The sequence below is a fragment of the Acinonyx jubatus genome, chromosome D3, assembly GCF_027475565.1.
Source record: "Acinonyx jubatus isolate Ajub_Pintada_27869175 chromosome D3, VMU_Ajub_asm_v1.0, whole genome shotgun sequence".
NCBI lineage: Eukaryota > Metazoa > Chordata > Mammalia > Carnivora > Felidae > Acinonyx > Acinonyx jubatus.
The window spans coordinates 62,284,442-62,356,530 of record NC_069392.1 but is presented as its reverse complement, the minus strand read 5'-3'; the positions used below and the strand labels follow the sequence as shown (position 1 = coordinate 62,356,530).

At 36.8% G+C, this 72,089-nt stretch overlaps 1 long non-coding RNA gene across 1 annotated transcript; it reads right to left on the bottom strand.

The window, feature by feature from the left end:
- Nucleotides 1–13,257: 13,257 nt before the first annotated feature.
- Nucleotides 13,258–58,958, bottom strand: LOC128312303 (uncharacterized). The gene is made up of 3 exons (XR_008291388.1): nt 58,744–58,958; nt 16,816–17,027; nt 13,258–13,617 (listed from the first exon to the last, which is right to left on the bottom strand). It is a non-coding gene; the product is annotated as an uncharacterized LOC128312303 (long non-coding RNA).
- Nucleotides 58,959–72,089: the final 13,131 nt, after the last annotated feature.

Here is a 72,089-nt window from a genome sequence, read left to right as displayed (position 1 = left end):
GGATATTTTTACTGTATATTTTGTTTTTTTTTTTTTTAATTTATTTTAGAAAGAGACAGCATGAAGTGGGGAGAGGGGCAGAGGAAGAAAGAAAGAGAAAATTCTAAGCAGGCTCCATGCTTGGTGCAGAGTGCCTATCGGGGCTTGATCCCACTACCCTGGCATCATGACCTGAGCTGAAATCAAGAGTCAGTCACTGAACTGACTGAGCCACCCAGATGTCCCAAAAGGGCTATTATTAAAAGGGTGTTGTGGTAGATTTATTAGGAAGAACAAAAACATGAAGCTATTTACATAAAAAAATTTTAAAGTTTTTGTCATGAAAAATAGAAACATACACCAAAGTACACAGAATAGTCATGTGTCCAACACCCTAGATTCAATGATGTCAAATCCCATTAATTTGTTACGTCTATACTCCCATTTGCTTCCCTTTTGGCATTATGTACATATTTGAAGAGAATCTCAGGCACTATCTCAAGTAATATATTATTTTATATAAAATGCAACATCTTATAGTTCTGAGTACACAAATATATTTTGTATCAGCCTTGGGACATTTCTGTAGTTTTTCTTTTTTAATGTTTACTTATTTTTGAGAAAGATTGAGAGTAAGCAGGGAAGGGTCAGAGACAGAAGGAGAGAAAGAGAATCCCAAGTAGTCTCAGGGCTATCACTGTTCAGCACAGAGACCCATGCGGGGCTCAGACCCACAAACCGTGACATCATGACTTGAGCGGAAATCAAGAGTTGGATGCTTAACCAACTGAGCCACCCAGGTACCCTGTAATTAAATTTTAAAAAGAAAATAATAAAATGGCAAGGGGGAGTGAAAGAGAGAAATCAAATAAATAAAAAGAACAATCACTCTTGATTGTTTCTAATCATTTTCTCCAAGGCCACCAAGAAACTGAATTCTAGATTATTGTTTTTATATTTCACCCAGTAGAATTCTCCTTCCTGTATACAAAGAAGCAGAATTTCAAAGGATGTCATCAGAGAACATCATTTTTTTTTAACAGAGAGAGATGTTGAGTATTTCTTGCATTAGAATGAGTTCCTTTCAGCAAGACTATCCACAATGAGGAACTTCCTGTGTGGAACCCACCTATGCACTTTAAGCAAAGCAAAGCACTTGTTCTACAAAGCAAAGGTCAATGTGAAATTTGTAATGTCTTTAAACTTTAGCTTTGTAAAGAAGATTCTCAGCAGTATTTTCATCAGGTTCACCAAAGGACTCCTCAAACAGCCCCCTGGCTTCAACAGTCTTGAGAGGGAGGGTTTTCACGTGTATTTTTTACTTAAATAAATGGGAAGAGATTCACACCCAGAGTTCCCAAGGCATGTGTCAGCACCTATTTTTGATTGGGAAAAATCCTCCAAGTATTATGGAAAATAGAAATTTAAACTACCACATAACAGGGGGATTGATCAATGACAAGAGACATAAATTAGAAAGTGGTGAAAAGAAATTTATTATCTTCCTTTCTTTTACACAGTGCACACATCATTTGAATGTAGGTGTCCAGGACAATTAATTTTACTCAGGTGAGAGAGAAGATAATTAGGTATCAGGAGGAAGCATGGCTATACAGCACCATTTCCTCTTAAAATGTGAAAATTTAATCCACATGTCAAAGATTAATTTAAAATCTCTTTTTAGAACATACCAATTGAATTTAAGGTGGGAAAATGTTTTATGTCAAGAACTGCTTAGATTCATGAATGGCATAATTTTGTACATTCTCTTAGTTAAATATCTTTAAAAAATAAACCATAGAGATGTTTGATAAATAGTTCAGGAAGAACTACAACCACAAAATATGCCCAATAACTTCAATAAATGGAAAATATTATCTTTATATATTTAAAATTAATTATAAACAATATTATTGTCAGTTTTATTTTGGGAAAATGTGGGATACTTAGAAAACTAGAAGTGTGAATGTGTCCACTTAGGAAACTAAAAAAGTAATATGTCCATGATTTGTTTTAACTGATGACATCTAATTTTAAACATGCAGTTTCTTTTATATTGTACTAGATGTTAAATGTTATTGTACCACACACTCATCCCGAGTCGGGTGGCTACCTTAGTGAACCACAGATCTTAGTGGTTAAAAGTACAGTTACATGCACTCGTTACTCATTAGTTGTTTGAATTTGAAAAAGCAATATTATCTATTTCTTCATGAATAAAATAGGGATAAAGTGGCACCTGTTTATCTGCTTACAACGAGAATTAAATTAGATACTGTGTGCAAAGTTCCGTTGGGGTAACATTGAGTGGAACAGTTAAAGAATTCTTGAGATATTGTATGTTCTAGCTTAGTAAGCTTACTTAAGTATCATGGGGACAGGACCCATGGGCAGAAAAAGCTACACCTTTGCTGTATGAAACTCGTGGCTGTATGCTTAGTGCTCAAGGGGGAGGAGATGTGCAGGGAGTATTAGGTCATAAATGTTTTCTTTGAATTTTTACTCACAAAACTACTTCCACAAGATTTCTCTGGTGCCTATCATTCAGTTTGATGTTAAATATCTGTGATATTTATAGGCATGATGAGACCCTTTAAGAATGCAGCAACTAGCCGTTATATGATCCTTATGGGAAGTATGCAGGCTATAGGTCAGCCTTCTGGGCTACAGGTAAACATTTTTCTCCTTCCTTCATCATTCTCTTCATCATGCCTGGCAATAGTATGTATTGATTAATTATAGTTATCATGATATTTTGATGAATTTGGCTAATATACATTATTTTCTACTTACATGTTTTTCTTTGGTAAAAATGTTGAAATGTTAGGGGTGATAGGGAAAAATCTGTTACATGATGGCCAACAGAACTAATACAGAAATTCCAGTTCCTGATGGGAGACTCCCCTACCGGGTTCTTTCTACCCCACTTGGCTGGAGTGCCAAATTACTACTAATGAGGAATGTGGAAGTAACAGACTATACATTGTTCCCTCTGCTGACACTCAGGAGGCTCAGACCTCTGGAGAGTGATCGCCTCTGAGCCCCAGGTGTGAAATAAACCTCCTGCTTCTAAGATTTCTTAGTGCCACTTGGTTCTTCCACCGGGTGATTCAGACCAGGTTCTGTAACAGCAGTACTATTGATGTCATGTAGTTACTTGTATAATAACATTTTCTTCATGGATTATACCTTTTACCAACATCATGCACACAAAAAAAGTCCTGGTCTTTCTCTCCTTCTGTCTCTGCCCCTCCCCCACTTGTACAAGCTCACATGCTCTGTCTCTCTCAGAAAAAAATAAGTAAACAAACTTAAAAAAATTTTTTTTAACCCCTGGTGTAGGAGTAAGAAAACCTGAATTTAAGTGTGAGATTTAGCCTTTCTTTCTTAGTGTTTGTGTGTTCTTGGGGAGACAGTAAGAGGACAGATCATGGCATGTCCTATGTGTTGTATCAAGCGTAAGTAACTTAGGTTTTTTTCTTAGGGATGCGGAAGTGGGGAGGAGGGTCAGTGGGACTAAAGGGCTTTGAGTAGGACGGTAAGCAAGTACTCTCAATGAGTGAGAAGAATCATTCAAAAGGTCTTACAAAGCAGGCCGAGGAGTTGTTGGAAAAATGTAGGCCAGAAATGTGAGCCTGAACCGAGACCATGGGAATGAGAATGGAAATGTCAACCAAGAAATAATTCACTGAAAATTTAAACAAACAGGCATTTATTGGGGCAATTGAAGTTGTAATTTGGGAGACAGATTCAGGTAGAAAGCTGACTCATGTTCCTAGGAAGACAAAGAGGGACAGACTTATAAAGACAAAAGGTCATGAGTGCAATTCTCATTTAGATCCTCTATGCAAAACAAGGACTGAAAATAGGTTAACAGGGGGGTGCCTGCGTGGCTCAGTCCCTTGAGCATCGGACTTCGGCCCAGTTCGTGATCCCGCACTTTGTGGGTTCAAGCCCCACGTGGGGCTCTGTGCTAACCAGCTCAGAGCCTGGAGCTTGCTTGGGATTCTGTGTCTCCTTCTCTCTCTGCCCCTCCCCCACTCTGTCTCTCTATCTTCCAAAAATGAATAAACATTAAAAAAAAATTTAGAGGATGGAACTGGAGGGTATTATGCTAAGTGAAATTAGTCAGAGAAAGACAAAAATCATATGACTTCACTCATATGAGGACTTTAAGAGACAAAACAGATGAACATAAGGGAAGGGAAACAAAAATAATATAAAAACGGAGGGGGACAAAACAGAAGAGACTCCTAAATATGAAGAACAAACAGGGTCACTGGAGGGGGTGTGGGAGGGTGATAGGCTAAATGGGTAAGGGGCATTAAGGAATCTACTGAAATCATTGCTTCACTATATACTAACTAATTTGGATGTAAATTTTAAAAAATAAAAAATAAAGTTAAATCAAAAAAATTAGAAAATAGGTTAACAAGAATGAGTAGAGTTAATATGCAAATGAGAAATTGAGACTTGTCAAATCTTGTTGGCTATTTTCAAAGTGAAGAATAGGAAAGATTCAAGTGTCCTGGTGAGGAGGGGGTTAAATACAGGCTGCGGGCTTGCAGCTGGCAAAAAGTTTATAATTTCTCTGCCAAGGATGTGCATAAATTCCTCTTACGGCTTTCCAATCCTATTTTAAAAGAGACTCTCTTAGCTAGGCTTGCTTGCTCCATTTTGAAATCTCCCTTTACAAAAGAATGGGGTTCATATGAGGAAGCTGCCTGGCGTCATAAGTAGTGATATCAACAGTTCTGGCCAGTATGCACCCTGCTGGCTTAAATACATTTCCTGTTGTTACTGTAGAGAGATGGTTTAAAAATGAATACCAAGACCCGTAAAAATAAAAGTATTAGGAGATGGGAACTACTGAATAAGGAAGGCCCTTTCAGTAATATAAGGAAGTGGGGAAGTCAGTCAGGAAGGCATTAATTCCAGTTTTAAAGTAAATGCATAAACCGAGACTCAGAAAACTTAAGCAGTTTATTCACAGTGCCAGTTTTAAATGCTCAGATCTTCTGTGTTCTATTCTCTTTCCATTCTGCTGCCTCTGAAGTCACAATGCATGGGCAATCATTTTCTCCCTGTGATTAAGGCTGAGCCTCTGTGGGAGTCTCAGAAGGAGTTGAAAATACGCTTTCCTGTGAGCAAGATTCTCACACCTTGAAAATGAGTAGCCTTGAGAAAAGTCACTGTGTCATTTCAAAAGCCTCCAAAGAGAGTCAGAAAGGGTTGGTTTTGCTGGATATAAAATGTCTTGCCATGAAGTCCCATCAAGAAGCTTTCCAGTTAGCCCCCTCCTTCATAATAACCCCACGTATAGGATTCTTTCCCCTAGAAACAGAACTAAGAATGGTTGATTTTTCTTATATGACTGACACATGTTGCAGACCTGACACTTCTTGGATTTCTGGGCCTTTAATCTTGTTCTTTTCTTCTCATTGGAATATTCATAAAAATAGTAGCTGGCATGCTCTTGAGTCTTTTGCCCATCATTTTTCACCTTCACCCACGGGTCTCCTCATCCTCCATTCTCTATGAAACTCCATTCATTATTCAGGTCCCAGCCCAGCCCTCATGACCTCTGTAAGGCTAACTTTCAGAAACCACCCACAAGACTCAGATAACAACAATCATTTGACTAATATAATACTTTCCCAGCTAGTGTAGTTTTAAGACATAAGGTTTTTAAGTCAGAAGACTTGAGTTAGCCTTCAGCTTTCATCACATAAGCCATGTAGCCTCAGAAAGGCTACTCATGTTCTTATGTTGGGGTATTTGTTGTTGTTATTGTCTGTCATTAATGTTTCAATATAAAATTGGATAATAAAAATAATACTTAATAATCAGAAGAAAGAATAATATATCTGAAGATACTTTCCAATACTTTGCCAAGGTATAACTTGACTTTTCAATATAATTATAAGGTCCAGAGGGACCCCCTCATATATTTGTATACTTTCCCATATATCTAAACACGTGATTTGTGCATGATATAATTAATAATTATTTAGTGAATAAATATAACTTCAGCTCCAAATTTTATTTGAAAGTGGTACAGTATGTTGGTGTATTCCCCAGCCCTGTTGCAAATTTCATCTATAAGCTAAAGAGTGAATAATGAATGAAAATAGAATTAATAACTACAACTAAAGTTGACACACAGAGTAACATGAAGTATTGATACAAGGTTTTAGTTTTTCTACAATTTTCTTCCCTTGGATTGTGCCTTGGCTACAAGTTCTCTTATTAGGCTAATAAAGACATAATGAAATATTAGAAATGAATCACTGATTATATTATGGTAATAAGTAAATTATTTTAGACTAAATGACTATCATAATAATAGCATAGCTAAGATTTATAGGTAGTTTTTTACTCTCAGCTGTTAACCTTATTGATGAAATAATAGAGAAATTAGTCTCTGCCATCTTTATCAAATGACGTATTTTTTACAGCTATTCTTTAAAAAAATTTTTTTAATGTTTATTTTTGAGAGAGAGAAACAGACCACAAGACAGGGAGGGGCAGAGAGAAAAGGAGACACAGAATCTGAAACAGGCTTCAGGCTACAAGCTGTCAGCAGAGCCCAACACGGGACTCAAACTCACGAACCATGAGATCATGACCTGAGCTGAAGTCAGATGCTTAACCAGCTGAGCCATCCAGGTGCCCCCATCAAATGTTTTATTACCCACTTGACTAGTGAACATTAACTAGGTGCCTGAAAGAATAAAATAGTGCGACTTGTCAATATCTTTGAGAAAGAAGTTACATAGTTTAAAAATATTTACTCTTTGAGTAGAATTACTTATATGGGAAGAAAAGCTTGATATGCCTGTCAAAATATGTCACACCTCCTTAGCTTACCTCTCTTCAGTCTTAAGGTACCATAAAAAAGATGAAATGTTCTAATTCTGATGTGTTTATGAAGAGGGAACAAATGGAAAGCTGTGAAATGTACAAACCTCCATTCTTCTCCATCTCCTTGACTTTTCTGCCTGAATTTGAAGAGCAGTAGGACTTTGCAAAAAGTCCTTCTTAAAAAACTTTTAAGAAGACAGAGTTGATTGAGGAAAGGCATCATGTTTACTTGATGTCCTTCAGAGGCCAAATTTTACGCCTGTGGAAACTCTGACCATGTGGTATTTGTCAGGACTTAAGCTCATGATAAATTTTCCATGTTATGATAATTGTTCTATTAATGTTGCCTTTGTTTCCCATAAGCAGACTTGAATTAGGGCAAACATTTTTTAAAGTTTTTATCCTTTAATAGTCTCTCACTTATTGTAAAACAAACCAAAAACTTACTCAGGGCCATACCATAACTGGTACCTGCTTATCTTTACATAGAATACAAAGCAAGACTGCACAAAATGTGTAAATTATATGTTTGCTGTCAAAATATGAAGTGCAGGATTGTGATACTTGAGAAAAGGGAAAAACACTATGTGAGTCCTATTATTAATTCTGCTTCTTTCCTCAAAGCAGAAACATCCATTCATCATACAGAAACTCTCAGCCAGAGAAAGCCAAGAAACAATGAAGCATCAGTAGCAAGAATAACACTTAACACTCAGATCTTCATTTCTTTTTTTTTTAAGATTTTTTTTTTATTCAAGCATAATTAGCTCACAGTATTATGTTATTAGGTATACATACAATATGATTCAATAATTCTATACATTTTTCTGTGCTCATTGAGATAAGTATACTTTTTTTTTTAGGTGATGGATATGTTCCCGCCCCCCCCCATGGATATTTTATTTTATTTTTTAATTTTATTTTTAATTTTTTAAAATTTACATCCAAATTAGTTAGCATATAGTGCAACAATGATTTCAGGAGTAGATTCTTTGATGCCCCTTACCCAGAGATAAGTATAATTTTAAACCCTTTGTCTATTTTAGTTCTCTCCCTCTTACCTCTCCTCTGGCAATCACCAGTTTGTTCTCTATGTTTAAATTATGTGTTTTTGGCTCTTTTCTTCTTTGTTTGTTTTGTTTCTTAAATTCCACATATGAGTGAAATCATATGGTATTTGTCTTCCTCTCACAGACTTATTTTACTTTGCATTATACCCCGTAGGTCCATCCATCTTTTGCAAATGGCAAGATTTTATTATGGTTGAGTAATATTCCATTGTGTATATATACCACATCTTCTTTACCCATTAATTTATTGATGGACATTTGGGTTGCTTTCATATCTTCACTGTTGGTAAATAATTCTACAATAAATAGGGATGCATATATCTTTTCAAATTGTTTTTTTCATTTATCTTTGAGTAAATACCCAGCATTGGAATTATTGGATCCTATGGCATTTCTATTTTTAATTTTTTTGAGGAACTTCCATACTATTTCCTACAAAGGCTGCACCAATTTATATTCATACCAGCTTTGCATGAAAGTTCCTTTTTTCCCCCACACCCTCATCAACACTTGTTATTTATTGTGTTTTTGATTTTAGTCATTCTGTTCAGTGCAAAGTAATATCTAATTGTGATTTTAACTCACATTTCCCTGATGATTAATGATGTTGAGCATCTTTTCATGTATCTGCTAGCTATCTGTATGTCTTCTTTGGAAAAATGTCTTCTCAGTTTCTCTGCCCAAAGATTATATGTCTTTTTGGTGTTGAGTTGTATAAGTAAATTTTTTTTAATGTTTATTTTTTTTTGAGAGACAGAGAGAGACAGAGCATGATCTGGGGAGGGGCAGAAAGAGAGGGAGACACAGTATCTGAAGCAGGCTCCAGGTTCTGAGCTGACAGCACAGAGCCCAATGCGGGGCTCCAACTCACAAACCGCAAGATCATGACCTGAGCCGAAGTCAGATGCTTACCCGACTGAGCCACCCAGGCACCCCTCTAAGTTCTTTATATATTTTGGATGTTAACTCCTTATTGGATGTATCATTTGCAAATATCTCCTCCCATGCAGTAGGTTGCTGTTTTGTTTTTTTTTTCCTTGGCCTTGCAAAAGCTTTTTATTTTGGTGTATAAAAAATATTGATGAAAAAGGGACCCCTGGGTGGCTCAGTCAGTTGAGCATCCGACTTCAGCTCAGGTCATGATCTCACGGTTCGTGGGTTCGAGCCCCATGTTGGGCTCTGTGCTGACAGCTCGGAACCTGGATCCTGCTTCGGATCCTCTCTCTCTCTCTCTCTCTCTCTCTCTGTTGCTCTCCCGCTTTCTTTCTCTCTCTCTCTCTCTCTCTCTCTCTCTCTCTCTCTCAAAAAGAAATAAACATTAACAAAATTGTTTAAGAATATTGATGAAATAAATTGAAGATGACACAAACAAATGGAAGGATATTCCATGCTCATGAACTGGAAGAACCAATATTGTTAAAATGTCCATACTACCCAAGGCAATCTACAGATTTAACATAATCCCGATCAAAATACCAAAAACATTTTTCACAGAACCATAACAAATACTCCTAAAATTTGTAATGAACTACAAAAGATCCTGAATATCCAAAACAAGCTTGAAAAAGAACAATAATGCTAGAGTATCACAATTCCAGACTTCAAGATATACTACAAAGCTGTAGTAATCTGAACAGTTTGATACTGGCACAAAAATGGGCATGTGTATCAAAGGAACAGAATAGAGAGTCCAGAAGTAAACCCACACTTTTATAGTCAAGTAATATATAACAAAAGAGGGCAAGAATATACAATGGAAAAAAGACAGTCTCTTTAACAAATGGTGGTGGGAAAACTGGACAGTTATATGCAAACGAATGAAACTGGACCACCTAGGTGGCTCATTCCATTAAGAATCTGACTCTTGGTTTTGGCTCAAGTCATGATCTCACAGTTCATGAAACAGCCCCACATCAAGCTCTATGCTGACAGCATGGAGCCTGCATAGGATTCTCACTCTCCCCCCTCAGTCTCTGCCCCTCCCTAGCTCATGGTTTCTCTCAAAATTAAAAAAAAAAAAATGAAATTGGATAATTTTCTTACACCAAAACAAAAAATAAACTCAAAATGAGTTAAAGACCTAAATGTGAGACCTGAAATTATAAAAATCCTAGAAGAAAATATAGGCAGTAATTTCTTTGACATCAGCCATAGAAGCATTCTTCTAGATGTGTCTCCTCAGGCAAGGGAAGCAAAAGTAAAAATAAACTATTGGGACTATACCAGATCTTTAATATCTTTCTCCCTTAAAAGAAACAGGAGTCCTTAGAAAGAAAGACTGACTCCCACACTAAGGCACACACAAAGGACTGAATGTAGCTATTATAGAGCCAAGGCAAGGTTTGTTAGTTCAAAGGCAAAGGGTGCCTGATCTGGGTCTGTACTCTAAGTATGAAAGTGTATATTTGGATAAGGGAGGATAGGGGTTGCCCAAATGTCCAAATAGAGAATGCATACAGAGGAATTCTGAAATGTAAAAGCAAAAGTAAGCACAAGGAATTATATTTAACAGTTGTATGTAGTATTTCATAGGCTTACTCAACATACCCAGATGTTAATGTTTGTTTGGGTTGAAAATGTCTTTTATCTGAAGAAACTCAGAGATAATCATCCCATAGGTGGCATCCCAGTGAGCCAGCAAAGTATCTGCTTCAAGATTAGTTGCTAGTGGTCCCAGGAAGGAGTCTCACTCCCACCTCTTCCTATGTTTGCTCTGGCTGATATATTCCTGAGTACATCTGAGGCTTTATCACCCTTAACAAACATAAGCAGTAAAGGGGATCAAAGTTCCTTTGGTGTTCAAGGAGAAAACATACTGAAGGTCCTCTGCAGTGATGGAATACAGAAACTCCATATGACCCCATACTAATAAAAGAAAACACTCAAGCAACATCTACAAATTATGTATTATGAAGTGCTTACAGGAGAGATTAACACCTGTATTAAAGGTATTAACACCTGTATAAAAGATAACTTTATTGATTTAATCGAAGCATTAAGGAGGGAAATGAATGACAAGAGATTAAAAATTTAATACAGGTAGAGTCAAGTCAGGAGAACTCTCTGCATAAGAAAAGAGCAAGGCAGAAAGGTCCCTGCATAAAGGCAAACACTGACTATTTTTATCTCTAACAATTTAATTCAAAAACAGAGACACCTATGTCTTATTCAGCACTTCTGTGCCACAGGTAAGGTCTAGTTCATTACATATATTTAACTCCTTGAATCTTCACCATGACTTTAAACAGCATGTAATATTTTAAATGGAAATGATGATGAAATTAACTGTATTCCAGGACATTGGGTTTTGAATGAATACTTTTCCTTTTCCAAATCTATTTACACCTATCTCAGAATTTGAACATTCACACAAGCAAAGCATTAAAATAAATAGGAATTTTTGCTTATTGTTAGGTTTTATAATAGTCATTTGGAAAAATCAATGAAACTATACATCCTGATTTATGAAGAAAACAATCATTAATTTGTTACATGAAGTTTGCCTAATAGAGTTACCCACAGACAGAAAATGAATCATGATATGTTCCTTCTTTCTTCCTTTTAATCGATGTTTACAAAGAGGGATTTTGCTTTTGTTCAGTTTCCTAAGAAACCTGATTTGAAAAACCTAAGTTCTATTCAATTATATAGCAAATATCAATTTTTTGTTGTTCTTTCTTCAGTAATAAATATCATGCCTATGCTCTCCAATATGGTAAGCACTATCCACATATGGCTAGCACATACAATCTGACTGGTCCAAATTGAGATGTGCTATAAGTAGAAAATGCATGCTGCATTTCCAATATTAGGTATAAAAATTTAAAAACAAACAATGTAAACTGTATCATTAAATTTTTATATTAGTTGCATTTAAAAATGATATTTGAATATATTCAGTTAAGTTAAAAATATGTATTATTGTTATGAATTTCACCTATTTCTTTGTAATTTTTTTTAATGTGGCTACTTGTAAATCTAGGGTTATGTATGTGGCTTGCATTATATCTCTATCAGGCAGTGTGAAGGTCCAGGCAGGAAAAGTGTTCTTTCCATATTGAGCATCTAGTTTATGTTCTGTTACAATGTTTGTCTTCTCTTGTCTACTCCTTTTTTCATCTTTCTTAGTGCTTATACTTAGTGTTTAGTGCTTTCTACTATTAGAAAGGTAAACAAATAGTGAGAGATCATCCCATTTATTCTACAACCTATCAGTGAAAAGAACTTATGCTACACCTATGGTCTATGGTCATATCACTCTCTAAATGAAAATTCTTCAATGATTTTCTGTTTTCCTCAGGGTAACATGCAGGTATCTGTCACATAACTTATAAGGCCTTAAATAACCTGGCCCTAGCCTTTGGTCAAGCTTCATCTCTTCCTACTTCCCACCTAGCAATCATATCACCTCTATGCAAATTTCTGTTTGTTCCTTATACAGGACATCTGTTTAATCCTATTTCATGCGATTAAATTTGTTCATCCTTTAGTTGCTGGTATCTGGCAAAAGGAATTCCTTAATTCTATAAAGCTCTAAAGTTGGGTTAGACATCTTAATTATATATTGTAATATCCCTGATATGAGCTGTGATGCTATATTTTAATTTATATGAATTATGTGATATTTTAGGTGTGCATTATCTTTCTCTCCTGTAGTGTTTCTTCAGGAGAGACACTATAAATACTTTGGGCAGGCAATTCTTCATTATATGGGTCTCTCCAAGGCAGTGCAGGACGTTTATCATACCTAGAACTTAACCACTAAAGATCCACAGCACTGCCCAATCATTATGTCAGTCAGTAGCACCCAAGCTCTCTCCTCCCCCCACTACATATACACACATTCACCTCTTGCCACTTTTCCACACCCCACCTAAGGAGATTAATCACTCCTGGTTGAGACCCACAGGACTATAAGCCCCATGAAACCAAGAGACCATGTTTATTTCATCATTGAGTTCCTTGTACCCAATGTAGTATCTGCCATACAGAAGGAGCTCTCTGCTTATTAAAGCAGGATTTATCCTGGTATTAGTTTGTTCTTTATAACATGATACACCCCTATGCATTTTCTATACAAATCAGAGCAAATTTAAGGAATTTATACTCCATATTTAGCAAATATTCACAGAGGTCACCACTATTCATCCATTCCTTCTTGAATCTACAACTCAGGCCCTGAAATGAGAGTTGAGGAAACTGTCCTTCCTCTCATAGCCTCTGAATTCCAAGCTCTTTTAAATATCAAGGTTTATACACTGGTGCAACTCAAATGAATTTATGCAATATCCAACTTAATAAAAAGTCACTTCTGATACTTCAGATATTTAGTCCATGATTATTGTTCAATAAGCATTTGTTAACTTAGGAATAATATGTAAGGGACAATTTTCTATAAAGATAATAAAAATAGGTGTAAAATTTAAAGAAAAAGGAGTAATTGAGTTTAACTACTATGTCGACTAATTCACTGCATATGATTTCCTGTAATCCTCCAATTATATTGGTTAGTATCTAAGCAGCTTATCTAGAAGAGGTCAAATCTAATGCTTACCTGGGCTATCTCATCACCATCCTCTATGCTTGTCCCAACGTTCCTCCTTGCTACCCAAAGCATCAGTGTTGGCAAAGCCCCAACATCATTTCTACTACATGCCATCTGTGTATTGCAGCTTTTGTTGTAATGAGTCCTGGATCCTAAGATCTGGCCATTAATGGTGTGAGATAGAAAATGAGGATTCATATTAGGTGCAGAGATAAAGACTAGAGCCCAGCTTCAATAATCATCATTAAGGCAACTACAAAAATATTCAGAAAATGAAAGCCAAACACTCAGAACAATTAAATGAACAGTATTTTCACTTTGAAATATCATTATAAGCAACTTAAAATGATTTTGGATTAAAGTTTCAGCATAAATAAACTGAAAGTCAAATGTGTGTTATTATTTTAAGGGGGAAAGATATTATTGATCTTGGTAGCTGCCCTAAGAACAAAAATCAACATCTGCAGGGAAGGAGTGATGACTTTGGATTTTCATTGTTGTTAGACACATTTGTAAACCACCTGGTACACCATCTGTACCAAGAATCTGACAAATTGAAAAAAAATTGATGTGCAAATGTGCAAGCTTAGAAGTAAAACAGTTTCCTCTCCCACGTCCATATTTAATCCACCACCTGAAAATACGTACTTACACAGTTTTTTGGAATGAGCTATTTCAGTTCATTGCTATCTTTTCCCTGCAAGCAGGGGCTTATTGTTCTATTTAGATGTTTCAACAACCAGATTATTCATCCCTGTTGATTCTCAGCCTGAAAAATATCTCACCAAGATTGACTGTCTTATCATTTCATTAGTTTCCTAGACACAGCTCTTCTAACCAATTTTAGAAGTAAATTATGTCTTATTTAAACTAATTACTATTCCATATGTTTGTCTTCCTTCTCAGATGTACTAAAAGAATTTTCAATCTAAGCACCATATCATTACAGTTGTATACATTCATACATAACTTTACTCATTAGTCATGAATTGAGTGCGTACTGAATAGAAATGCCAACACTAGTGTATATTTGAATAAAATGCAAATATTGCCTACAAAAAGGCTGCATTTAAGTGGAGAAGGGATACTTGAATAAACAGCTTCAATTAAAGATAGTGAAAGGAAGGAAGGGGCAGTGTCTGGTATACATTGAAAGTGTAGATAATCGTCTCTATTCTGCAGAACCATGTTGTTGTACATAACGCCTGAAATCCCTTTTTTAATAGCTACCTATTCAGTTATAAAGCTTAATTACTAGTTAAGAGTCATAAAAGTGAGAATATTTCAAGGACTACCTCAAAAACATTATGTTAACTTTTAAAATGTATCGGGGCATCTAAAGAGACCTCACAGTGTTCAGAACACTCTGGATCCTGGCTAAATATTAAATAAATAATTGTTTAGATATCGGGGCTGTAGTGGACACTGTTGGTGCCTCTCCCAGATCCTCTTCACCAGCCTGGTGTACGTGTTCCCCAGCTGCTGTGAGTGTTGGTTGCTAATGCTCATGATTGCACTGTTCTCTAGAGAGAATTATCTTCAGCCAAATGGGAGCTATCTTGCCTTATGTTCCTCACCTCCACAACTAGTTGTATCAACTGACTGACCAACATGAAAATACAAATTGCCAGCTTCTTGACTTTGGGTTTTTCCTCTGTGTAGCACAATTTATGTTCCAGAGCTCCCATGGAGATCAGGCTAAAGCTAGACTCCAGCTGAGATACATGTTGGCTTTCCTCTTTTCCTTTCCCTGTCCTGCTTCCGTCATGCTCTTACTCCTGAAGGCACTTCCTTAAAGAATCACATGGACTTGAATCTTTGTCAGCTTTTCTTTTTAGGGAATCTAACCTCACATAGAGATTGAACTAAATTAAAAATACTTGTGATAGTATTTCTGACTTTAGAGAATATATAGTAACTGGCTAGTATCTCATTTTGCCATTTTTCATTATAAAAGAGAATTATGCATATGGTAAATATGATCTAATCCATCAATGTTTGCATACTGAAGGGCTAAGAGAACTTTATGAAATAATTTCCTTTATAAAATATTTCCCTTTTAATAACATTTACTGAGCACTAGTTAGACATGATGTCAGATGTAGAGATGATTTAAAAATGTCACTCTACTCAAAGCTTTTTTTAAAAAAAGATTACCTGAGTCAGGATAATGTAGAGGTAGTTCTTAAAAATAAAGATTTCTGGGCCCTTAAGAGGCCTTTTATCACACTGAGTAAAGATGGACATGTAAATAAGTACCAGCAATACAAAATAGAAAAATAAATTACTTTAATAAACATAATCACATTTGCATGGGTAAAGAGAAGTCTTTTAATAGAAAAAACTTTTATCATAATATTAAGAGTAGTGCAGATGGTACATGTAATGTATCCTGAAATGTTTGAGGGAAAAAGTATGTGTGTGTGTATGTGTGTGTGTGGAGAAAGGTAGGGAGGAAAGGAGGAAGAGAGAATGGTGAAGTAACCACATGAGGTTAAATGTTAATAAAAGATGAAACTAAATAAAGGGTATATGGATGTGTCTTGTACTATTTTTATTTCTGGCACACTGTGTAAATCTAATAAATGAAAAGTATTTTAAAATAATGCAGAATTTTGTTGACAAAATTTGCTCCATGATGAAGCAATGGTGTTACACTGGAGAATATATCTGGTGCTTGTCCCATGGAGTCCTAGAATTTCCTAAGTAATAGGAATGTTTTCTTAATGCTAATGAGGTGACTAGGTGGGCCCCTAGATAATTTCAGAATGACATATCCCAACTAAAAGATTAACAGTTTGGAACTTTGAGCAGCCTGACCTCTAAGTATAGGGGGTACTACAGATGGAATTCAGTCACCTGGCCAATGATTTGATCAACCATGCTTACATACTCACTAAAAACTCTGGACACCAAGACATGGTAGAACTTCCTGGTTGGTTCGTGGGGTGATATTCCCTGACTTCATAGAGAGCAGGCATGGCAGTTCTGTGTCTGGGACACTTCCAGACCTTGTCCTATGTGTAGTGCTTATAAGAAAACTGCAATAAAAAGAACAGTGCTTTGAATGAGTTCTGTGAGTCATTGTAGTGAATTCTTGAACCTGACAGATTTGTGGAAACCCTCCAATTTATAGCCAGCTTGTCATAAGTGCAGGTGGCTCCTAAAAGTTGGGTTGGCATCTGAAGTGGAGAGCAGTCTTGTGGGACTGAGACCTTAAACCTGTGGGATTTTACACTGACTCTGGGTAATTAGTGATGAGAACAGAATTAAATTGCAGTGTCACCCGGTTGTCATCAGGTAATTAGTGTTAGAGCATTAATGGTGTTGAGTTGTTCAAAAATATAATGAATGTACCTTATATCTTCCTCATTCAGTGGCCTTTAGAGTTGGGTTCACCTCATGGAATTGAGTCCTCTGTTACCTCTTACTGTCTCTGATTCTGGAAGCCACCATTGAATTCTCAAATCCAGAGAGTTTTATGTGCTCAAAGAAGCATTATATATTCTAATTCTTCTTGTCATTGGCACAATTCTTGTCTTCTTTGCATTATGGAACCTCTTTGGTCACTAAAAAATAGTATAATTTTATATAAATACATTTACCTCAAGAATATAATTTTCTCATACATGACAAAAGATGGAAGATGGCAGAGTATATGTATTCACCACTTTCCCCACATCCCTCCATCTCTTGCCTCTTATTTCATCTACCTGTGGTCATAAGTGTGTTCTCTGCCATGATCACTTTATGACTTGCTCAGGTCCGGGTCAACAGAAACCACCCACATTTCAGAATATGCAATCATAGCTCACCTTTCCTTTCCCAACCAAACATGAAAGATTTCTCCTTACAGGCAGTCAGAGTTTATTTCTCTTGTGAAAGCATGATTAGTATATATATATATATATATATATATATCTGTTAGAAATAAATGACTAGTATATAGACATGGTAAACTATAAATGATAACTGATTATAGTGTTTGAATGTTCCTGTTGCTAAAGTTGTCTAACATTAGATCAGAAGAAATATCAAAAAAGTCTGTTCTTTCTTGAGTGTGGCATGGATAGAGTGGCATAGGAAGAAATAAAACTATAAAGACTGGATAGTGTTAAAAGCACAAAGGAAATCTAATGAGAAGTGGAGTGTTTTGGATTTTATTCTGCAGAAAACAAGGAATCTCCAGTGTTTTTAAAGGGAACAGACATTATCTGACTGGAGACTTAGGATGGTAAATTGGGCCATAGTGTGAAAGAAAGATTGTAAAGGAGTGATAATAGAGTCAGGAGTCCATTGCCACAATTACCAGGTAGAGGACAATGAAGACCTGAATGGGATCAGCAACAGGGGCACGAACTACATAGGAGTGGCTGTCTGAATGTGGGGGACGGAATCTAAAATGATACTACAGCGTGGCATCATGTTTATGATTATTGAGGGTAACATGGATTTGGAACCAGCCCAAAGGGAGATGGTGGCCTTCTAGAGCTTTGAAACATTTGGACATAGCAGAAACAAGACATAAGGTTAGGTTTGATGTGGACAGATGTGAAATACAACAAAGGCAAATGTTACATTTCCTTCTTCCAAATATTCATATATGCTCTCCCATCACTACAGCTAAAGCAGTCTAGTAACAACATCCTATATTATGGAAGATCATTTGAATTCCTAATGTCTTTCTATGAAACCTATTTTATTTTAATGAGTGTCATTAGCTTTCATTGGGATATGGTTTGGGGGGTGTCATATGGAGTCGATGATTCTTTAGTAGGACTATCCTGCACCTAGAATGCATATAAATACATCAATTATTACTAATTAAAGGAACGCCATCCATTATACAGCCCTGTAGACTGGTCATTTTATCATCTTAGGGCCAATTGGTGGCATTTTGGAAACGCATATGCAGAAATGCAGGCACCAGGTGTGTGCGTGTGTGTGTTTTCATTTTTAAGAAATATATATCTTGCCAATGGACTATTTCAGCACTGAAATGTAAAAAGGACTTGATATCATCTATTTTATTATTCTATCTTTAGGTAAACTTTCCTAGCTTATGTCTTTTAAGCTGTCAGTATGCTTTATTGTTATAATACCAAGTGATCATTTTAAGCTGAATACCCCATATAAATAATATGTAACAGTATGGTAGTTCAGGCTAGCATGAAGCCTTTATGTGGAGATTAATTTTGTCAGTTGAGCTAAATTATCCCGTTGCTAAAACAGCCCTATGATTTTTGAAGCACCTGTGTAATGCTTATTCAGTTCATTTAATACATTGGGGTTCCTTAAAAATATTTTATATACTAGCTGGTATAAAGAAAAATTGTTGGCAAATAAAAATATATATTTATAAGATTTTTTCATTTTATGTCAAGAATTTTAATATAACTACATTATCATTATGACAGATAATTCTACTTAGAATTATATGCTCTTAAATATGGTACTAACATTTCCATAAGGTAGCAACAGGGAGCGCTAATATCCCTGGGACTTTTCAACCTTCATCACATGACTAGAACAAATTTATTTTTTTTTTAATTTTTTAATGTTTACTTCTTTTTGAGAGAGGCAGAAACAGAGCACGAGTGGGAGAGGGGCAGAGAGAAAAGGAGACACAGAATCCGAAGCAGACTCCAGGCTCTGAGCTGTCAGCACAGAGCCCGACGCGGGGCTTGAACCCACTAGCTGTGAGATCATGACCTGAGCTGAAGCCAGATGCCCAACTGACTGAGCCACCCAGGTACCCCAGTTCTTGAGTCTTAAATAAATTGAATTCTGCTGTTTAAAATCTGAAAATGAGAAATCTGAATAATACCAAATATGTTGACTGATTCCATTGCCTTTTTGAAGTTCTCAGAAGTTAAAAAAAAATCCAAAAATAGCTTATTCAAGTCACTCCTGAACCAACACCAGCCTGAGTGATAAAAGGTAGGGGAGAAGATGGAAAAAATCAGAGTCAGGAGATTTTCTGTGGAAGGCCAGACAATAAACATGTTAGGCTTTGGGGGGTCATCCAGTCTCTGATGTAACTACTTAATTCTGCTGTTGTAGTGTGAAAATAGCCAGAGATGATCTTTCAATGAATGGGTATGGCTGACTTCTAGTGAAACTTCATTTGCAAAAGTGGGAAGATTGAGCTCATGGCCCATACTTTTGGGATCCCTGCCCTCCCTACACTGTAGGTTTCATGAGGGGAGGAGCTTTGTTTGGTTAGCTTTGTTTGGTTTAATATAATTACACTATCATTATGACAGATAATTCTACTTAGAATTATATGCTCTTAAGTATGGCACTAATATTTCCATAACGTAGCAACAGGGAGAGCTAATATCCCTGGGACTTTTCAACCTTCATCACATGACTGGAACAAATTTATTTTTTTTTTTAATTTTTTAATGTTTACTTATTTTTGAGAGAGACAGAGACAGAGCACGAGTGGGAGAAGGGCAGAGAGAAAGGGAGACACAGAATCCGAAGCAGTCTCCAGGCTCCAAGCTGTCAGCACAGATCCCAATGTGGGATTCAGACTCATGAACTGTGAGATCATGACCTGAGCTGAAGTCAGATGCTTACTGACTAAGCCACTCAGGTGCCCTTGGAACAAATTTCTTTGGAAAGAACTAAGACTTCATCCTACTATGACTATTACCCATTGTGATAACTCCTTTTCTGCTATTATTAGTATGGGAGTTAATGAACAGTCTCCTGTGCTTTACAGGAACACATTTTGATAAAATAATTTAAAGCAATGATTTATAAGTATGGCTATGCATCAAAATCATCTGTGAATTTTGTTTATTTCTAAATTTCAGATATACCAAATGGAATTTCTGATTCCTTGGGAGTTTCTTACACAGTAATCCCAATATTAATCTACAAATAGACAAGTGTTTAGGTATCACTGATATGATCAATGTAAAGCCTTCCAATTAGTATTACCCAAACAAAGTACTCAAATATCCTTTTAAGAAGCTATGCTGCTCAAAAATGTCAGTACAGTGTAGTGGTCAAGAGCAAGGAGTCTGAAGCTAAATGACCTAAAATTTCATTTGTGCTGTGCCAAGTTCCTTAAATTCTCTGTTCTCACTTTCCTTGTCTGTAAAATGGGTTTATATGCATATTAAATGAGTTAATATTCATGGTATGTATTTAGGGTTATATAAATGTTTGTTAAATGACAAATCTAGCAGGTTCATTTATAATGATGCAGAAATAATTTTTCAGGGCACAGTTGGACCTCTTTAGGGAATGTACAGCCTTATACCAAAAGCCTGCATGTCTAATGGCAAATGTCACACAGCAATGAAGAACTGGTTAGCCAGATAGATTTTATTTATTTCTCACTAATTCAACAATATCCCCACAATAAAGCACACAATGGCCTCGGAGAGAAAAATGCAAGAATTAGATACACTGCCTATATTTAACAAACTAATAATTTAGTTGGGGAACTAGCATGTAAATTAATAATTTCAGTATGATATGCTAAGTATTCTAAGAGTGGCAGGTTTATGGGTGGTGATCACAAAAGGTAGAAACATTTGAGCTTAAATTTGAAAGAATTGTGTGAGTTCACCTGAAGACCAGTGTATGGTAGTCATTAGTGTTGTTAGCCAGAGTTTTGGTTCTTCCTCCTCTGGGGAACTTTCTCCTTTCTTCCACTAGATCAGCCAGCACATGGAGCTTCTTCCTTTTCTGTCTGGCACTGTGACTGGCAATGCTCCACGTGGTGGCTACTCTGCATGTTGGGTCCCTGTGTGTGATGAGCACATGCCTGTCCCAAGTGCAGTGAATGTTCACCAGAAATGAAGTTTTGTTGGTTAGCCCTTGGGATTTTAGGGTTGTTATTGTTGTTTTTACCATTATCATTTGCCACAGATAATATAATTCTGCCAGTAAGACAGAGATAGCTGAGATGAAAAGGTGTGAATGTGAGAGCCAGGGTATTTGAGGAGATTATTAATAGCTCCTTGGAGTCTAGGGTGACTTGTGAAAACTGAGACTCATGAAAGAGGCAGGACCAGCTCATCAGTCACTTCTTTAAGGGATTTATAAACTAGTAAATGAGATTTCAACAAAGAGTTCTACTTTGTTGAACAAAACAATAAGATCCACTAACTGAACTACTAACTAGATCAACCTTTTGGCAGTATGGAAGTTTAATTCAAGGAGAAAAATTACGAAGGCAAGAGGAGGAGTTAGACTGGCTCATTTTTTGCCTACCCATTTTTCCTATACTAAGGACAATCCTCCCTAACAATGATTAATGCCAGTCCTTAAAGATTTTCAAATGCAACAACATAGGTAAGGTGCCAAGACAACACAGAGATGCCATGAGGTTGCTGGAATAAACATCACCCCTTTCCCCTGAAGGAGTATTCCCTACTACATGAAGGATATTTTAGTATGTTTGTAAATTGTTGTGGACTATGGGTCTGGAGTTGTCTCTTGTCCAGCAAGAGAGCGGGATGCAGGATTAAAAATGCGAGAGAAGCTAATGTCCGGGAGGAGACAAGAGCCCTGAATAAGGGTCCTTGCTCAGGTTTTATTAGGATCAGAAGGCTTACAAGCATGATGGACATGCACAAAGAGACAATGAAATCTTGATCATTAACTCATGGGCGTGAGGGAAAGGAGGTTTCGAAGATATGCTGTGTTAGTGGTTTGGGTCAATACAAAACAAAATCCCGGTGCTGGGCAGATAGTTGTTTACAGCAGACATAGGGCCCCATGTCTGCTTACCTAAACTGGTCGAGGGGACAAGAAAGATAGAGCATGCTACCTCAGGGTCAACAAGGCATCTTTCTTTTACTAATTAGCCCTGCTCTGGGCACCTTCATCCCCACTGGGGCCTATAGCCCTATTTACCTGTTTACCTAATTTGGTCCTTCCTTCCTATGTAAGCAGCTTTCTGTTATTGTACTAAGTTGGGGGGCATTTCTGCCCTGAATACCTAATCTTGTTGAACTCATCTTGGATGTTTTCATCCTGAGAGTCCCTATTCCTATTTCTTTGTCCTATACTGGGACCTTTGCCCCGTTTACCTGACCTAACTTACCTAGTCTTGGATGTTTTCATCCTGTGGCTTTCTAATTCTTTATGCCTTGTTGCAAGTTCAGGGTGCAAGCTCGGGGAATTCCTAAACTTATTCCTCACAGTAAATTCTATCTACCTCCACCTAGCCCAGCAACCTGCTGTGCCTGCTTGCAACAAGATAGAAATAGATAGCTGGAAAACAAGTGTGTTAGGAAACATCAACCCATTACTCCTCTGACTTGTTTTAATGATTCTTATATCATAACAAAGACTCTGCCCTTGACCAACCTTTAGTCAGGCTCCCCTGAGTTCTCTTCCCAAAATCTTGATCTTGGCCCCTGTCCTTGCTGAGTTCAGATTTAGCAAGAATCTCACTAATTTAGTGAGAATCCTCCACCCTTGCTATCTGATCACCCTGGCCTGCCTTCAGCAAGAATCCTGTTAAGTGGTATTAACAAAAATGCTTCTATGCTTGATGCTTCCTCTTTGTATATTCCATCCACTAATTCCCTCACTCTGTTGGCTATAAACCCTCAGCTGTCTTCGCTGTATTCAGAGTTGAGTCGATCTTTCTCCCCTATTGTGAGTCTTGCACCTGTTACTATAGTTCCAATAAAGTCTTTCTTATCATTTTAACAAGTGTTGGAATAATCTTTTTCTTTATAAAAATTACAGGGCATTGATATTTAGATTTTGTATATAATGGTCTCTGTAGTTCAAATTTGTGAGGGAGGAAGCAGGCATGAGGTGAGAGGGCTGTTGGGGAAGTCTAGGTCAGAGGACAGCCAGGTTTACCTTAGAGCAAAAAGACCATAGGACATTTAGCAGAGAGATTATAAAGCAGGCATTTGGTGGAGAGTGAATATCACAAAATTCAGCAAATGATAATGTCGGTTGTGATGGACATGATGGTGGATCATAGGAGATATTCAGAATCATAGTTTAAGGACAGTGTGGAAAATTGGGAATCATATAGAGGTTTTAGATTTCTTTCAGAAAAGGAATCTAAGGAAGACAGGAATGGAAAGCATCATGAAATTAGTGGTTCTCATCTCTGTGGCAAAGTGGTTGACTTTTGACCTCTTCTTCAAAATATTTACTTGGAATACTATGGAGATTTCTGGAGAGAGGTGGGATTGCACCACTGAAGTTTTTTTTAAACTTAATTTTGCCTTCTATTAATTCTAAGGCATAAGAAACTATATTAAAGCTTGTAGAACTACGTGAAAATAAAAGAACTAAAACCTGAGAGTAATATCTGCAATAATTATTATGCACAGGTTTTATGAAAATTTTAAGCTGCTTTTGAGTTGTTTCCTACTTTTGATAATGTTTAAACTATTAAGAAGGAGCAAGCATTAAGCTCTACTTGGATAAGTTGTAATTATTACTTTAGTTTTTCATACATATTATTATAGAAAGACCAGAGGACTTGGAGTCAGATTACCTGTTTATTTGCAACCTTATCCTTACGGCTGTGTTTTGCCCCCCAAGATGTACATCAGAATCACTTAGGAACTTTTAAAAACAACTAATGCCCAGACCCACACTAGAGAAACTACACCAGAATTTCTAGATTGGGGTCCAGGCAATGGTAGTTTTCAAATTTCCCCATATCATTCTTCTGTGCACACAGAACAGAGAATCTTTGCTCTATGGCTTACTAGTAATTGCCAATGTAGCTAACCTCTTTCAACTTTGATTTTGCCTGTCAAAAAAAAAAAAAAGAAAAGAAAATAGGAATGATTTCTCCTACTTAGGTGCTTATTAAAAAATTAAATATCATCCTTCAAAACTTAGCACTGACATTTTAAATAGAATATATACAATGTGTCTATCACAATGCCTTATTTTCCCCTAATCAACTGGTTGCTTGCCTCAGCATAAATTACAAAAAGGACCAAAAAAATCACTATGCAGGCTGCAAGTAGTTTAGAAATGATGATGTGTATGATAATCTGCTAATATGTTGCTTGTTCAGGCATTAAACAGGTAATTCTAAGCCAAGACCTAAATGGAGATACAAGTAACTTTACTTAAAGAAGTTATCTGCAGGGGCGCCTGGGCGGTTCAGTCGGTTAAGCGTCCGACTTCAGCTCAGGTCATGATCTCACACTCCATGAGTTCAAGCCCTGTGTCAGGCTCTGTCCTGACAGCTCAGTGCCTGGAGCCTGCTTCAGATTCTGTGTCTCCCCTTCTCTCTGCCCCTCCCCTGCTCATGCTCTGTCTCTCTCTGTCTCAAAAATAAAACATTCAAAAAATTAAAAAAAGTTATCTGCAGGTCTTGTTTTGTTTTTAAATTGTGTAGTTTTATATAATTTCAAATTTACAGAAAAGTTGCAAAGTGGCACAAGGACTTCCTGTGTATACTTTACCCAGAGTCAAACTGTTTATATTCTGCTTCACTTGCTTTAGAATTTATCATATGTTTGTATTTTTTTCTGAAACATTTTTAGATAAGCTGAGGATAATGTACCTCTTACCATTTAACATTTAAGCTTATATTTCCTAAAAACAAGGATATTCTGTTACAGAACCATTAGAATTATCTAAATTAGGAAATACGATACTGATAAATAAGACCATCTAACCCATACTTAGATTTCGTCAATTGTAGGTATGCTTTCAAATGATTTCTAGCTAAGATTTTCTTACAATCTATTTCAGCATATGCAACCATATATATGGAGTCACAAGATAAACTATCTTATAAAGCTATGACCTTCCCCCAAGTTAATGCAGTTGCCCCAGGACATAAGCAAGATCAAACCACCATCTGCCTATGTCCAAATAAATGTCCTTGCTTTAGTCTGCTTCTTCCAAAAGCTTGGATGGCTCCTTTCATCAGACTAAGAATAATTAGTACCCCCACTAATTTCATCACCATTCTCCATATGGGTCACTAATATAGTGAACGTCAGCAAATGTCTGTTGGTAGAATAAATGAATGAAAGAAGAAAGTCATGTTTTCCACCACTAGGAATGACCCTCTTTCTCTACTCCATACATTCAAAATCTATTCCTGTGTTGATTTACTAATCTTTTTTAAATAATTCAGAAAATTGTTATTAAGTGTCTATTATGTGCCAGACTATGGATTAGGGGCTAGAAATTCAACAGAAAACAAGACAGAAAAAATGGTCGTACCCCATGCTTTTCATTCCAGTGAAGGGTAAATTATGTCTCAGTGGGTTTCTCCTTTCTTGGCCACACTTGAATACTGACATTTGAATATCTAACTTTTAGTATTTCATGTTGTGTTTTGTTTTGTTTTTGCTGTATTCATCTCTAATTGGTTTGTTTGTATGTTTTGTCTTTAAGAAGGTGATACAGCTTAGAGGTAAAAAAAAAAAAATCAAGGTTTATGGTCTTATTGCCTGGGTCTGGGTTCTGCTCTGCTATTTTCTAGCTGTGTGGTAGTGGACAAGTTTATCATTGTAATGAGCTTCCCAGGAATAGAAGTAGGGGCATTCACAACATGGGAGTGAAGCAGATAATGCTTACAAAGCACTTAGCAGAGTGTCAGTCATGTAATGAACATCCATTAATCATTGTTTGTTAAGATTAACTATTAATGTTGAGGCCAAATACTTCCCTTTGTACTTTCTTTTTAATTTTTTAAAAATGTCTTTATTTCTGAGAGAGAGTGTCCATGTATGCTAGCAGGGGAGAGGGTCAGAAACAGAGAGAGAGAGAGAGAGATAGACAGAGAGAGAGAGAGAGAGAGAGACTAAGAATTAAAAAGGCTTCGTGCTCAGCATGCAACCCACATGGGGCTCGAGCCCACCACCCTAGGATCATGACCTGAGCCAAAATCAAGAGTCAGATACACAACTGACTGAGCCACCCAGATACCCCTGTATAATTTTTTTCATATACCCCTAACAATTAGAATGGTGCCGGGTACACAGGGAGGTAACCATAAATTATTGATCAGTTGAACTGCCATCAAATCAATGTGAAAACAATGTGAAAAATGTGAACACAATGTGAAAACAATGTGAAAAAGGCTTATCTACAAATAATATTGCCTAATAACCACACAAAACAAATTTTTTACTCTCTTCACTGGTATACAAGTATAAAAAGCTAATTTAATTTTATAAATATTTACTCTAATATTCACTTATTTCTATTGTGTTGAGGTGGTAGGCCATTTTTGGAAATAATGGTTATATTCATTATTTTTGCTATCGTGTAGCAAAACGTAAAAGTTATGAGCTTTTTGTCAGTACCATAAAAAAATACTTCTGTGAAAGATATAAGAATCTGAATTTACTAATAGATAGTAGTAAGTCCCTCAGATTTAGAAAGGACTTGAACTTTGTTGAGAGAAATCCCAAGTTCAATCCTGAGAAACCAAATTAACAATATCAACATTCATAAAATATAAACAGTAATAACATATACTTCATAAGCTATGAGGTACAGTGACATAGAACATATGAAAATAATTTAGTGATAATAAAATATACTGACCATTGATTGTTAGTATTTAATCTTACATTATGCTCAAAGGTATAAGATTAAGATTTATTAACACTTTTTCATGGGTAAAGATAATGGAATTGAGAAGACAGTTAAGTCAATGGATATGCTGTAAGCATAGATACCATAGGACAGTATTCTTGTTTCTTTGAACATAGTTTGAGATCACAGTCTACCTTCCCCAGGTTAATCAAAAGGCCAGAGTATTGTAAGTGGGAGAGGGGCACATACAGCAGACTTTCAGCAGGAGAGCCCTTGCCCTCCCACTTGCTTGGTGATTCCTGATTGTCTTTAATAGCACCCTACTTTGTCCATTAAAGGATCACAGATAAAGGTTAAATTGCAAAGTCCTTTGGAAAAAATAATAGTGATTAACCACTTTCAAATCAACAGATTGCAGGAATAAATCACATCTACAAAATACCTTCATGGCAACACCTAAGGTTTGATTAATAACTAGGTAGAGTGTGATAGCCTAGCCAAGTTAACACATAAGGCTAACCATTACATCTGCTAAGTGTGAGAGTATGTGCACCAGTGCCAGCAGCACAGGGCACTTCCTTTTGGTTTCTATACACTACAATTCTAGAGAACCATGGGTGTTGTGTCCAGCATTTAGAGAATTTATAAACTTGTCCCATGTTTTTATTCTTTGCCTCTCCACCATCTCTGCATCACCTCCCTGCTGCATCCCATCTTGTTGCTGTGCTCTTTGTAATCCTTGGATGCTCAGAGCCCCCAGAACAGTATTACCCCAACCCACTTCCCCTTAGCAAAGCACAGAGCTTTGGATCTAAACTTTCTTCCATTCATATTTGATGGCAGCTACTTATTTACCATATGATCTGCTCTTTTTTTGATCTTGCTTAACTAATTAATTGTAACTAGTTAATTTGTTAAGACTAAATACCAATAATGGAATAGCATCAATTTGGGAGTTAGATATGTGGACCTCAAGTATGCACTCTGCCATGTTAACAATCATGTAATTCTGAATGATTTGTTTAATCTCATTGAAGCAGACTCAATTTTCTCATGTAGGTGGGTAAAGAACATTCTATAAAGATAAAATTTATTATTCTCAGTCACAAGCTAGAGCCAATCATGCTTTTTTACTTAGTTTTTAAAGATGCCCTTTTTAGACTGTTTTCTTAAACTTTTTAAATTTTAGAATGGCTTTAGGTTTAGATATTTAATTTTTGGTAAATATTTCTCTCTTTATTTGATCTTCCTACTGAGTAAATCTGGTTATAAATTTCTATAAAATGATATTGTAGGCAAAGATGCAAAGAAAACTATTAATTACCCTTGAAGGCTTGGCAAATAAAGGAAATTCTGCATGATATGAATGAAGTCAAGAAGACACTGAACCCCAAAGAAAAAAATTACAAGGAAAAAAGATGGAAAAAATTAAACTCAATATGTCCTATAAATTGAATTAAATAATCTGTATGTAGTTTTGGAGTGAAAAAAGCATGCCACGTACATTTCTTTTTCTTTCCTTTTTAATGTTTATTACTTGAGAGAGAGAGAGAGAGAGAGAGAAAGCAGGGGAGGGACAGAGAGAGAGGGAGAACAGAATCAGAAGCAGGCTCCAGGCTCTGAGCTGCCAACACAGAGCCTGACGCGGGGCTTGAACCCACATACGCCAGATCGTGACCTGAGCTGAAGTTGGCTGCCTAACCGACTGAGCCACTCAGGTGCCCCCCTTACATTTCTATTATAGCGATGGCCTAAAACAAAGTGTCACATATTCCTGGGTTACTCTTGGGAATGAGTGATAAATATATGCCATTCAACTTTCTAATTCTCGTGTTGGGTGTTTTGTTATATTGGATTTCAGCAACAATTATAGGCAAGTAAGTTACCCCATCAAGATAGCACTGATTTTCTCATGGTTGAATATGAGCACTCCTACCTTGACTTCTACTGGCTTCTTCTGTGTGAGTTCTGTCACTAAAAGGAGAACATTAATTCATTAAAGGCCTTAATTAGACTCTGACCTTCATTCACCCTTGCTAGCTATAGCATCCCACAGAAAGCTGGTCTCAGAGAGACTTTGGAAAATCCTTGTTTATTTGAACATACCACTATTTTTTTTTCAATCACCATACACTAGACAATCAAATAACACTTTTTATAGACTTGAAAACATAAAAACTTTTTGTTGGTTTCAGTAATTACACACAATACGCATGGCACAATACAGTTGAGCATACTAGACAAAATATCATGGCCAACCTAAAAAGGCATGCAAGCCTCCAAGATTTGTGAAATGATGAAAACAATTACCAATGCTTTCTTTCCTGTGTTTTAGGCACCTGATACCTACATAAGGGTAAACTTCATTCAAATATCTAATGAACAAAGAGTATTTGATAAACTAATGAATGTTCATTGCTTGTAAGTATGTGTATGGTATAAACTTGGAGAATCTCATCAACCTTATATCACAGTATGAATTACATATTATCTAGTTCTATAAAAATCATCTATATAAACCATGTGGATAAAACACAATATAGAAATGCTCTTTTGCTCCAGTTTCTTACATTATCATTCAAACATTTACAAATGTGTTAATTCATTGTTATTATTTGCACCATGCCCCATCCTTGCTTACTTCTCTTTCTGGTTTTGGTTGTAACTCTGCATTTAATACAGGGCCAGAGCTTTCAGTGTTCTAATAGAAATACTCTGCTGACCACACTATTCAGAAAAAAAAATCACTGGTCTTTTTTTTCTTTTATTTTTTTAATGTTTATTTATTTTTGAGAGAGAGAGGGAGACACAGAATCTGAAGCAGGCTCCAGGCTCCAAGCTGTCAGCACAAAGCCTGATCCGGGGCTTGAACCCAGGAATCATGAGATCATAACCTGAGTCCACTCTGGATACTTAACAAACTGAGACACCCAGGTGCCCCCCAAAACTGATCTTAATGACAGTACCAAAGGGGGACACACTGAGTTAACACAGTAAAAATTACATATTTTACTACTGATTTATTTGCTCTTCCAGTTAGAGCAGGCTGAAATTGTATATGGTCCAGGTGCAGGAGGAAGATACTACAGATGCTTCCATGCCTGGACCCCTTCCGATAGACAAAATGGAATCCCCAGATTAACGTTGCATTATCCAAACATTGTTCTGCCCATACCTGACTTATGCTTACATGTACTTACTGCTGGGTAAATGCTTCATCATCAGTCTTTAAAAAGACTTCTCTTCCTTGGAATGACAGTTTTCAGACCCAACAGGGCAGTGAGACAGAGAGGCAAGAGGGTTGTGGCCCATCAGTTCCAAAGATATTGTCCTACTCTCCTTCAGTAAGAATTGGGATCCTGGGAATGACTGTCTCAGTCTCCTGATCTGTCCAGAAGGTTTAATGGGTAACCGCAGAGGCCAATAATCCCTTTTCTCTGTGACAATAGAGTTCTGAGTCCAGCTGTGTCAGACTCAAAGAAAAGTGATTCCTTCATATGAATGTTGGGACTCTCTTCTAGTGTGAGAAACCCATACAGGGTTGTAACTTTGAGGAGATATGGCAATGATAGAGCGGTCCTGGTTGCTGGATCTATGTGATGCATAGCTCGGTGCACATCTTTGCAGTCAACAAGACTCTCAGCCAAGAAGAGAGAATCCTTTTTGTACCAAGTTCCTTTTTACCTCACACTCTTTTGTAGAGGTTTCTGAGTTGCAGTGGAAAGATGGAAATGTGCTGTTTATCACATCAGATAGTTTTCCCTTCAAACACCAGTCTTCTGGGAGTTTGAATTTAGATCAAAGTCTACATGTGCCACATCCAAAGAGGGGACGGAGAATTTAGGAATGGGATCAGGAGTCATCACTACTTGGAAAATGTCCTTGTACTTGCTTGTTAGTTTATCTTTTGCTGAGGGCTTTCTCAGTCTGGAGCTGCTCCAAGCAAACATGCTTCCAATAGCACTCTTCATGGCAAGCTCAGATGCTGCCGACAGCATGATTTCAACCTGAGGGTAGATTGAGTCTCAGACTGTGAGCTGATTGAAATCTCTGTCCTGAAGCATTGGAGGGGAGCTTGTCTTTTATTAGGCCAGACAGCACTCACTACGTCATATCTTATCGTGTGTGGTCAGATGTCATTGGCATGGCAACAGAAGATAAACAGCCTGCTAAACTCCAGCTCAGACTCACCTGGTGATTCATGAAGCTCCTTTTCATTAAGGCAACTTAAAGTGTTCCATATAAAACAATGTTTCTTAAGTGTTACTACTGTGAGTTCAGATTTAAGTAAGAAAATGAAGAAAATCATTCAGTAAATTTATCTAGAAAAAAATGCATTTATAACAATGTAAATTTGTGTTAAGTTTGCTGCTAAAATATGAGCATGATGGTAAAAAAAAAGTTTTGTTAATGTAACAAACGTACAAAAAGATTTAGATATGGCTGGATTCACTAGAAGGGGCTTTGTAATTTATAGTGTCTTTTTATTGATAGCATGTTTATTGATGACATGTTATTGTTCATGTTTAGAGCAAATCCCTTTTCATTTCCAGAAGCATCTTGAAAATGCCAAAAGATATTTGTAAAAGGGTAGAGAACTGATATTTTTATAAGATGAGGGAACAAATTGTTTATACATATATATAATGCTTGGTAACACATGATAACACAAGAATCTGTCACTTTGTAGTAAGCATGTCCTAGTGACCTTATAACATGCTGACTCACCTGGAAGCATAACAAAACACAGCCCCTGGCTTGCAGAAACTTATACTGTAGACACACATTCATGAAAAATTATCAGAGAAAAGGAGTACAAATTAAAAGCCTGAGCTATAAAAACACATAGCTCACAAATCATATTTGTGATTCTTAGAAGTATGGACATAGTAATTAAGGAAACTCTGGATGAGAGAGAATGAGGGATCATCTTTAGAAAAAGGGAGGAGAGCATGGAATGTAGCTTGGGGCAGGGGTGAGCCCCTAGGCTCTTGTGCAGCTGTTAGTTGGAACCACTCAAGAGGGAGATGGGAAGGAGCAGTGAGGGGATGGGAACAGACACCTAGGGAGAGCTTGAAAGATTAAAAGAGAAGCATAAAATGCACATGCCAGACAATCAGGAAACACCATTGTGCTGAGAATGTAACTGCAGGTGCTGATTAGGTCAAAGATTCCACATTGCCTTTTCATGCACTGATGAATCCTGTGCTTGTTTCCAAGACTGAAGTTTCCTTTTAAGCACTAGTTGCTATTTTGCAGTTCCCAAGATGCTTGAAGTCTCACCCAGTCCCCACTAATCATTCACTCATCACTTACTGTACTCAGCTGCCCCAGATCCTGGTTGGTCTGTCAGCCTATCTGGTTTCCAAAAGACTGCAAATCTCCTGGAGCACTTCAGATTGGGCTTCAGTGGGGCTTCTGATTGAGTCTTCAGTCTTCCTACTCCAACAAGCAATGTGGGACTTGGAAGAAACTCCTTCACTTTTCATTCATTTTTATGTTAGTAAAACAAAACTATATCTTTGGAGTAGGGATGTGTAAATTTCATCTGCTTGTATCCTAGGAAGTTTTGCTATATTCCTTTTATTACTCACTATTGGAGGCAGCTGACTGAGGGGGGTGGGGGAACTATCTCCTTAGCTGCTGCTGTTCCTGCTAACAAGGGGGCAGCTGTGTCATAGTGAAAAGCTAAATGACTCCTTATGCAGAAGACCCCACTGGATTCATGCTCTGGATCTGCCTGAGAGCAATTCTTTTGGGGTCTCAGTTTATCTGAGAGCTGTCCCTTGGCATCAGGGTTAAATAAAACAACTTATATAAAATACACTATAGTGGCAAAAGGCTAAACATTTGTTTATTAATAAATAGATTTATCTGTTCAGGCAAACACACACTGAAATATCCCCTATGATCCATGCTTAGCACCAGGGACACCAAGGTAAAAATGGGTATGTTTCTCCCTCTCATAGAGCTTCCAAACTAGTAAGTTGAGGATTTTGAAGACGAGGAAAATGTCTTTGAACTAGGAAGAAAGAGGAAAAACACAAAGGATGCTAGGCTTAAAAGCATAGAAGAATTAGGTATCTTAGATGAGTTGTGGACTATAATTTCTCCTACAAGGAATAAATTGCAGCAGGACCTGAACTTTCTTGTTCCTGATCTATTTCTTTTCTCTGATACCAGCCCTGCCCTTGCCACACAAGATCTGCTGAAATTCGGGCTCTAGCCATCCTTTATAATAATCCAAGACTAGGTAGACCTACCACTCTTAGAAATCCCATTTGTTGTTCTGGCACGATAAGAATCTTCTCAGGCTCTTGGATGGGAACAGTTGGTTGCAGAGACCAGGAAAATACAGAGAGGAAGAATTAAGGCAAAGAAGACAGGAAGACAGAGAGGGAGAGAGAGAGAGAGAGAAGCAAAAAAGAAACAGTAGGTCTGGAGAATAAATGGTTAAAATCTTGACATTCTTGTTTATTCCTTTAGAACATCACACTAATATGTTCATTCTTTTAGCTTTTATTGTACTTTGTATCAGTACCACAAAATACAGCACTCAGCCACATTCGTTATATAGTTATGATTGTGGTTGCCAGAAACAAAAACTGATTTGAATTAAATTAAGCAATAAACTAATACTAAAAATAATGAGAGTTATTTATTCTAATCTGCAAGGGTGGCACACAGAATGAAAGGGCAGAATTATAGCCGGGTTCAGGAGAATAAAAGCAGAAAATGCAAAGCTATCATAACTCTCTTTTTGACTCTTGTCTCTGCCTCTCCCTGCGTGTTTGCTCTCTCAGCTCTCCCTGCGCTGCAGCTCTCTGTTGCAGACTTGGTTTCTGGGAGGGAGGGGCTGAAATGGTTGGGATACAAGATATTTATTAGCAATCACTGTGAAGGAAAGGGGGGCAGAAACACAATCGGGCAAGGAAACTGTCAAACTGTGGTGCTTGCTGCTCTGCTGGCAGCGGGCTCTGGAGCAAGTATCACCCATCAGGGCTGTCGTCTGTCAGGCTGAAGTGGGGCACCTTTAGACACCCTCTTCTGTGGCACAGGATTTGGGCTGTCCCTGAAGAGGTGTGAAGGACATGACTTCAGGAAAAGGGGGCTCTAGGGCCATGGAGCTAAGCAGGAGCCACAGGAGATGTCTGCTGACCCCGTTTCCCACAACTGGCAGCAAGTCTTTTCTTGAAGGGGGTCTGAGTAGCACCTTGCCATGGCCACCGCGCTTGATTTTCTTGTCTTGGTGGAAGTGTGGACATTCCACAGCAGCTGAGTTTCATTGACATGCCGTCTCGCCACTAAACTAAGTTTTAGAAGGCAAAAATGTCCTTTTCCCTTTTCCCCACGGAAGCCTGAGCAAGTCAGACACTAGACACCCAGCTCACCACCACTACATGAAGTGTTATGCTCAGGAAGCCCTAGTGAAATTCTTCATTGGTTTCCGGGCAGGACAGACATAGATGAAATTAGGAATTTTTATACTTTGGTTGGACCGAGAGAAAGGATTCTATTAAGAAGGAATAATAGAATAGGGTACTGAAGAACTTTGTGGAACTTCTTTTCCTAGAGAATGTTAAAGGGGAAAATAATTTTTTAATGCTTATTTATTTTTGAGAGAGAGAGTGCAAGTGGGGGAGGGGCAGAGAGAGGGAGATACAGAATCAGAAGCAGGCTCCAGGCTCTGAGCTGTCAGCACAGAGCCTAACGTGAGACACCCAGGCACGCCAGGAAAAATAATATTTTTAATAAAAACTATGTGCAAGGGTCAAGTGTTGGCAACTATAGTTTCTGCCTTAGTTCTACTAATTTTATGTGTGACATTGTTCAAGGGATCTTATGTTTTAATCTGTTAAAGGATTGGGATGAGATGTCCCTTTCATTGCACTATTTCATGAAATCTGTAAGAACACAGATGGTGGCATGAAGGGATTTGGGCTATTTATCCCTGAAAACTAGGTATCAGCCCCAAGGATTAGTTGGTTTTTGTTTTGTTTTGTTTTTTCTAAATTAGGGCTGTTCTGATAATAGAATTGAAGGCTTGTGTGATAAATGAATAAAGGAATAGAAAGAAGAGGAAACAACACTGAGAAGCCAAGTTGAAGTAAGACACTTATGGTTGGCCTGGGTAACTACAGTAGAAAAATATTTTGAAGCCTTGGATTTTATAATAGAGAAATTTGAGTTGGAATTCATCTTCTTCCACTGATTAGCTCTGTGACTCTGAATAGGCCACATAAACCCTCTGAACCATTTCCCATACCACTTATAAGAGCTATGAATAATATCTAACATATGTAACTCGAGGGAATATTATAAGGTTATAATCAGGTAATATATGGAAAAAGGTGCTTTGTAAAGCATAAAGATTTATACACATCATAGTAATCTGGTTATAATTCCTTCAATCTTAGATAGATAATGGATTTGGTATTTTGAAGAAGTTTAACCATTAGCAGCTCAGAGTGGGTGGATTTACAATGCCATGGAATCTGGGATGATCTAAGGCATTAAACACTTGAACAAGAGGTAGAGATGCTAAAATATGGAGAGGTATAAAAATCAGAGTTGGGGTGGAAAAGGTAAACTTCGGACTTCGATTTTTCTACCATCTAGCTCTGACTTAGCGTATGTCATCTCTGTCATTTCTAACTATTTCTTGATAGAGAATTTGTTTTTCCTCCTCAAGTTTGCTGAAATGCAGTTCATGAGAAGATGAAGTAAAACTTAGCTCTTAAAGAAATAAAGCCAGCCATAAAATGAAAGCCCTCTTTAAGCCATAAACTTCACTGAAGCCAGCCCTTTCAATTAGAGCTCATTCTGAGCATCCCTGATGTTTTCATCTTTTTCTCAGTCATCAGGATTTTTCATGGAGCAGGCATAAACTCAGTAATGGATTAATAGTTCTGTGATTAATAGGAGAGTTGTAAAATCATCATTTTTAGTCGCTGTAGTTTATATGTGGGAAATTGCACAATAATGGTAAATGATGATAATGTTTATAATCCTTCACCCTATACTCGTGTAATGCTTACCAATTTTGTTTCATGTGTGTAAGTAAAATTGGTATAAATAAGCATTCATGAGCATGCTTTCTCAAGATAATCCTTTGTAAAACAAAGATTAATTTTGTAGAGTGCAGGATTGGTTCATACCTGTGAGGCTTTGCATAATCATCTATTGGGATTTTCAGGAATGAAGTATATCTCAGTTCCTGTTGATATGCAGTCATTTAAAGCTGGTAAGAATACTTGAAATTATCTTGTCTAACCCCTTTTATCTTTCTGGAGGATAAGCTGAAACCCTAGAAAGTAAGGAGATCTGCCCAAAGTGACGGCACTTTATTAGCAGAGCCTGAGCCTGAGCTCATGCTTCTGATGCACAGACCGGGCCACAGACATTGTGGCCTTGGACTTCCATGCCCTCAGTATATGCGTAATCACTTCCATAGAGTTCTGGATACATGAACTCTTTCTTGTGCCCACTAGAAAGCCCCTGAGAATAACCCTTTATTCCATGTGTGACTCCTTCTAACAAAGTGGCCATAAAAACCCTAATGGAGCACCTCTAAAGACAGAAGCTTAACTGCTTTATGTCCCGATTGTAGGATAGTTTGAAGCATTAGTTATTCATCCATCTAAAACCATAATCTGAAGATAAGTGAGGTATCCATTGTTCTTCTTACTTGTTCTTTCCCAGTAAACATAAAACATTAAGCCATGTGCTGACCCATTATTGTACCATTGTATCTACTAAAAATCTTTGATCTCAAAATTTATTAGGTCATTCACTCATTCCCCATACATTTGAGAACTTCATGGCATCAGAGAAAAGAAAAAATAAATTTATAAATGGTACTATTATAATCAATTCATAGTCCAGTAGAAAGAAAAGTTAAATAACTAAGCACTTGTAAAACTCCTGTTTAATCATAATATAAGTTATGCAGTGCAGTTTATGAATGAGCAATTGAAGGAATGTGCCAAAAAAGCGGGGAGAGGCAGAGGTTTCCAAGATGCATGGGCATTGCAGAATTAACTCAAGGACAAGAAACAGGAATGACATTAAAGATCACTTCCAATTTGCTCATTTTAGAGGTGGAGAAATGGAATCTCAGAGAAGTGACTTCTCCAAAGTTCTATAGTTTCTTTAGAACTAAAGTGAGGCTTTACTGAGAAACCAAGGTTTTCAGTAAAAGGACTGAGCAGGAATTCAAGAAGCGGCAAGGGATGGGAGGGCACTTTAGATAAAGGGAATAGCCAGTGTGAGACCTGGAGGCAAGATTCTTCAGGAGTTGTCAGGTAGCAATGGTCAGTTCTGTGTGGTGAGGCCATGTAGCATGGGGGAGAGTAACACTGAGAGAAATCACTACTAATAAACATAAAACTTTAAAACGTCTAGTATTTCCTTCGTTATCCAGTTCCAGTCTTTCCCAGCCTCCACTGTCAGAGAATTCTTTCTTCTGACTAACATCATTTATTTGCTATTACCAATCAGGCAGAATTATAGCAAAGAAATGGGTAAAGTTGTTCTTTATTCATTATTTTCCCTCAAACAAATGACTCTTCAGCTTCAAATGATAGTTTCCCTAATTTATACCATGTAAAGAATAAGGGGGTAGATCTCTTGTTATCACTTTCTTAATTTTCTTATTATCTTGCAGCAGGGAAAACTGGGCTAAGACATTGCAGAAACTTCCTCATCTGTTCCTCAGCCTTTGTTTGGTTGTCCTTGGTTTCCTTCCATTTGCTTTTCTCCACTGACATGGCAGAGCTACTATTGACTTCATGGAACCATTCCTTCTGCAGGCTTTGCTTCTCCTCCACTTGCTCTGATGTTACAGAAAAGGATCTTAGAGGAGATGATCTGAGAAGCAGGCCTGTGTCAGTCACCGCCATTAGGCTTCCGGGCGGGCATATGTGTGGCTGATGTTCAACAGAAAGTAAATAAATGCTACCCTCTGCTGTTTCTCATCTGTAAATATGAGCATGAACTCAGGAGAAATAAAGGTAAAATCCTGTCTGCTTAAAAACAAAATAGCTATGTGAAGCCTTAAAAGCCTATAATTTACCCAGGAGCTGAAACATATGTACTCTCAAAACAACCAAAACAAAGAAATAATCTATTTAAAAGCCATGAGCATTACAGACTCTTAGCTCAAAATTATACCTTCCATTAAAGTGGGAAAAAACCACTTGGATGCGTTGTACAGATAAACAACAAATGTGTGCTGGCGAGTCCCCTGAAAGCTTCGAGGTACTTGTGGTCTATAACTCACCATGAGGAAGAGCGGATTCCCTCACAGATAGCTAGGGTGTCTGCTTCTGAGCAGACAGCCACAGAGAAAGACGTGGATTCTGGATGGGAGTGTCCTGAATATGAACCAGTTTTCATAATGGCAAGATGAGAAATGTTTTAAATGACATTCTGAAATAATGGAATTTGGGTGTTTAGATTCTCTGGAGAGTAAAAAATCTCTTTGTGTATCACTTCTCCTGTCTTCCCTGGAACCACAGCCCCCACTGCAACACACACACAAACGCACAGTGTTATCTGTGGATTTGGGTAAATAAATTCACAAGACAACCCCTCTCCCTACAGTGTCTGATATTAAACACTGAGAGTTATGACTATCTTCTAAGAGCATTCTAAAATAATCCTCAAAATGACTTGGAAATTAGGGGAGTTTTTTTAAATTCATTTACTTATTGGTTAAACCAAGGTCTCACCAAGTGCCACAATTCTTGCTGTGGCAGAACTCGCAGGCTACAAGAGGAGACAGATACGTAAACAAACACCAAAGAAAATAGCAGAATTGAGTCCTGCGGTCATGGGTTTTATTCCAGGAGTTGTAGACACATAGGTAAGAGGAAGTCTTCAGGAAGTTCTCCTTCAGCTTTTGGGTTCGCAGCCTCCCCCTTTCTCCTGGCCTCATTCCCTGCTGGCATTCACTTTCCTCACCAGATCCCCTTCTTCTTGCTGCCCCCATCGCCAACATCACCTCCCTCATAACATCCAGATCTGATTTCCAATCTATTCAGTCTAAGATACAACTGTAGAGAGGGTGGCCAGTGGGTTAGGGGCTTCATAAAACTCTAGGAGTATAGTTTTAGGCAAATCTAATGGACAGAAAGTGTTTGTGTAAGGAGTACAGTGAGGGTAGGGAGCAGGCATCAGGCCCCTGTCTAGGACACTTTCACTGTTCATGTCAAATGTGTAAAACTAGGACTGGAAGCACATATGTGGCTATTTCTACTTTGGGGTAAGCATGTAACCCTTTGTTCTATCTTCACATGCTGATGCAAAACCCAGCTCCTTGCCATGTTCCTCTTTCCTGAAGAATTTAGGGGTGTGTGCAGAAAGTAGCTCACAGGGGTGCCTAGGTGGCTCAGTCAGTTACGCATCTGACTCTTGGTTTTGGCTTAGCTCATAATCTCAAATTTTGTGAGTTCAAGCCCTGCATTGGGGTCCTCGCTTAAAGTGTGGAGCCTGCTAGCGATTCTTTCTCCCTCTCTCTCTGCCCCTTCCCTGCTTGTGCTCTCTCTTTCTCTCAAAATAAATAAGCTTAAAACATAAAGTAGCTTGCATACACTCAATAATAAACACTACTGATGTCACCTGCCATTTATTGCCCTATATCTCCTCCACTATTTCAGTTCCTCTTCTTGTGTAGCTCAGTGTCTTATGGATTTACTCTGCTTTCAGTGATTTCAGAAGCTGATGTTGCTTCCTGTAGTTTATCCTATGCTTGGCTGTTATTCCATTAGGATCTGTTCAAGAGGTATATAACAAATTGCCTTCACCTGTTCAGATACAGTAACCATAATTTGCACACCAAAACATGGGGACTAACAAAGAGACTTTTTCCAATAAGTGATACATTTATCTGAAAACTCTTATGTTCTTATAAAAAAATAAATCCACATTTACTCATACGGTTACATTACTAAGTATTAATACAGTTCCATTATATGGAAATCATTAAAATAGTTTCCAGAAGGGCGATGGGTATGGGTTGAGTGAAATAGGTGAAGGGGATTAAAAGTACACTTATCATGATGAGCACTGAGTAATGTATGGAACTGTTGAATCACTATATTGTACACCCGAAATTAATATAACACTGTGTGTTAATTATGGAATTAAAAATGAATAAAAATAAATAAAATAAAAACAAAAAAAGATTATTTTAATTAGTCACTGGTTTGATGCAGCTGTTGAAAGCTCAGTTTGCACAATAAGCATTTTTTAAGAGAAATGATTCAGTGTGAATCTAGTTGTCTTCATATTGGAATTTTCAGGGCATTTCTATGGTATATGAGGAAAACTGGTATGGATATTTGAAAATGGATATTTGAAATTGCCCTCAAGTTCTCCACAGGAAGGAGATAAGCAAATTGTAATGATTTCAACAGTAAGTTGCAATTATTTTACTTTTTGTTTTAATTTTGAAGTTAATTTACTTTAGGTTAGCAAATAAAACTGTTTTTGTGTTCCTGTTGGTATGAAACTATCTAGTCAGACAGATGTCTGCTTAAACAACAACAACAAATCATTTTGAAAAGCTAATCATAGAAACTATTTTAGTTGCCTTTTTACATTGGTTTATGCCATCTTTAATACTTCATAGGTAGTTTTTCCTACCTGATTACTTTGGAGGATTTTCAATAACCAGGTTGTGACAGTGGGTGAAGTAAAGAAAGATGGAGGTTATATGTATAATTTTATGATGTGGAAGTCTACTAAGGCATAGTAGGACAATCATGATCACATTTGAGCGCTCTTTGTGCTCACCTAGAATACAACACCCATTGTTCCCATCCTTTATTTTCCCAGCCACATCTTCTCCATAGGGTCCCTTGTTCTTTATACAATAGTGAAATGAGTAATGCAGACAGACTTCTTGGAACATGTCTTGGTCCCTCTCCTTCCGACATTTGAACTTTCTTTGTATTGTTTTTACTAACAGGTATTTTTCTGTATTTCTTAACTAGTATCTACAAACCTCTAGACAGCATAGATGCAGTTCAAGGCATACTGATATTGTATGCACAATTGGGGGTCAGTATATTTTTAAGCATTTTTCTGGGAGGAGATTTGTTAACGTCTAATAAATTCTCTGAAGACCATTCAAAAAATTACAAATCACTCTGTTATATGCCTTGGGTTTTTTAAAATTGTTTTTAGTGTTTATTTATTTTTGAGAGAGAGAGAGATAAAGAGAGAGAGAGAGAGAGAGAGAATGAATGAATGAATGAATGAGTGGGGAAGGGACAGAGACAGAGGGAGACATAGAATTTGAAGCAGGCTCCGGGCACTGAGCTGTCAGCAGAGAGCCTGACATGGGGTTTGAACTCATAGACCACAAGATCATGACCTGAGTGGGACACTTAAACAACTGAGCCACCCAGGTGGCCCAGCCTTGGGTTTAGTTTCTGATTATTGATGTAACTTATTCTTTATAAGCTTATGTTTTCTTTGCACAAAATTCCTATGTATTCTTTCTGTAACACCTTACCTCAGTTTTGTGGTAAAATTCAAATTCTTTAAGCTGAAATTCAAAGTCTTTAAAGATACAGTGTTAGCATGTCTTATTATAGTCATATATGAGTATCTATATTTTTTAATTGATTAAACAATGGGGAAATAATCATATTTTAACAAATTAGTCATTTATGGTTAGTCATATCCAAATAAGCAAAACTTAACCCTTAACTCAGATCATATGCAAAAATTAATTTAAAATGGGATATAGACTAAAGTTTGAGAGCTAAAATTCTAAAGCCTTTAGAAAGAAAGAAAAAAAGAATATTTTGGTGACTTTGTGTTTTGACATGAGTTCTAAAATAGAACATGAAAGCACAAACTATAAAAGAAAATATCAAGAAAGTGGGCTTCATCAAAACTAAAAAGGTTGTCTGCTAGAACTGATAAATGAATTCAGTGAAGTTGCATGATACAAAATCAATATACAGAAATCTTTTATATTCCTATACACTAATAATAATGCAACAGGAAGTGAAATTAAGAAAACAATCCCATTTACAATGCACCAAGAACAATAAAATATCTAGGAATAAAATTAACCAAAGAGGTGAGAGACTTGTACTTTGAAAACTATAAAACACTGATGAAAGAAATTCAAGATGATGCAAAGAAATGGAAAGATATTCCATGCTCGTGGGTTGAAAGAGGAAATATTGATAAAATGTTTATGCTACATAAAGCAATCTGCACATTCAGTGCAATCCCTATCAAAATACCAATGGCATTTTTCACAGCACTAGAACAACCAATCCTGAAATGTGTATGAAACCACAAAAGACTTTGAATACCCAAAGTAATATTGAAATAGAAAGACAAAACTGGAGGTATCACAATTATAGACTTCAAGTTATATTACAAAGCAGTAGTAATTAAAACAGTATGGTACTGGCATAAAAATAGATCAATGAAATAGAAGAGAAAACCCAGAAATAAACCCACAATTATATGGTCAATTAATCTTCAACAAAGGAGGAGTGACTATCCAATGGAAAAAAAGACAGTGTTTCCAAGGAATGGTGTTTAGAAAACTGGACAGCTACATGCAAAACGATGAAACTGTTCTACTTTCTTTCACCATACACAAAAATAAACACAAAATGGATACAGACATAAATATGAGACCTGAAGACATAAAAATCCTAGAAGAGAACACAGTAATTTCTCTGACATTTTCTAGATGTCTACTGAGGCACCCAAAAACAAAAGCAAACATGAGCTATTGGGACTATATTAAATAAAAAGTAGTGAAGGAAATAACAAAACTGAAAGGCAACCCATTGAATGGGAAACAACTACATATCTTAGAATTTGGATAATGATTCATATTCTCATAGGAATATATCAACATTTAGAAGATTTAAGAAAAAAATAGATATGTAGGCCATCCCTTAGTTTTTGCTCCTATTTTTTTGATCAAATACAGGTTCTTCTGTCTATAGTAAATCATGGTATTTCAAACCCAATAATTTACAAACATTTATTCAAACAGAATGAATGTCTAATTCATTTTTTAAATGTCTAATTCTAATGAAGCACATGAATGATCTGAAGACAGAAAAAGCAGGACATTTAGAAATGATAGATTGAGAAAATGAAATGGAGTTTCTGTGAGATTGTAAAGGACTCCCATCAGGCGTGCCTGACTTCCCATGGTCATGTAGGAAGAATGAAACAGAGGAAAATGTTGCTAAAATAAAATGCCTGGCCATTTCTTACCACCCAATGCTTATTCTCTAGAAAGCCAATTTGTCCACGAAACTTTTGTTTTTCTAAGATATCAGGCAGGTCCAGAAAGTAAAAATGTTTTCTCTAAGAATTTTATTTTGCATTTGTAGATATTTTAAGCCATCACTTAGATTAAAGAATTGCAAAGATTTTTGCAGTGCATCTGATATATATATATATATATATATATATATATATATATGCACATACACACACATCATATCTATCTGTCTATCTTATATATAACGTAGAAATAATTATAAAGGGTAAGATTCTCAGAAAATATCAAAAATATCAACAATATTCACTTCACCAATGTGAAGTGTCATTTAATAAATAAAATGATTTACCAAAAATCAATTTTCCATTTTTTTCCCTAGGGGTTTAATTTTCTTTCCAAATAGTTTGACCACAAGGCCAGGAAAAGCCAATAGAGAGGTGGTGAGAATGGATGGATGAAGCCAGTCAATCAGAATATTATTTAAATGACTCTCAGTATACCTTATATCACATCTACACAGAGTTCAGTCATATGCCAAATCCTATTTTAAAGCTATTGGAAAAATTCTAAATTTAAAGTAAACCTGATACATATCAAGTTGTCTTGATAGAAACAGTCTTAAAATTAACTCTTCATTCTATGACAGAGTATAATCTGCATCCTATTCTTCGCATTTATAATTGTGCCATTTTATTATTTTTTTAAAAAAATAAAGATTTGATTATTTTTGTAAACAGGTAATATTACCACAAAGTGAATAAAAGTCCAATGGGAGATTAATTTTGGGCTAAGTGAAGAAGTATTTGGAGTATGTGGGATGATAGAGAGTATGCATGAGAAGTGTTCCTATGGCCAAAATAAAAGGGGGGGGTGGTGGATCAGGACAAGTCCACCACATGTATTTAGTGCTTATTATTCACAGGACTGTTCTAGGCCCTGGGAGTCCAGAGATGAGCAAGACATAGCTTCTTCCTGACAGAAGATAAAGAGAAAGAACATGTCAATCCATGATGTTGCCTGTGGGTTAGTGGTGAGGGAAACTGGCCCAAGTTTTTAATTCAGGAAAGGTTTCTTTGAAGGGAAGATGCGTATGCTTACTCTTGAGGAATGATTGAAATTCCAACTGAAGAAAAGCAAGAGCATTGTTCTAAGTGAATGGAATGAAACACCAAATGTCTGAAGCATGGAATAAATATATAGGTGTAACTTTATAGTATTTAAAGTACAGGATAAAATATGCCTGGGAAAATAGGTCACAGTCTGCTTTTAGATGCAGAGTTTTGTTTGCTCTGATAAGAACCTGCAGAAGGGCTTAAAATAGGGCAGAAAATATGGTTTGATTTTACTTTTTTATATCATAACGTTCATGATCAAGTCTGCTACTGGAACAAAGCAGAATATCTCAATTTAAACATGTTTTCTCTGTTGGTTTGGGGTTGAAATGAGATTGGAAAAAAAAAATATTTCATCACAGAGTTTGAAAACCAGCTGGCATTGTTCTCCAAATCTAAACTATAAGGTTTGCTGTTATTATTTGAATCACCTTCTATCTAGTCCTTGGTAAGGGAGGGTTCATACCCTCTGGTTATAAGGATGGTCAAACGTTATGATTGACACTGAACACATAAGATAAACAGCATTCTATTAGTCGTATATGCTGTGAAGTATATTAGTCACATGGCGTGTAAAGTCCAGGGAGGAGAACACTGTGTGCCACTCGTGGCCACACAGGGTTTGTACTGAGGAACAGAGTGAAAAAAAGTGGCTGTGAGCGGAAGAGTCGTAACATCAAGAGAGTGTGACGACCCCTAGTTGTTGGCGGAAGCTATGATTGGCTTGTTTAAATAATTATAGGAACTGGCACAGAATTGGAACCACATCATTAGGGGTGAGCAGGAACTATGTCTGGTCCCCCTATCAAGGAGGTTGTTTGGCAGGGGTACTTTATCCATGGAGCAGAGTAGGAGGAAATCTGTGGTTAAGCCATTCCAGGTTTGCCTGGCTTCGGAGATTGAGGCAGCACATACCGGGCCTTGAATTTAAGGATCACCAGTGTCCCAAACAGTGAAGATCATAATCATCCCTAATATTTTTTTGCCATTTTATGTGTCAGGCACATATTCTAAAAGTATTATAGTATTATTTCTTTTAATTAAAGAAAAACCTTCTGAAATAGAAACTATAAGTGTCTTCATTTTAAACACAGGAATGGAGTCAGAGAAAGGTTATTTGATTTTTCGGTTCACAGGTAGTGAATATTAGGATCAGGATTTGAACTCCAATTTGTCTAATGCCAAAGTCTTCAGAATACACATGATGCATCATAGTAGAAAGAAATCATTATTCCATGAATTTTGTGTCAGTTAAATCCAGCTCAGATATATAATAAATTAAAATATAAAATATGCTTAAATTTTTAGGACAAATTCAGGTGATTTTATGTCCAGAGGGAGTCACTTTGGATTCTGATGCTAGATCTCCTGGTATATACACTGACTCCCTCTGCCTTTAATGATACTTCAGTGGAAATATGGAAAAGCACAGGTGGTAGGAAGAAGTCTGGGTGTTGGTTCTGGCTTTGCCTCCAAGGGTAAAACCTGGTGTAAATCATTTGACTTCCCTTGACTTCAGCTTCCTCACATATTAAAAAAGAGGCTGGATTAATTGTCCTCTGAGAACCTAGACAGGGCTCCGGCCACCCAGACATGAGGAAAACAAACCCTGCCCTAATAGTGCTTACATGCTGGTTATAGAAGACAATAAATAGTTTAAAAATAAAACAAATCAGGGGCGCCTGGGTGGCTCAGTCCTTTGGGTGTCTGATTTCAGCTCAGGTCATGATCTCTCTCGTGGTTTGTGAGTTTGAGCCCCATGTTTGGCTCTGTGCTGTCAGCTGGGAGCCTGGAGCTTGCTTTGGATTCTTTGTCTCCCTCTCTCTCTGCCCCTCCCCCACTCACGCCCTGTCTGTCTCTCTCTCTCTCTCAAAAATGAATAAATGTTAAAAAATTAAAAAATAAAACAAATCATATAATTTGAGATAGTGATAAGTACTCCAATAAAATGAATAATGTTGGAGAGTTAAATCCAAGGGAAACAAAAATTCCAAACAGAGTAAAGAAAACAAGGTTCCTGATGTGTGTCTGCACAGCAAGACCAGGGGATCTGAAAGTACAGAAAACGATGAGCAACACAGGAAGGGTTTTGGGGGACAGGCAGGCACCAGACCCAGTGAGAGAGGCAAACCACAACTTTGAAACTTGTATCTGGATTCTTTCAAGTAGGATATGTCATCTTTATAAATATGACATTAGGAAAAATATGGTAAAAAATGCAGTTATCTGAACAGAATATTTCAGGATCTAGAAGGCTTCTATTTGTTTTGTACACACAACATCATCTAGGATGGAGTCAGGCTCTACCTGGTGAAGGTATGGAATCAATCCCTAGATATTGACACCACACAAAAAAGCATAGACATCATAACAAATAGACAAAACACAGGCATCAAGAAAGGTAACATGTGCCATAGTTCCATGAAAACACTGATGAGGTCACTGGTTAACTTTACTGTTTCAGTTTAAAATTAGGGACAGAAATCACATTGTCGTTGGTCAAGGCATAAATGAGAGATGGGAAGGAGACAGTGGAGGCTATTCTTCAGGAGAAGCTTTATATAGTAAATAAAGAACAAACTTAGGTGGGAGAATAAAATTAACTATGAGACTGATGTGAGGCTTTTAAATATGGTAGCTGTTTATGCATATTTTGTGCAGAGAGTACCAATAAGGAGAAAGAAATTGAAGTTTCTAAAGAGAAAGGGTATTTGATAGAAAAATGTCTCCATTTTAGTCTAGACTGAACCAGGACAAAAAAAGAAAAAGAAAGCATGAAAATCAAAATCTAAACTGGCCTTTACAGGCAAGAGGAAGGGGTAGCAAAGGCCCCAGATGTTGGGAAGATAGCAGAGCAGTTGGTGGGGGATTATGGGCAGGGGGCGGGAACAATAAAAACCTGAGAATGAATACTGGAAGGTCACAAGATTTTAGAGATAAAGGAGTTCTCAGCGGGGTTTGCCATTATTTCCTAGAAGTCCAAAAAGATTGCTTTCCTTCTTCCCCTACCTTAGAACCATCATATGAATCACTTTGTGTCATTTCTGTGGTGCATAGTTGCTTCCTAACATGCTGTACTGAGGGCTTTGGGACTTGCATCCTGTTCTGACTATAACATACCTAAGGCTAACAGTGGAAATATGAATCTGGATTAAAAGAAGAAGGTGATTTGACTGATATTACGAAATAGAACCCCTCACCTTTTCAGACTTTATTCTGTATGTCTGAAATTGCAGTGTCTTTTATTGATTTTGAAGTGGAATGCCAGGGACTGTGCTAAATGCATAAACTTTAAGCCTGAGCAAGAGCAGTAACAGCCCCTGTGCTCACAGACACATTTTTTTTTTCCAAATGCATCATACTTTGAAATTGGCCTAGAGCAATGCTACTCAGAGTGGGGACTGTGGACCTACATCCATTTAGGAACTGTTTGATACCAGTTTGTGATGAGTAATGAAATTGAGAGTGAGTATATGGAAGTCTTTGGGCCAATGTGCAAGCTAAATTTATGTCTGTTAAATATAATAATTTAAAATGGGGGACTCAATTGCATTATGTATGTCTTTGCTATGTTTGTATTTCATTCTTCTACAAGTTTATTTCTATTGTACTTTCTAAAAGTAGTACTCATAACACATTGAAGAAAATAAACTATTCCTTTACCACAGGGAAGGTTATTTAAGAAGGATTACCTTTTCACAAGTTCCAGGCAGTTTTTTTGGTAAGAAAAAGACTTGTGTTTCAGGATCACAGGGCTGATTTACATTCTTGCTTCCTCTCTCAGTCTTCACATAATTTAAGCCTTCCCCATAATGCCTGGGCCTGCAGTTACACTTTTAGGCCCCTGACTGGCATAAAATTCTGTAAGTATTAGTGCTCTCTCAATAACAGGATGTTTATTTAAAAATATATATAATGGAATAACATATAGCAACATATAACACACATATACCAACAATAGCAAATAAAACCTGAGAGGTCAATTTATTAAACTCTAGAAAAGGAACTTGGGAAAAATATCCCAATTTTTCAATTAATTTCATTATCAATTCAAAAAGAAATTCACTATTAACTTCTAAGACTGAGGAATTTGAATAGATATTGACTTTCACACTCAATTTTGAATATGGTATGTTAGTTTCTGGTTACATAAATGAAGTGTATGAAATATCTTTTTATAAAGCACATGAATGCAAGTGAAGTAAATTCAAAAATGTAGAAGTAAATGCAGGTAAATATAAATGTTTCCGAATTGGATTACTCTGAAGATATAGTGAAAAAAACTATTGATATTTGCTCTTATTTTTCTGAATGCTTTGTTTTTACTGATAGCATTATTGAGATTACCTTTCAAGTTTAGAAATTTCATGGGACAGTCTAGCCAACAAGCTAAGATTTCAGTTCTCTCAAGAATATAAGGTACTCAGGCAATAAATGTGAGAAGTGGTTTAACTTCAGGGCACCATGTTACCTGGAAACACCATGTACCTAATACTTGATGCTGAAAAGAGACACAGGCACAGAGCTCAACTGCAAAAACAATGCCTGGTTGTTTTCCTCCATCGGCTGCTGAGAAATACCAAATGAGCTCTGTAGGTGGCAGCAGCAGCCTAAAAACTCCTGTTGTGTAAAGAATGTCTGCCTATGTCCAAGGAAAATCCAAGACAAAACCAATGTTGAAAAACAAGCTTTCTCTTTTTTTATGTCTGCAGCATGTTAGAATTTCTTAACTGCACAAAGCATCTTGGGATTTTTTTTAACCAACTGAATAATATAATACAGAGATAATGGCTGCAACACAATAGTAGCAACTCAACCAGGCCACGTCTTCTCTATCTTGGAAAAATAGATGGTTGTTTAATATTTTATTTCAGCAAAAAAGGAGGGTTCCAGGGAATACAAATATCCTCTCCCCAGAACCATACGTGCCTGAAACTGTACTGTAAAAATCCTAAGCATTTTTTTAAGGTTTTGATCACAGTTAAATACAAATTTCCTTAGGTGACATAGCATTTAACAGACCAAGTGAGTGTCTAACTTTAGAGGTGGAAGGGGCACTGGGGTTCTCATCTTGCCTCCTCTCCTCACTTTTCCCTCGTCACCCTTCTGCTGTCCCTCTACTTCTCATCTCTTACTCTATTTCTTCCACCTCTCCTTTCCTTTCTTTTTTTTTTGGTATTATGAGCCATGTCCACAATGTAAAGTCTGTGCATATAGGCCAAGAAGAGAATATTTGGAATTTTCAAAGTCCATAAGAAAACCATTTTTGTAAGTGCTTTTCCTAGAGGAGAGGGGTACGGGAAGAAAAAAAATTCATTTCAGACCAAATGTCACTTTCTTAAGGAAAAAAAATGATCTTGATAATGGAAGGTAAAGCCTGGAGCTAGTTTATAAGGAAGAAAAAGACTAGAAATACACAATAAGTTAATATAATTTAAGTTTTCTGTGGCAACCTGGGAGGTAGAGTTTCAGGAGCCAGACCTCAAATAGGAAGGAAGGTAGGAGACAGTTCCTGCAAAGAGATAGACTAGGTCCTTGTTACTTGGCAGCAGAGGATGTCAGGGAAACAGACCCTTGATTTCAGCATGAACAAGGACATTATGAACACGTTGAAAGGAAAATATTTCTCTTACAGAAGCGCTTACCTGCAGTAGCAAAATTGACTTTTGTATTTCTTTTCTTTTTCTTTAAGAGAGAGAGAGAAGGGGCCAAGTGAGCGAGGGGCAGAGAGAGGGAGGGGGAGAGAGAGAGAAGCAGGGCTCACTCAAAGAGGGGCTCGAGGTCATGAGCGGTGAGATCACGACCTGAGCTGAAGTCAGTCAGATGCTGAACCAACCAAGCCACCCAGTAGCCCCAACTTTTGGATTTAATTCCAAATACTTTTAGCCTGCTGAAGCTGTCATTGGACCATGAACTTTGACCCTAAGACCACCCTTACTGGAACTAACATTTTCCTGACTAGGGAACAAAGAAATTATTTTAACCAACCATATACATCCCTGTGGCCTCATTGCATCCTCTCCAGCGTGCTAGGTTTCAGTACTTACTGAGTACAACCACCATGAATTTCTCCTTTGTAATTCTGCAAGATTCCTGAATTTTTCCCTCACCAAAATACTCAGTGACTTTAATCACTAGTGTGTATTTCTTGCTTGTCACAGATAATGGAGGCTCCGCTGTGTAATTTTTGCTCTGTTGGCATTTGTTTTATTTGACAGGCTGATGGCTAATACTTAATTTGAAGACCTGATCCTTATTGTCTTCTATTTCCCCTTCCTTATCACCAAACTTTAGCTAAACTCCAGTATTCAAAAGAGTATTCTATCCAGTAATGTTTTGGGAAATGTCTCCTGAGCACCTCACATTTATTCTGTTCTCCTTGTAAAGGCTCTCTCTCATCAATATGACCCTTGAATCAGCCACCCAGTTTTCTCTCTTATTCCCATGAGAGTAAAGTTCAATGACCTGTTTGGAGAGGATAAAATTCAAACTCATGGAGTTTCATTAGAGTTGCCACATCCTGTCTTAAAACATGTTTCCAGTCATGTCTACCTCTCCTCTCCTAAATGTGCTCATTATTGATTTCTTTCAAATGTATCTATTTGTTAGACTTTGAATCTGCCCAACTTAATTACTGCCTTATTTCTTCAGATTCCTTTTTTCACCTAGAATATCATGTTTGCCTCTTCAAACCCTACCAATGTTTAAGGACCTGATTAAAGTCCTTCTATTTCCCAGAAGCCTTTGAGAGTTTGACCCTAGTCCTTTCTCACATCCCCCATTTATTTGGTAGCTATGTGAACACTCTTGACTTGTGTTTCTGTATTGTAATTTAGCCTTCCTCATATGGCTTTTCTCAAATTCATGCCACATGAGGGTAGTAGGTCTTTTCTTTTACACATCTTTGTATTTTCACCAGTAACTGAATTGGCCCATTGAGCACCGATGATAAAGCATCCATCTAGGCTCAAGGTATATCAGGATGCACTGGGTTATAAATTTGGTCATATATAACCTGCTAATATTAGTGGCTTAAAACAAGAAAAATTTATTTCCCTCTGAAGCAACGTGTCTATCAAGGGTTCTCTGGACATCCTGCTCACTCCCAGATCCAGTCTTCCAGAGTAGAAGCATGTCTGGAACATAACTGCATCGTTGGCACAGGAAAATAAAGGATGGTAAGTCTCACACTGACCCTCATGCTTTCCACATGAAAGTGGTATACATTATTTCTCCTATTTTACTGGCAAAGCAAATCCCATGGTCAAACCTTATATTAAGGGTGTAAGAAAGTGTAATCTTACCATATGCCCAAAAGAGAACTTGAAAGGTAGAGTAGGCAGACAGCATGAAACAGAAATAAATGTGTCATCCACTTCCCTCAATCTGGGAAAAATGCAATCTCACATGGTAACCCAGTTGTCTTTTTATGGCATCTATTATAAACTTTGCATATAGTGGTGGGTACTATTGAAACATGTCATATATATTCAATCAACTGGCATTTAATTATGTATTCAGAATATTTTCCTCCTTCGAACAATCAAGTGTTTATTAAACTTGCTAATAGTGAAGGATGACTGCATCCTTGTCCCAGCTTGTTTCTTTGTCATATGCTCCAAATAGTTAAGCCTCATAGTTAAGCGCTAGTCAAAGCTGAATGACAATAAGAAGCAATGAATTTAATTATGTCACCGTGTAGTCCTGGAAAGAAGAGCTAGTTAAAGCAGAAAAGAAAAATAATTTAGAACTGGAAATAATCTTATGCTTGTTTTGAAAGGTTACTTAAAATAAGATGTGAATTTGTTTGGAAAATATGCTACCTGTAAAACACAAGCAGTATTTTTACTGTAATTAATATTCAAAATAATGTAAAATACACTAACTGAATTAACCCCTCATAAAATTCATAGGCTCTGGAGCGTATCCTCGCACCTCAGTGCCTGTAGGAAGAGAAACCTTGCCATCTGCATTTAATTGGAAATTTCCTGTTGCTTTTGTTCCATAAAAAGTAATCTTATAAAAGACATCTGTATTAGGAGGGAAAAGGCAACAGAGAACCTCCAATAAAAACAGAACCCGAAGGCGTTGCTTTCTCCACATAGATATTGGTTCTGTAAATCCAGCCTTGCCTTGTAAAGTTAATGAGGCTCCTCCAAGCCTTTAAAATGACTACATGGTGGAATCCACATAACTAGAGAAATAAATGGAGGTTAACCATACCGTGGGGTTATTATGCTTCCTATGCTAACAGTCCCATAAAAACCTGGGCTAAGTGAACAGTGATATTAAATATTTTATTGCATATATTTTGGGGTTAGTCCAAACTGGACAGTACAGTTAGGTCACCAAATATAAGGTCTTTGTGAAGAGGAAGGAAAAGGAATAGCTTCAGAAGTAATATAAGATAACAGGAAAAATAAGAAAGCACCAGACAATAGCAGCGTACATGAGGAGAGAGGAACAAGAAGTGGAAGAAAGGAGGAAGAGAAAGAGAAAAAGAGAGCACAATGATATGCTGTGTTGTAGTTAAGAACCTGTACTGTAATTGTAACTAAAGGCACCTAATTTTCTCTTTGAGGTATGTGTGTGCGCCTGTGTGCCTGTGCATGGATGTGTGCATGCATATGTGTGTGTGTGTTTGACTCTAAACTATTTTTTAGTGAAGTATATTACCATACCTATACTAAAAGACCCAAATTTTAAGTGTGCAACTCAATGAATTAAAAATAATTAAACTGCCTATATAATCACCATGCTAATAAAAATTCAAAACCTTTCCAGAGCCCTAAAGACTCCCTAATTTATTACCTCCACAATTCACTACACCCTCCCATACTCTGTAGCTATATTTTAACTTTTATATCCATACACTGGTTTTGGTTTTATTTGAACTTTTATAAAAATAGAATCACGAGTAGTCTCTTTACCTCAACAGTCTGAGATTCATTCATGCTATTTTATGTGGCTGCCATTTGCCCTTTCTCATTGCTCTATCATATTCTATTCTATGAATATACTGCAACTTGTTTATTGTTTCCAGTATTGATAGTCTTTAGGTTTGGTTCTAATTTAAGGCTATTATGAATTCTGCTGCTAACCAGTCTTCTTGGACATGTCTTCTAAGGCACATGTGTACCCATTCTTTTGGGGTCTATACCTAGTAATGGAGTTTGGGGAGCATAGGGTATATATATGCTCAGCTCAGCAATATCAGAGGATATTGCTGATTTTCCAGATGGTTGTATCAGTTTACACTCTCAGCAGCAGTGTATGAGAATTAGAGATTCTCCACATTCTTATTAATAATGGATATTGTCAGTGTGTTTATGTATTTTAATTTTTGTTATTCCTTTGCTTGTGTATTGTATCTTATTTTGGTCTTCATTTGCATTTCCAAAATTACTACTAAAGTGGAGCCCCTGTTCAGAAGTTTATCACATTTTAATATTCTCTTTTGAGAGGCGCCTGTTCAGATCAACCATTTCGTAGGGGTTGTCTTTCTTATTGACTTGTAGGCAATCTTGTATTCTGGATAAAAGTTGTCAGGTAAATGTGTCACAAATATCCGTACCACACCTTTCCTTTCACTCTCTTGTATGGTATCCTTAAATAAATAAAGGTTTAATTTTAATGAAACCCAATTCATCAATCTTTTTACTTGACTTTGGTGTTTTTACATACTTTAAAGAAATTTCTGCAAACCTAAATATTATGATAGACTATCTGGAAGCTTAGATGCTATATTGCTTTACTTTTCACCTTTATTTCTGCAATTTATTTAGAATTTGCATTTGGTTTTGCGAAGACAGAACAGTCAAGGTTTAGAAACTTCTTTCCATTGGGAGAGATAGTTGATAAAGTGTGGGGAAATAAATGGGTTAGAAATAAGCTTAGTGAAAACGCCCGAGGTTAGTTAGCGAGATATTGTAACAGGATCACAAGTACTCTCTCCGTCTGATGCCAATATACTGTTGTACTTTGATCACAAACTCCACTTGCCCCCCAGACCCTTTGCTTCTTACACCCACAGGTTAATGATTACTGTCTGATTGTTTTCTTCACATCCACGTGTGTAAGATCTTGTTTCCTTCACATTCATCACGTGAGCTTGTGAGCTCAATAAATATGGAGACGAAACCCGTTCTGGGCTCTTGTCTCCTCATGGACATTAGCCTTTCTCTTATTCAAATCTGCACCTCTCTCTTGGTGGCAAGAGAGAACTCCAGACTCAGTCTGGACAACAAAGGACTACTTTCTTAAAAGACTATCATTCCTCTCCTGTTGCTTCTCCTACCTCAATGGGGCGTCTTTCTCTTTGTCAGGTGATCCTATATGTATAAATCTTTTTCAGGAATCTCTTTTCTGTCCCATTGACTTATTTAGCTAACTTTACACAATAATCAAGCTGTTTTAATTACATAGCTTTATAATAGGCTTTGCTAGTATAAATTCTCCATCTTTGTTCTACTTCTTACTTGCTGTTCTTGGGCCTATACATTTTCATATAAATTTCAGAATTAGCTTCAGCTAATTAGTTAGCATCAGTTTCTACATGCAAAAATAAATGATTGCTAGTCTTGATTCATATTGGATTAAATCTTTATATCAATTGGAAAAAAAAGGAATCTTTACACTACTGGATCTTTCAATACATGAACATGTTCTATCTCTCCAGTTATTTAGACCTTCTTTAATTTCTCTCAATAATTCTATAATTTTCAGAGTTGAAATATTACCAATTATTACCAATTGGTATTACCAATACCAATTATTAGATTTATTCCTAAATATTTGATGCCATTATGAATGGTATTTTAAATTTCAGTTCCATTTAGTTGCTGCTATTTTATCAAAATATAATTGAAGTGTTCATATTGATCTTGTATCCCCAAAATTAACTAATGGTATCTACTAATTCTAATCATTTGTCTTCAAAGTCTTTGTATTTTCTACATATATAATCATGTAGTCTACTTATGAATTTATTTTTTTCTTTCTTTATTGGTCTGGCTAGGGTCTTCAAGATAGTTTTGAATAGCACTGATGATAACAGACATCTTTATTTTGTTCTTGATTTCTGGGATAAGCATTCAGTTTTTCTCCATAAATGTAACTACTGTAGATTTTGCTTATTTTTGGAGATAATCTTTTTATCAGATTAAGGATGCTCTCTTCTTAGTTTAAGAGATTTTTTTTTTTATTCATGACTAGGTATTGAATTTGTTTAAACATTGCATTACCTATGGAGATGACAATATCATTATTATGTTAATGTGGTGATTAACATTGACCAACTTGTTTTCAAACATGGATTGACTTCAAAAATTGAAATTGGAATTATTAAAATTACAGCCAGTGAAAATATTCTGCATGTTTCAATTTGCTTTATACTTTTATTTGATTTATGATCCAGCATATCATTCATTCTTATAAAAGTTCCATGGTTACTTAAAACATCTTTTCTGCATTTGTTTGTGACCTTACTGAGATCTCAGTCAGGTCATTTTGATAGTAGTGTTTTTCAATTTCTAAGTATATCCAGTCCATTCTCATCAGCTTGTCTATCTGTTCTTTGTTAGACAGTTGTTCTTAAACCTCTCATTGTGATTTAGACTCTTCTATTTATCCTTTTATTTCTGCCATTATTTTATATTTGAAAACACACAGAATATTTAAATGTTTCCCATTGAACTAGATTTTTATTAAATCCTCCTCCATCTCCCAAGGAATAATTCTTGCTTTAAAGTATACTTGGTAAATTTAGCTATGCCAAGTTTTTGTTATTTGCATAGTATATGTTTTTGAACCTTTTAAGTCATTATATTTAGGATGTGTTTTGTTCACGTATCAAAATTGTTTGTTTTTTCTATTAGTTGGTCTATTTATTTTTATCCAGTCTGATTATCTTTTTTGCTTTAATTGGAGTATGTAGCTTACTTATACTGTTTAACTACTGTTATATGTGGACCTAAATCTGTAATTCTGCCCTTTGTTTTCTTTTTAATCTCATATATTCTTTGTGTTTCTATTATTATTGTCTGTAAGACAACCTTCTGTTGTCTTAATGTATATCTATATTATTGGCTTATTTGGTTTATATTATTTAGCTTAACATTTAGGTATTCCATTTTCCTCTTTGGCTATTAAACTTTAATCTAGGCCTAATAAACTACATTCTTAACTTACTAGGTTCTTCCTTAAATTAGTATTTTTAGTATTTCATGGATAACAAAAAGTCTTATAATACTTAATATTCATTTACTCCCCCTACTAACTGCTGTCATATATTTTGATTCCACATACATTTTAAATGCACAAGAAGTTGTAAGCAGTCAATTTTCATTTAGATGTTCCCATATATTTACCTTTTCATTGTTCTTCAGTGAGTCCTACATTTACTATGCTTCATCTGTGATTATTGTCAATCTTCCCAAAACATTTCGTTAGGATTAATTTTAGTACTTGTCTGCTGGCAATGCAGTCCCTCATTCATTATTTCGCTTTTCTTTTTGAGTAATATATTAGCTGGGTAAACAATCCAATGTTCTGAATTTCAGCACTTCAAATATGCCATTCTTATCTCTGGTTTACCTCTTTTCAGTTTCTTATTTCTTCTGTGAAAGCAATGTACTATTTCATGGCAGCTTTTAAGTTTCTTTTTGTGGAAGGTATAGCTTTTTGTTGTTGTTACTTTGTTTACTTCTTGGAGTTTGCTAAAATTCTTAAACCTATGGCTTGAATTTTTCCCTCGGTTTTGGAAAATTCATATCCAGTTGTCAATGCAAAAAGAAAAAAAAAACTTTTAAAATTTCTAGAAGTAAGGAAGAGAATTTTATTGGAGCCCACGTTAGGACAGCTGCCAGTGATACACAATCTTCACAAAGAAGAGAATACTCTAGCAGAGGAACAGTTGGTGTAAGGTTCTACACATTTTTTACATAAAAAGTTACAAATCATTAAACACAGGACATTTCAGAAAGTTGCAGATCTTATCTTAAATTTCTAGTATATGCAGGGCTATATGACTTTAATCAGGTGGGAACCAGGAAGTTTCTTTCTTTTCCTTATCTTTTGTGCTCAGAATGTTCCTTTTTTTTTTTTTTTTTTTTCTTTAACAAAGCAAATGTAACAATGTGTTCAGGGCAGAAATAGACCCATGGTTTGAGGTGTTGCTGAGTCATTTTGGCCTTGATAAGTGTTAAAATATAGCTTCCCTGGGAGCCCAGGATCAGGGCCCTTAAATGAAAATTTTCTTTATTGCAGCATTGCTTTTAATATTGATCCTACCCATTCCCCATTTCCTTTCTTTTGTGATTTTTCAAGACAGAGAATGGGTTGTATTAAAAAGAGGGTGCTAGGGGCCCCTCAGTGGCTCAGTTGATTAAGCATCAGACTTTGGCTCAGGTCATGATCTTGAATGGGGAAAGGGTTAACATTAGGCAGGGAAAGATAAGGGACCTTCAGGAAGGCAGACTGCAGCTGCAAAGTGGAGGCTGAAGAAGCTGTGAGGTTTAGGAGAAAAAAAAAGGATAAAGGCATTCTAGACCTGCTGGAGCGAGGTGCCATGAGTGGAGTCTCACAGACTTTATGATAAGATCCCAAAAAAATGTAGGGACAAAAATAATCAGTAGCAACCCAGTCAGGACCCCTCTCACCCTTGAGAGCTTTATACTTCCCTCAATAAACTCTATCGCTTTGCTCACTCTCCGTTGTCCAGGAGATTTATTCTTCCACTCTGTGAGACAAGGACCAGCATCTCTCCCACCTTCCTGTAACAATCTCACTGCTCTGAGTGAGCTGGATCCCCAACTTGGGCCCTGTGCTGACAGCTCAGAGCCTGGAGCCTGCTCTGAATTCTGTGTCTTCCTCTCTCTCTGCCCCTCCCCCGTTCGTTCATTCATACATACATACATACATACATACATACATACATACATAAATGGTACTCTATTTCCAGTTTTTCTTATTACTTGGGTTTAGCCTTTCCCGCTTCACAACTGTATTGACCTGGGTCCTCTTTACTCGGTGGAAACTTGAATCTAATTTTTTTAATCATCTGATAAAATTTATCATTAGAACAACAAAACTCCAGCTTTCTTCACTGAGGTCTTTAGTTTCTCAGCAGCTGCTTGCTCTTTGATTTCACAGTGTTGTGCTGCATGCTCAGCCTAGGAGTCAGCAAATGCCTTGAGAGAACAGTTGTGCACAGAATATGGGGTGCTTTAGCTTTATTTGCCCAATTCTGGCCCCTCAAGTGCTGCCTGCTTAATAGCCCTGAACTTCATTTTTGTGTGTGGCTGCGCTGTTTGTCCTGTAACCTGCAGGAATTTGGCAAATGTCTCAAGAAAAAGAAGCAAAAGAGAAATCAGGGTTTACCTCACATTTCCCTGGGATTTCAGTGTCTTCAGTCCTGAATGCTTTGGTTGCTCTCCATTGCATTTGAGCAGCTGTTGTATGCATGGTATCCAGCTTTTATAATTGTTCTCAGTGGGATTGTTAGTCTGATACCAGCTAGTCTGATACAGCCAGCAACAAAAGTCTCCTCTCTTCCTTTATATAGCAACATTAGTCAACAAGAACATGGCCCTGTTACATTTCAGCATATTGAGAAATGTCTCAGGAAAAGTGCCACAAATAAAAATATATTGTTCTCTATACCCCATGAATTATTGGGATGATAATTTAAAAATGAATTACAATTTCACAGCAATCAATGTTGTGATAGAAGCAACTGATGTAACCTTTTTTTCCACAGCCTTTATTTTAACCAATGATTGACTGCCACTCCTTTCTTGCTTGCCAACAATTAAAGAAGTAAGATAGAAGTATGTTTGGGAGTAGCCGGGAGCCATTTTTTGATACAATCATTGACTTCTATGAGACCCAAGCAAAGAATGTGGGCAGAGGGATTATGCATTACTATGTTATCATTTATCAGAGCAGAAACCTCTGAGGACTATTGTCTTGGGTCATTTCTGGTGGATGCTCCTTAGCTGTTCTGTCAACAAAAACACAAGGAAAGCAACACAGTGGGAGTCAATGTACTGAATCTACTCAGGCCACCAAAAACAGATCTCTTTTTACTGATGCATATTTCATTTTCTTAAAATAAATAAGCCTTCTTCTGCTTAAACTGCACATGGCAATTATTTTAATTTTAGACAAAAATTAAAAAAAAAACAATTTTATCAGTTCTGGAGGCGTAGATGCATTTGAGATGTAGTTCAGGAGTCACACTACAGCCTGCCATCCAGATAGAACCTGTGCCTATTTTTGTTTAAAATCTCTAGGGTTTTTTTAATGTTTATTTGTTTTTGAGAGAGAGAGTACAAGCAGAAGAGGGGCAGAGAGAGAGGGAGACACAGAATTCGAAGAAGGCTTCAGGCTCTAGCTGTCATCACAGACCCCTATGCAGGGCTCAAGTCCACCAACAACAAGATCATGACCTGAGCCAAGGTCGGACACTTAACTAACTGAGCCACCCAGGTGCCCCTATATTTGTAAATAAAATTTTATGTAACACAACCACACTCATTTTTTTTTTTTTTTTGCATATTGTGTATGACTGCTGTCACACTGTAACTGCAGGATTGTGATAGTCTGGGTGTGGTCTGCAAAGTCACAAATATTTTCTATCAGGCCCTTCACAGAGAAAGTTTTAGATGCTAGTTTAGATACTAATAATGAACTTCATCCCCTATCTCATAAATAAGAAATGGACACTCCAAGGCAATGTTAGGAGACAGAATTCTGGTATGAGAGGAATAGTTGAACGCCAAACACACAGCTCAAAGAATGAAAAAGGATCTGTTTCCTCATGAACATTTTCTGGTATGCTATCCAATCCACTTGCTAACCATATGACTCACCATCTCCAAGCTCTGCTATCCTCAAATGTAATTGAGGATGATAATATTCGGTTCATGATGTCGTGATGATTAATGAAATATTACTCGTAAAATGCTCATGTCTGTATTCCATAGAATAAATGCTCAATAACTTATTATCTCTTCTTTCTCAAAGTCTTTTCAGAGACCAGAAAGAAAACTTTCCTAGGGAGATAGATAAAGGAATTTTAATTAGTCAATTTTGACTTAGAGATGAATTCTTTTGTAGTATGCTTTCTCCAGATGTCAAAACCTTGGCTTCCCAAGTCCTGCTTTAAGATTCATACTGGCCAATGGATAAGTGTTAACATATCCTTCACTCTTCAGTCAAGCAGGAAAGGAGTTATGTTGCAGAAAAATTTGTCCTAAAACATATCATCAGTTTTAAATATGACCCATTTAAATCCATAAGGATTTCATAGCTTAAATATCATTGAATTTTACATCTCCAAAAAAATTGAATAAACATTCAGAAACTCCCTCCATTGCATTCTGCAAATTAAAAAAAAACAATGAGACCCAAAGACAATGATTGCTTCTGTTCATAGATAGTTAGGGAGTTGGGGTCATCACTGGACCAGTATAACATATTCTTAGGCTAGCATTCACTCTCCTATCTCTGACTCTGCTATTACTAATGCAGCAAAATTCTGAAGACTTTTGTTCTCTTTGTTTTCAATAATTTTGTCGTTGTTGTTGTTTTGACAAATTACCCCTGAGATTCATGAGGATATTATTTAGAAGCATACAATTATGTCTTGATTGCTGTTTGTTTGTTTGAATCCAATAATGCTTTTTAGTCTCAAAATTCAAATTTTCCCTTTCAATTGGTTTAGCTCATAATTGACAGCAATTATTTATTTTTATTCAGAGAAACTAAAATAAAAGATGTGATTAAAGTCTCTACTGCAATGACATGGCATTTATTTGATCATTCCCAAGTATTTTGTTTTTCTTTTTTACATGAGATTCTTATTGGGGTGCTATGAGGATTAGTGATAAACTATATTACAGGGGGGCTGAGGAGGAAATTACCATGCAAGTATAAAATGTTATAGTTTTGTGTTTGGATGCTTGGTAATTGAGTTAGTTTTTACAAGTTTCTCAGAAGACTGAGACATTCAACTTAGCCTTCTTGTGGGCTTTTGGTTAATCTCACTAATCTCTATGGTCACAAAGCATTGACCTTCAAGTATGGGCCTAGCTATCTTGGAGACATATTTTGTACCCAAAGGGTCATAAGTACAATCACTTTTCAGGGTATGCATACTACTAAAGGAAATGAGCAGGGTGCAGTTTTACATTCTCACCTGATAACTTTATTCCACTAGTTAGTCAGGAGCATATTATATGCAGATCCAGCATAGCTTCTAGAGTCAGATAGCCTGGGTTCTAAGCCCAGCCACCACTTAGGTAGATTAGTGGCAGTGAATAAATCATCAATCTAGGGGAAATTTCTCTCATCCATAAGTCAGTAACTACCTCAGAGATTTAGTTATCAGGATATTGAATAGAAAACACATGTAAAGCACTTAGCCAGTCCCTACCATTCAGAAAATGTTAGTTATAATAATGATTATGATAATTATCAATATTACTTTTATTAATAAGTCCACTTTTGCCATTTCTTTTATCATCAAATCATACAATGTGGAAAAATCTTTAGATCCAAGCCCACATTCAGTGAGCAGATGTGTACCACTGGGATGGATATTTGGCGAAATACCACAAATACAAAAATGATGAAACATCCCATCCAAGACAGGTCAACTTATCATTGCAAAAGAGCCTTCTGTAGCGCTCGAAACATATCTGAAAACCTCTGGTTATGGGAAAATTACAAGTTCCTGACCCAGCATAATTCACTATTGAACAGGTTTTCTCTAAATTTTCAAGCCCAGTTCACCTGAGTGGTCACGACAACAGCAGCATCAGCAAAGAAACAAAAATAAAAATAAACAATAATCTGTTATGCCAAAGTTTATGTTTGTTCCCGTTATTCTCAATGCATAACACACCACCCCAAACACAGTGATCTAGAGCAATATTTATTTTGCTCATGAATTCTTTGGTTTGGGAATTAGGAAAGAACACAAAAGAGATTTTTTTTTTATTATTTTGTTTTTCTTTTCACAATGTTTTGGAACTCAACCAGAAGGACTTAATGGCTGGAGGTAGATTAATGACTGCAGGCTGGAGTCATCTGAAAGTTCACCCACTCAAATGTTGGGTAATTGGTATTCACTGTTGGCTGGGATTTGAACTGAGCCTCTTGGTTGGAACACCTGCATGTGGTTCCACCACATGGCTATTTGAGCTTCATCCCCGCATGGCAGCTGAAATCTAAGAGAATAAATTCTAAGAAAACCTGATGAAAGCTCTATCACCTTTTATGACCTCACCTTGAAAATCTCATAATATGATTTCTGCTGTCATCAAAGCCCACCCAGCATGGAGCATGGATCCTACATCTTGATGGAAGAATACCCAAGTTACATTTTAAGAAAAGCAGGTGTGATGAAAGGTATTGTTGTAGCTGTTTGGGGAAAATGCAATCTGTCAGAATGATAAAGGAGATTTCACTGACATTATCAAAACTTGAACAGATTTTGGAGTTCATCTAATCCAGTCTTCTGATGAAGACACAGGCTAGAGATATAAGGCAACGCCATTTACTTGGTCAGAAAATTTTTGATATTGCGCACACTTGGAAGTAATTATTTAACCCTTTCCCTATTCTTCCATCTTAGTCTATTCAGGCTGCTTTAGCAAAATGCCACAGACTGAGAAACTTAAACAACAGAGATTTATTTCTTACAGTTATAGAGGTTGGGAAGTCTAATATTAATTAAAGTGCCAATAAGGTAGATTTCACTCTAAAGACTTGTCAGCAGCCATCATCACACTGCGCACTCTCCTCACCTCTTCTTTATGTGTTCGTGGAGAAAGTGAGCTCTCTGTTGTCTCTACTCATAAGAACACATTTCTGGCAATCAGGGCCTCACCTTTAGAACTCATTTAAGCTTAATTGCTTCCTTACAGGCCCCATACTGCAATAGAGTCACACTGGGATTAGGACTTCAACATATGAATCTTAGAGTACACATTCAGTCCATACATCCTGAAAAAATTTAATAGACAAAAATGGTATTTATAACCTTATCTTTTATGTTCAAAGCAATCCTAGAGTTGCTGCCAGAAAAAGCTTTCACTAACTCTAATTATTCCCTCCTGGCCTCATTTTTCCCAAGAATTTTGTTTTGCCATGACTTCAGCTCATGACACAGCTTTGGATGTAGACAGGTTATCATCACTTTCCATGTTTATTATGTATTCACTATAATTGAGTAGATCATTGTCTACTTGTCACCTTTTTCTAATAAATACCAAGGATATGAACAAACTGAATATTTTTAAGCACAAAAGCTGAGCTGTTTTTAACTATCAGCACCCATGTCATATTTGGGATTCATAATAATGCATATGAACAAGGAACTAAACACAAAATTGAAAAAATAAAATACCTAAAATGTATAAGTATAGAATACAGGGTATTTTTCCTTTTAAGGGTTTTGATGTTAGGATATTGTGTAATTCTTTTTTTTTTTTAATTATTGGAAAAAGACTCTATGAGATGCAAATATAATGATCGATTTTAAGATAGTTGAGTCTGTCAGCTTACTATTGAATTAAAGGAATATTGTACTCTCATTTTAAAGTTTATTGCTAGTTAAAGTTCATTTTCTTTATCTATTGGGAGAAAACCTTATCATATTGGTCTTATGCCTAGTACAGAAATAAACACTAATGACCAGCAAGTCTTAGTAATGCAAAAGGCATAAAGGAACTGAATTCATGATGATTCTGTTGTATGAGCTGAGTTTGTACTCAGCTTTGCTCTTTATAAAGCTTGTACTCAAGTTGGCATGGGGATCTTGGTTAGGAGTCTTTGACCTTTAAGAAAACCAATTGTGCCCCTCAATATGGACCAAAAAAAAATCTTCATGCCAAACACTGAGATATAAGATTTCCAGGCCCTGACTTGGTTTGGCCAAGGATTTCTTTTTAATTGAGCACCTGTATTTTCTTTTGTTGCTACTGATGGGATTGGGGGACATATTAACCACTGAGTCACCATTTTTAGTGATTAGAAAACATGAAGCTTTCTGAATCATTTCCAACTTATTAAACACAAAATGATTCAGACCAGCGGAGGAAATTTATATCTTGGAGTGGGACAGGAACGTTGAATCTCTGACTGGAAATTTATAATTTGTAAATCAGGCATAGTTTTTTTTTCCTTATAGATGAAATTCTTTGCTATCTTTTTTCTTTATCAAAACCCAATACAATTTCATTTGAGTTATTTGACTCTGCAAGGCCTAGTGCCAAATGCAATGAGGCATAATGAGGTTCAGAGGAAAACAATATGTGACCCAAAGGAGCTCGCTGCCTACAGCAGGATGTAGTTAAGTACCTGAATATAAAAGACAGAACGTAGTAAGTTCTCTGAAGAAATAAAAGCAACATTTCCCATGTAGGGAACTTAATGAAGGTGTGGTGCCTGAGACTTAAGGACAGAAAATTTTCAACATGAAAAAATGCCAGAGGGAGCACACCAGGTAGAAAGAGAAGTGCATGAGCAAAGTACAGAGGTACATCCTCACCTGTGCAAAAAGACATTTTTGTCTGAGGATGCTCCTTACACCTGGAATTACTCCATGAATTTGGATTTCTATTCCTTCGTCATGAATGCCTATTGCTTTTTAACACTAAAATTGCAATAGTTAATTAAGCTTTCAAGTGTGTCCAAATATGAGTTACCCAGACCTCAACAAAGGGAATGAACCACATGCAGTTTATGTCTTCAACTGTAGGTTCGTCTGAAGTCCTTGGGAAGGCATGTTATATGAGCTCCTCTGGGCCTCCCAACATATAGCATAGAGTCATATGGGCCCAGAAAAGGTGGCTGATGCCAAAAAATGGATGACAACAAGCAGAAGGGGAAGATCAATGATCAAACCATACAGACTTCCATCAAAAAATGAAAATTATTGGTCAAAATAATTCATTGAGCCAAACTCCCAAGCTTCTATCTTCCTATTTGTCTACTCTACTGACTAAATTCTATTCACATCTGAAATATTTAGGTTTTCTCAAATGAGGAATGTGGTTCATCTCACAGCACACCCCAAGTCCCTCTTCTGAAATATATGGAACCTACTTTCTAACTTGGTAATTGCCCAAACTCACTTCAAATTTTAATTTTTCTGGGGCACCTGGGTGGTTTAATCCGTTAAGTGGCTGACTCTTTATTTTGTTTCAGGTAATGATCTCACAGTTTTTGAGTTCGAGCCCTGCATCAGGCACTGTGCTCAAAGCACAGAGACTGCTTGGGATTCTTGCTCTCTCTCTTTCTCTGCCCCTTCCACACTTGTGTGTGTGCTCTCTCTCTCAAAAATAAACATTTTAAAAATTTTAATTTTCCTGTGAAGTTCTCTGTTTTCATTATATTCTTTCACTATTTATTTAAAGTTAACTTAATCCAGCCTGCCAAGGATCTCTTATGTAAACTGGAACATTAGTCAACAATTACTTGTCTGTCTGCCATCTCCCTCACCATACTTTGACCCTATGAGTTTAGAAACTAAGCCTATTTAGTTTTAAATTTCTGTGGCCCAGTATGCAGTAAATAGTATGCATTTTTCTATTTAATAAAATGTGGGGAATAAATAAAGAAACGAAGGCAGGGATGAGAAAAGCATGAGGAGAGCCAAAGACCAGAGTAGAATGCAAATAAGTGTGAGACATTTTGCTAGAATATTTTAGGAAGAATTGGAAGATGAGATCCAAAGTCAAGGTCTTGTTATTGAACCTTTAACAAGACTTACTCCCTTTGTAAAGTTTGTCCACACATAGCCTTGTAGAGTATGGCAAGACTGATGGGAAAAGTGCCCTTGATGGGGCCTGATAAAATCCACTGGTAATTCAATTAGAAAAGGCAGTTGATGAGGCTAGTACTGTGGCTAAAATAAGTCAATACAAATTGTCTTTACTGAAAGTTGGAATAGATGAGATTGTTGTTAGATGCTGAGATAAATATTAGTCATGGTTCTTGAAAATCTTATAATCCAACAGGACAAGTAGAATTTGAATAATGAAAGAAGAAAATCATTTTTTTTTTGAGAGAGAGAGAGAGAGAGAGAGAGAGCGAGCACATGAGCAGGGGATGGGCAGAGGGAGAGGGAGAGAAAGAATCTTAAATAGGCTTCATGCCCAACACAGAGCCCTGATGTGGGACTAGATCTCATGAGATCATGACCTGAGCCAAAATTAGGAGTTGCAGACTAAACTGACCGAGCCACCCAGGCGCCCCCAGAAAATCATTTTAGTTGGGAGATCAGGCAGGGATAGTTGTGGTCTGTCTTGGGGACAGGAAGGAAGAAGGCCAAACTGACTGGACAATGGGTATACATCGGAAAGCAATTTTAAGTTATGCTAGATCTGTGTTGTCATAGGCAAGATGGATGTGAGAACTGAGACCCTTACCTGCCCACAGGTTAAAAACCAATCACTAACACTAATTGAGTTCTCCTCTGTTATAGGCACTAATCAAGAAACAGTCAAAATCTTCATAGTAACAATGAAATGTGTTTTGAATCATTCCTGTTTGTGTGGGGAAAATTAACAGTCTTCAAGATTCTTAAGACTCTGGATTTCCCATGATTGAGAAGCTGCTATGAAGCAAAGAATCAAACTCTAGTGTGTCCAACTCCAAAGTCCATCATGCTCCTTTTTCCATTTTCTTCCTTGGAGTGGTGTTCATGAAGTTACTTCCTCCACTGAGCAATAATTTCCACTTCTTTTTTTTATTTAAAGATTTTCTCTTTTTTTCCCCAAGGCTATTTATTTTTATTGAGAGAGACAGAGAGCAAGTGGGGGAGGAGCAGAGAGAGGGGGACAGAGGATCTAAAGTGGACTCTGTGCTGACAGCAGAGATCCCGATGTGGGGCTTGACCTCACAAACCACAAGATCATGGCTGAGGTGAAGTCAGACATTTAACCCACTGAGCCACCCAGCACCCAAGGCTTCACTCCTAGAGATATTTTCAGGTGAAGAGTTGTTCTTGTTAATCTGAATATTTTCTAGAAGACAAAAAGAAAAAAATCAACTCTAATATTAAAATATTAAATGATTTTTTTTAACTAAAGGTAAAATCTTATCTTTGAAACAGATATAAAATGAACAGGTAAAGATTTTATTTAACTTGTTATTAATGAGGGAACTCTGGGATGTTATAACCACTTCTAAGCAAAATCCCCCAAACACATTTATAGGTCAGGACTGTTGAAATTAATTTGGACAAAGATATAAAAATAGCTATTTGGGGGGCTGGAGGATTGCCCCTCCACTGAACAGAATTCACCTTCAATAATTGTTTGGCATTTTTATCAGTTATCTACAACTTTTAGAGTTGAAAGTTAGCTCAAAGAAAATGAAAGGCCTCAATCAGATAGCCCAAAAGAATATGTTCCACACTCTTCAATTGAAAGCACTAGTAATATCCAGTAATATTTATTTGCTTATTCCAAATTCTCTTACACTAACTTAATAAACTTTAAGTAAAATTAAACACTCGGCCATAAATATGTCTCATTACATGGAAAACAGGTCATTCAGAACAATTTAAACCAAGGGCTCTAATGATATCTTATCATCCTTTTTTTTTTCTTCTTTATTCTTGGTATAATTTTATTCTCTCCCTTTCTACCAATTACCTTTTCTCTTCCTTCGTCTACATATTAATCAGTTTGTGCTGCTATAACAAAGTTCCATGGAGTGGGTGGCTTAAACAATGGAAATTTATTTATTGCGGTTCTGGGGTCTGGTAAGTACAAGATCAAGGCACCAGCAAATGTGTCTGTGAGGGCCTGATCACTGGTTTGTATATGGCCATCTTTACCTTGTATCATCACATGGAAGAGAGCAGAGAGACCTTCCAGTGGTCCTTTTTATAGGGACATTCATCCCATTCAAGAGTACTCTATTCTAATTGCTTCCCAAATTCTCCTCCTCTTAATATGGTCACACTGAGGGTTAGGATTTCAAAATAGGAGTTTCAAAGAGACATAAAAATTAAAGCCATTACATTCCATAAAACAGAATAATTAATAAGATATGGAGACTTGAATTTCATTTATATTGAAAGATGGCTTTCCCATGTCTTCAGCCGTGTCTGTATTCAAATCCTTGCTCCAGAGGAGCACGTTATTTTTAGATTCTTTAATATTTTTTCTGTCATCTGTGTGGCCTTCTCCTTTTATTGAGAAATATAATGACAAGTTGACTCTATGAGTATTGGTTATAATTACATGTTTCAAATTCAATTTAATTATTTGAATAATGTAATGTATACTTGGGGGAAATGAATGAATGGCCATAGGTTACAAATGCTCTGAAAACTCAGAGGATGGAAAAGTCTGTCACTACCTGCCTACTTCCCTGTTCAAATGCAAATACCTTTCCCATAGGTGTTCTATCTGGCTCCCCAAACTCATTCTCACTTCAGATTTACCTTCATTCTGAGGATGCAGAGGAGCTGAGGCTGACTTTTGCCAGCTTTTCCTTCTCCTCTAAGGACTAAGTTTCTAACCAAGTGGAAATGGAGTATGGGTAAAAGAGACAACATGATCATTAAGAAAAGTCTTTTCCCACAAGGAGTTTACAGTTATGCTCAGGTTTTGCAGCTGGACGCTGAAAGTAGGGGAGGTTAGTAATTAAACCTAACTGTCATAATGGCCAGAGGCCTGGAAGGCAAAAGAACTCAAGGAGATATGCCCCAAATCTGTCCGTGAGCAGGCGGCATTGTTTCAGCAGCTGAAGGCAGAGTCTAGCCAGGGAACCACTCAACCTGGCCAAAAAATAAGGGAGTAAAAGAAAGGATAAATGATTTCTCATAAAAGGTAGTACCTTGACATACAGGTAGCTTTCCATGTGAATATACACTCTGTTTAGATCAGGCATTGTGGTAAAAACAGTTCCAGGTAAACCCTGGTCTGTAGGGGTTTGTCCTTCTGTACCTGTAACAGAAGTCCTAAAATTAGCACCCAGTATTATGTACTGACTTGACATCTGAAACAAGGAGTACTTCGAACAACCCTTCTTATCTGGAGTCCAGTTCCTGCTTATTCCAGGGTTGTGTGTTTCAGTTCTCTGACAGAATATAGAATTATTCAAACAAGCCAGTCACATCCTTCAGCGGGAACCGGGGACACCTCATCATCCTTGTGATACTACAAAGCCTGCCACAGCCCCTGGTTGTTCATTTTGTCACCAGGTGCAATATTTGTGTGACTCTGCATGGCTTTCAGGGTCCTCCTTCCTTAACTGGGCTTTGAGTATACGTGGTTGATAAACTCCTATTGATTTCCTCTGTCCAAGTGGCAGGTGTCGAAGTTTGGCCTTCTCCAAAACCTTAGGGCAGAAATTCCTCCCTTACCAACAGGGAGAGAAGGAGACAGTAAAAAGAGTCTGAAATTGGCTGAGGTGTTTCATAACCTGGTTCATGTGCGACTTCTTATTTGCAACTAAATGTAAAAGTATATGCTTAATGCACTATGTAAGAGTGTAGATTTGATAACCCCTAGGGATGCTGAAAAAATTTAATGGCCAGCTACATAAAGGAATGGAAATTTCCTTGCTTCTTACATGCTGCAGTGTGTATGGTACCACTCAAACACTAAATATCCCACCACATGTATCAGTCTAATACCCCAGGAATAGCGGACACAATTCTCATCCTTTCAGTGTACTTCTTCTAATGAACATGACAGAGAAAACCTACCTTGCAAATCTTGATTTGGTCTTCTTAAGATGTAACTTGTTCCATTTCCTCCAAAAAGTTTCCTAAATACTTTTCATTTTCAGTTATTATTAATGCCATTTTGTGAGACCCTTTATGAGAAACTACCTGTTTGATATGAACATGTTCTAAATTACCAATAAACTAAGGTTTACAAGGTTGAGGAGAATGTCTTGTATTTGTGTGTGCATGTGCATGTGTGTGTATTCAAGCACATGCTAGGCTAGGCCAAGGTCTGTGCTTGTCAAGGATTTGCTGCTTACTGTTGCCAAGAATAAAAGCAGTCATCACAGGGCAAGCTAATGAGTAATCATTTCCAATATCTTGGATTGTTTACCTTTTTAGACCATGCTTGGTACTTTCAGAGGAAATATGTTAACTAAAACAATTCATGTAATTATTTACATAAATCAAGTTCTCCTTAAATATCACTTCTCTGATCCTTTTTACTTCCTCTTACACTAAAAGCAACATGTTCACAAGAAACTTAAACCAAATGAAATCTAATCTCTGTTTGCCACCTTTTCTGCATAAGGCTGAGAGGGTGAGAGAAGCCACCTTACAAATCCTTGGCCAACTATTATAGATGCATGATCTTGCTACATAGCTCAAGCTTTTCAGTGTATCTTCTGCCAAAAACGAATGGTTTAATGAAATTACTCTTACAGTAAATTATATAAATTAGACAAAGTACTTCTGTGCACAGATGAGAACGGTATTGGCAAAATGGTACTGTCACCACACTGGAAAATGCTTTTAAAAATATGTATAAAATTTGACTTGAGATCTAGCAAAAGGATTTTGTAGTTGAAAAGCCCTTAAGTCTTATCCATTAAAAATAGAAAAAAGAAAAAAAGCTACTCAGATTTATTTAAAGAAAACCATTCTAAATATATAGTATCAAAACCAGTTTAAACCAAAAAGAAAAAAGAAAGAAAAAAAAAACCTTAGAAAATTTTAAAGCAAAAAGAGCATAGTCCTTGCATATGCAAACAAAAAACTGAGTAGACTTGCAATATTAATAACAGGCAAAGTAGAGCCTCTTTTCAAGGCAAAAATGAGAAAAGTAGGACGAAGAAGGTCATGTTTTAGGGCAAAATGTAAAATCTACAATGATGATATGAAGGTCACAAACTTTTATGTGCTGAATAGCAGAAAATTAAAATGTATTAAGTGAAAATTCCTGTAAATCAAGGAAAGCTGAGAGGACATAAATAGTGGAGATTTTAGCATATGTCTTTTGGTTCCAGTCAGATCAAGTAACACCAGTGTAAATAAGGATAAAGATACTTAAATAATATGGTGAATAAGGTTATTTAATAATTATACACTACATATTAAATTTCATACTCTATACACATAAAATATATCCTACTCAACATGCCCACAAAACACTTTCAAAATAACTGGCTATCCATTAGACACAAAGAATATACCTAAAAAGAGAGATAATACAGTACAGGCTCTATTCTTAGATCATAAAGTAATGAATCAGAAATTGATCAAAATCAGAAGAACAACAATAATACAACTGCTTAAAAATTAGCTTTAATGCTTGTTACAACCCCAATATGGAATAAGCCAATGTGCATCCACTTTGAAGTAATGGTATTTCTGTAGGTAATGTAACTTCACATTAACAGGTCTTCTAGTGAAAAGCCTAGTTTCTTGTCCTTTCAAAACAAGGGATGCCTTCTTGATGTACTGTGTAACATTGTTCTATATCCTTGCCTAATGCAAGGCGCTCTATGTTCACAAAAGAATAGGAAGAAAATGGTGGCAAGGTTCTTCTTCAATCCTCCCTTCTTCCTCCATTACATCAAAATCAAGGCTCACAGATGGGAGTTTTTTTTTATCCACTCAGAAGCAGCCCCATCATTTAGTGTCAAAACTAATTAGATGAGTAATAAAAAAAATGAGCTTCAAACTTATAGTGGAAAGAAAGAAAGAAAGAAAGAAAGAAAGAAAGAAA